This window comes from Podarcis gaigeae (assembly GCF_964106915.1).
Source record: "Podarcis gaigeae genome assembly, chromosome: 6".
NCBI classification, from domain to species: Eukaryota; Metazoa; Chordata; class Lepidosauria; order Squamata; family Lacertidae; genus Podarcis; species Podarcis gaigeae.
Window position 1 is genome coordinate 10,152,606 of NC_139682.1, and position 72,089 is coordinate 10,224,694.

Genomic DNA, 72,089 nt, shown 5'->3' on the forward strand with positions numbered 1-72,089 from the left:
CCCCCATCGTTCTGCCCGGACACTGAGGTCCAGCTCCGAGGGCCTTCTGGTGGTTCCCGCTCTGTGAGAAGTGAGGTTACAGGGAACCAGGCAGAGGGCCTTCTCTGTAGTGGCACCTGCCCTGTGCAACGCCCTCCCATCGGATGTCAAGGAAATAAACTACCTGACTTTTAGAAGACATCTGAAGGCAGCCCTGTTTAGGGAAGTTTTTAATGTTTGATATTTTATCGTCTTTTTAATATTCTGTTGGGAGCCACCCAGAGTGGCTGGGGATACCCAACCAGATGGGCGGCGTATATATAATATTATTATTATTATTATTATTATTATTATTATTATTATTATTATTATGCCCCTAAGCAATGTTTACATGATCAGTGAGCCTATAAGTCAGTAGCTGACCCTCTAATATTCCTTAGATGAAAATAGGGACATTTCTCACTCCCTCCCCCACGAACTGACCCTCCTCGCCCCCCCCATTTTTGTCCCCCCACCCACAGTTCATTTCCTATCATAAGACGGATAGGTCTATTCAGTTCTAGGGATGGGGAAGAAATACCATTTTGTTTGCATTTCAATTAGAAACTACCTAATTCATGCATCTCAAATCAATATGCAAAACCACAACACAATTGCCCTTCAAAATGTGCACTTCTCCCGATTTTGCAATATATTATGGAAATGCATTAATTGGGGGAAACATGGGCATAAAAATGCATGTATTGGTGAAAATGGCATACGAAACTGCATCATGTTAAAGAAGAACTGCTTGCAAAATGTGCATACCAGGAGAAATTTGCATTGAACACTGGTGAATTTTCACACATTTTTTTTAAATGAAAATTGCTGCAGAAAGGTAGAGAATTTAAGCTGGGGGAAATAGGGAACTAAGAAAAAATGAAATTGGCAGGTTTGCCTGTCCTTGTTCTGTGCAATTATTTCTCAGTGGAAGAAGAGAACTTGATCTCAACTGTAGCCTTCAGCATTCAGGCCCAGGTTCTCTGCCGTGCTCCCTATAAAGGGAATCAGAAAGATCAGCACATGTTGCTGGCAGGTCATAACAGATGTTTAACAAGATGGTTTTCTATGAGGCTGTCAGTCGGGGTGACATCTGCACTGGGGGTACCTGCTTTCTCTTAACGTATTGACTAGGAAATAAATAGATCTGGCTACAGGAGAACGAATTCAGATTTTAACTTCTCGATTTTGCAGTAAAGCTCAGCTCAGTAAATTGATTTTCATAGCCGTAAAAGCTGAACACTCATAACCCCAAAAGCGATAAACATTTTATTGCTGTTTGGAATTTATATTTTATTACAGCTCTCTCTCTCTCTCTGTTCCCCCCGCCCTCCTAGATATATACCCTGGAGGGGTGTAGGGGGAGGTATTTTATGTGCAGTTGTAGAAATGAACTTAGTGCAAATATTTTTATTATTTGCCACTTGGCATCAAAATTTCCATGCATTCTCCCAGGACTAAGCATATTCTTTAAATTATTCAGCGTGATCTTATGGTACTTAGGAGACTTCCAAGGCAGCTTGGTCCTTCAGATAACCATTCTCTGGAGCTGGAAAGCATCGATGCAGGCAGAAAAACCAGTGTGCACATCTATTGCACACTGCCACAGAGAGACACAGAGATTTGGTCTTGTTCCAGCAAGGCTGCTTTTGAGGTCTTTTTTCTCCCTTATGCAACACTTTAAGAATGTTCAAAGGTCTTTACATACATAACCTCAATCATATTTAAAACAGCCCTCTAAGGTCAGCCAATGTAATTATTCCATATTCCAGAATGGGAGCTGAACATCCACACCATGGATTTAAAGCACTGTGATACCGCTTCAAACAGCCATGGCTTCCCCAAAGAATTCTGGGATCCATTGTCTGTTAAGCATGCTGAGTCCTGTTAAAGGTAAAAGGACCCCTGATCATAGGTCCAGTCATGACCGACTCTGGGGTTGCGGTGCTCATCTCGCTTTATTGGCCGAGGGAGCCGGCGTACATGTGGCCAGCATGACTAAGCCACTTCAGGTGAACCAGAGGAGCGCACGAAAACGCCATTTACCTTCCCGCTGGAGCGGTTCCTATTTATCTACTTGCACTTTGACATGCTTTCGAACTGCTAGGTTGGCAGGAGCAGGGACCAAACAACGGGAGCTCATCCCTTCGCGGGGATTCGAACCGCCGACCTTCTGATCGGCAAACCACAGAGCCACCCACGTCCCATCTGAGTCCTGTTAGGAGATCCCTATTCTTCTCACAGAGCTACATTTGCCATAGTTCACTATGAAAAGGGATTGATTGTTAAGTAGGGTTGCCATATTTCAAACTTGCTGAGCCTTTTCTTGAAGAAGAAGAAGAAGAAGAAGAAGACATTTGTGAGCTGAAAATCAGCATTTCTGACATGGGATACCTACCATATGTCCAGATTTTCCCCGGACACTTCAGCGATTTCTGCCCAGACACTGTTTCTGATGACCAAATCCCAGCCATGTCCAGGAAATTCCGGACATTTGGCAACCTTTTGTTAACCCACTCTTAGAACTGTACCTCTCTGAGGCAAATGATGTGTCTCCTAAGAACTCTCAGCACCCTTAACAAACTACAGCTCCCAGAATTCATTGGAGGGAAGCCATGACTGTTTAAAGTGGTATCATAGTACTTTAAATGTATGGGGCAAGTGTGGCCTAAGATAATCATGGAAGGAAGGAAGGAAGGAAGGAAGGAAGGAAGGAAGGAAGGAAGGAAGGAAGGAACCTCAAAGGTCATTGAGCCCAACCCTTGCCAATGCATGAAATCTACCTCTAAGCAAATGTGATGGAACACGGTGGTTTTATTAAATGTGCGCTGATCCCACTGCACTGTGGTTATCTATGGATACTCAGTGGAAAGCTATAATGCACTCTGCTCTGGAACTCTTCATTATTTTTTCTGTGTTCCAGGAATCTGCCCCAGCATGCCTTTGTCCAGATTAAGCCTAGCCACCTTAAGCAGTCATGGCTTTCCCCCAAAGAATACTGGGGAGTGTAGTTTGCTAAGAGTGCTGAGAGATGTGAGGAAACTCCTACAGTCATACCTCAGGTTAAATATGCTTCCGTTTGAGCGCTTTTGGGTTGTGCTCCACAGTGACCCGGAAGTAACGGAATGCATTACTTCCGGGTTTCGCCACTCATGCATGCACAGACGGTCAAAACGACATCACGCGCATGTGCAGAAGCGGCAAATCGTAACCCACACACGGGCAGGCGCGGAGGCGCAGGTTACGTTCGCTTCAGGATGCGAATGGAGATCCGGAACAGATCCCGTTTGTATCCAGAGGTACCACTGTATTCCCCTTGCAGGGCTACAATTCCCAGAGTCCCCTTGGGAGATGGATGGACTGTTAAACCACTCTGAGATGGTTTAAAGTAGTATACCACTTCTTGAAATGGACAGTGCCACTGGAAGAAGTGGGAGCTGCGAACTCTTCCAATATACCAATGGATAGGAAAAGCCCTGCTGGACAGTTTTGGACTTTGGGCTGTCAAATTTCAGCAGTGCCCTGTGTGATGGGAAAATGCCCTCCCCCCCCCCCCCACACACACTTCTCATGCTCTGTTCTACAGCATTGTTGTGGTGCCCCCTGCAGTGCAGAACCTGGTGTGGCCAACCTGGTCACACTATCATAAAACTGCCTCCGATCAGATCTCAGGTCCATCCAGTACAGCATCTTGGCTTCACAGTGTCCAGCCAGGTACCCATGGGAAGTCTACAAGCAGGATTCCAGCACAACAGCACTACCCACCTGTGTGATTCTCAGAAATTGGTATTCAGAGGCAACTGGTCATCAATGTGAAATAAAAAAATTAAGGTATTATATATACAATAAATGTGCCAGGCAAACACGTACATATGGGTCACATGTCTGAGGCAGTACAGGAGGGCAGTCCTGGAGCCATTTTGGCTTCCAAACTAACCAAATATTTCTCTGCGAGGTCGAAGGAAAATGGAAACGCCTCCCCATTGTCTTTTCGTTCACAAATCCTGTCTTAAGGGTATGTCTGTGTATGAATAGGGTGAGCCTGTGACCTGGCTCAGGAACTAAGTATTTATCATTACAAAAGACTGGCCAGGCTCCCTAGGGTATCCAATCAAGTAAGCATTAACAAGTAACTTGCCAGACAGGAGGTAAACAATGACAGGAGTTAAAAAACGCACTCAGATTTCTGTTGTAGACCACCCTTTCTGTGATGTAGGTATGATGTGTCTGGGGGTGGTCTTGGGCTACACCCCTTCTGTGATGTATGTATGATGTTTCTCGGAGTGGTCTTGAACTCCAGGGCAGGCAATTTAAATTGTCTATATAAGGGCAGGCATGCCTTGATTCGAGGTCCTCCTCCTTTCCTGTGTGTGAGGGGAGCACCCTGTTGCAACAGTTCAATAAAGATCAGGCTTACTAGCTGCTTTGCTTCTCAATATTCTCTGGTTGGCCTCTGTTATTTTCTCCGACCGATGGAGAACCTGCAAAGGACTTTATTTTATAAGGGCTCTTGTGAAACCCATAATGGAATAAGGGCAGGTTTTTGTTTATTACGGATGACACATCCACCATTGAAGAGAGAGGTAAATGAGACAATCTGGAGCAGTGGTGTCGCAGTGGGGGGGCGGTGCACCCTGGGTTCCACATCTGGGAGGGTGACAAGGCAGCACCTCTGCAGCATGTGGAGAATCCTCCGTTCGTGACTGTAGCTGCAAGCAGAGGATCCCTGCGCTGGCGGCAAACCGCTATGTACAGCACATGCACTGGACGTAACGATGCCATACATGCGCTGTACATAGCGGTTTGCCGCTGGTGCCACTCGAACGTCTTACGGATTGGGGTGGGATCCCTCCGTCGCCGCTACAGCCATGAACAGAGGATCCTGGCACTGTCTGTACGGCACTGGAGCGGCGCCACCAGCAAACCGCTATGTACAGCGCATGTGCAGTGTTGCTATGTACAGCACATGCGTTGTATGTAGCGATGCTGCACATGCACCCTACGTAGTGACACACACCCAGTTGTTACAGCGCCTTCGTTTGCCCCATCTGAAAGAGCCGTTATCAGATTGTTCCAACATTTCCCCCCACTGGCTGGCCATTATGGGAAGCAGAGAATGTGTAGGCCTTTGGTCTGGTCCAGCTAGTATCTCCTTATGTTCTCCATCTCAGACCCTCCAAATGTCCCTATTTTCCAGGGACAGTCCCGGATTTACAGAAGCCGTCCTGGTCTCTGAATTTGATCCTGGAATGTCCTGCTTTTCCTTAGGATCGTTCTATGTTCATTGGAAAAATGTTGGAGGGTATGCAGTTATGAAACACACACACACCCAAGCCAATGAGATAAGTTACTATGCAACCTTTAGAAGACAGCTGAAGGCCGTCCTGTATGGGGAAGTTTTAAAATGTTTAACGTTTTATTATGCTTTTATATGTGTTGTAGGCCACCCAGAGTGGCTAGGGCAACTCAGTCAGATGTGCGGGGTATAAATATTATTATTATTATTATTATTATTATTATTATTGGCAACCCTATTTTCATAAGAGAAATGTTGGAGGGTATGCCAGCTGAATCTGAAAGTTCTGGTGTTGTTGCTTCAGGGCCATATCAAATCCTGTGCTTCCCTATTGCTCTGCGACCCAGACACGCAAATCGTTTCCTGTACAGGAATTCTATCTGGGATTGGCAGGCAAGAAACAGCCCAAGATGCCTTCGGAGCCGCAAAGCAGAACGGGTGGGAAACGCTGCCTCTGAAAGGGCGATTTCTAACCATATTCTGAAACCCATTAATAAGTAAGCCATTCATCTGATACCGGCAACAAATACTGTTTGCAAGTATTTGGCTGCGCAGCAATTCAATAACACCACTCCACCGTTATCTATCAATCGGGCAACACAAACATTTATGAAACTACATTTCTGAAGGCTTTTAAAGGTGTATTTAAAATGTGTTTGGCTTTGAAGCCTTATCTTTGCGAGCTCGCATACTCTGATAAAGGCCACCGTTGAGCTCCCTCTCAGGGAGCAGCTCAAATCCTGTCTGTGCCAAAGATATTTCATTCTCCGAGGTCGAAATGCCTGCAGCTCACATGCAATGGACAGCGGATTTTACAAAGGCTCTCCTGCAAGGGCACGTCGTTCACTGAACCGTATATCATCCGTGCAATGGACTCCTGTTATCACTTTGCAGTGCAGCCCCTGGGCTTGTAGCAAGGGATGAAAGCTTGGTGGACCGGGCGAGCGTTTTCCGAAAGCTTGTTTGCTGCAGCATCCGCTTGTATCTGTTTATTTACTGAGGTTTCGTATTTATTCTCCTGCATAGCTGTCAACTTACAGATTTGAAAATAAGGGACCAGCAGCCTCGAAAATAAGGGATCAGCAACCAAAATAAGGGATCAACAATTACTTTGATAAAATACATATTTTGTTGCGTGCAAATGGCTTTAGATACCTATTAGGTCCATAAATTACCATATAGTATATATTCAACACAAAAAAACCAGCAACAGTTTGTTGTTGACAAAGCACAGCTGGACATAGAAAGGGCCCCATTACCTTCAGTGGCTTATTTAAGGGACATCATCAATAAGGGACAGCAGCAGGACATGGTGCTGGGATAAGAGACTGTCCCGCCAAATAAGGGACACTTGACAACTATGTTCTGCTGCCAGATGCCTCTCAGAGAGGCTTATGGTAAAACAAAACACAGACCACACAACTGAAACATCTCAAAAACATGCGTCGCAAGGACACTTTCAATCCTGTACATGTCTACTCAGAAGTAAGTCCACTGGGGTTTACATCTGGGCAAATGGGCCCTGGATTACAGCTTTAAAAGCACTTTAAAACAGCAGTGCTTTAAAAATAAAAGAGCAGCCCTGCTGGGGAAAGACAATGGCATGTCTAGTCAAGCATCCTGTTCTAAGAGATGTTTTTGTTGCTTTATTGGAATGAATTTAATTATAAAGAAATAAAGTGATACAGAGAAAAAGGGAGAGGGAAGTGAGGGAGAACAAAGATATGGATAAGAAAATATATATATACAAAAATGCAATGTAATATACTCTCATACATTCTTATATAATTTGGTATAGTATTATTGTCCTAATACATATGTAGATATTAATAGCCCACTACATTAATATCTGACAAGGGATGCAGGTGGCGCTGTGGGTTAAACCACAGAGCCTAGGACTTGCCGATCAGAAGGTCGGCAGTTCGAATCCCCACGATGGGGTGAGCTCCCGTTGCTCGGTCCCTGCTCCTGCCAACTTAGCAGTTCGAAAGCACGTCAAAGTGCAAGTAGATAAATAGGTACCACTCTGGCAGGAAGGTAAACGGCGTTTCCGTGTGCTGCTCTGGTTCGCCAGAAGCGGCTTTGTCATGCTGGCCACATGACCCGGAAGCTGTACGCCAGCTCCCTCAGCCAATAAAGCGAGATGAGCGCCGCAACCCCAGAGTTGGTCACGACTGGACCTAATGGTCAGGGGTCCCTTTACCTTTACCTTACATTATTATCTGCATCCCTTTCTAAGAGTGGCATACACCTCATCTGTCCTGGCAAAACTGGGACATTCCATTTTTTCAAAAGTACAGGTTTTTCCAAAGTATGGATTTCAAAGAATTGTTGAGGTTCCAGTTTGCCTATTGTTTTACAAACTCTGAATTTGGTTGGTTCACCTGTAAATGGGAAGTGAATCAAATTTCTCCCTCACCCCTTCTCATAACCTGCCACATTCATTTTTTTACAAATAGATTGTGTAAATCATATTCCAGCTAAACCACCCATTGCCCAGCTAACCCCAGACACACAGGAGCCAGTTCTGACCGTTCATTGATGAGAAACGTACACTTCGCTCACTGCCAATGTTCTCTGTTATTTCTCCACATTTCCCAGGGATGAAGTTGCAGAGTCTGGGAGCTGCAGCCTGATTCGCATTAAGCCCTGTCCATTTTACAGATGAAAAACCAAGGCCAAGAGTGAGGTGGAAAACCTGTGGCCTGCCAGATAGACTACAGATCCCTTAGGGTTGCCATATTTCAAAAAGTGAAAATCCGGACAGAAAAGTTATTGAGCTTTTTTAGGAAAAGTTGCTGAGGTTTTTTCCCACCAAAATATTGAGGCTGCCATAGATCCGGGTTTTCCCAGACATTAGTGATTTCTGTCATATTCTGGCTGTGTCTGGGAATTCCTGGTGTATAGCAACCCTAGATCCCATCATCTCTAACCCATGTGTTATAAGAATTTAAGGTCCCATATATATAAATTATCTATGCGGGCTCTTGGATACCCCGCAAGGGGGAAAGGGCAGGTGTTTTTTTTACAACACATGTTTGTTTACAAATATTTCTATACTACCAAACATTTACATGCAAACACACACACACACACACACACACACCCCAAGGCAGTGAACAACTTAACCATCACTAAAATGACATCAGTAGTTAATACAGTACATTAATATTCGTGTGATTATTATTATTTAATTAATTGAATTAGTAAATGATAGATTCAGATTTCTGCAAGTAGATTTGAATTTGTATGCGCTAATTATATGTAGGCGTGGGGTTATTGGTTTGTTTTCTTTTCTTTTTTGTTATGTATTTTCTGTTCCCGCTTTGTATTTTTATGTTGTCAACCACCCTATGAAGCAGCCCTGTTTAGGGAAGTTTTTAATGACTGATGTTTTAATGTATTTTTAATCTTTTGTTGGAAGCCGCCCAGAGTGGCTGGGGAAATAAATAATAAATTATTATTATTATTTGGATGGAGAGAGGGATACAATTTTTTAATAATAATAATAATAATAATAATAATAATAGAAAATGTTCTTTAAATCCATCTCTCCACCCTCTCAGATTCATTTCAGCTTCTAGGACTGATTCAAATGTTACAGGCTGCAAATTTATTAAAATGAAGAGCCACACACAGATACACGGTTGACCTGAATTCATTCCTTCCTTCCCAAACCATGGGACACAATTTGTCCGAACATACGCTCTTCCTGATAAGTCTTCGACAGACCTCAGAACAAATTGGCCCGTTCACAATGGAAAGCTTTCTTTATTATTGTTTGAGGGAAAGGCGGGAGAGGAGAGGCTGGAAGGATCGATAGGCAAATAATAAAATAAGGCATAGGCAATGGATCGTGTGACCCTTCAGGGGAAAGTGCCTGTTGTCAGACACACCTAAGCAATCCAAATGGGTACTTACCTTCCAAGTGAAGCAGTGGTTTCAAAAGTTCACCTTGAGTTTCTGTTTACATATTCATTGATTTCCAGAATCACAGGCATCGGCTACATTTGCTGACAGATAAGAAAGGCTGGAACATGAACAGAAGGCAAAAATGAGGAGACCCCCAAGGTTATCCTTTAGCTCGTACACAGAGGGGAGGGGGAAATGAAGGAAATGATTATGCTCCCTTTGCACAATCAATTCCCCCTTATTACACCTGTGTTAACAACCACCAAGCAAACTCAAGAGGAGGGCACTAGGTAACCTTAGACCTCTGTAGTAATGTGATTTTTATGGGAGTTTCTCCGTGGCAAGACCATAGGCTGTTCCTGTCGCCTGGCGCCAGATTTATTTATTTTTAATCCTGTGGGTTTCTGTGTGAAACGTGGCAGAACCTGTAGGACAGCAGCAGGGAAATTCCAGCCCCCACAGGTCAATATTGGACTGCCAGAGATCCAATTTGGCCCACAAAGCCAGTCCCCCCCAACCCCCCCCGACCACGTCCACCTGTCAATCAGCAGACATCACAGTGACGCCAACTAATAGCTCTGCCTTCGCTGCTCCCAACCGTTCCCCAAAGGGAGCTGACATGTCTTCTTCTTCGGCAATCACTCGTAGCCGAGTAAGATTGTCTTCCATGAACACAGTCTTAACAATGAGTCCATAAGAGACTGTGGAGGCCAATTCTGGATCCACAAGTTCGTCCACAGTGGGGATATAGGTTTCCAGACAGGCGTTGGTGGGGGTTTGCCAAACGTGCCTTCCTCTTAGCACGTTTCTCCCTTGTGTCCTGAGTTCGAGCGTCTTCAAAGTGCACAACACCTTTGGTAAAGGCTGTCCTCCAATTGGAGCACTTGCAGGCCACTGTTTCCCAGTTGTCAGTGTTTATACTACATTTTTTTTAGATTTGCGTTGAGAGAGAGTCTTTAAACCTCTTCTGTTGACACCAGCATTACGCTTTCCATTTTTAAGTTCAGAGTAGAGTAGTTGCTTTGGAAGACGATAATCAGGCATCTGGACATCATGGCCAGCCCAATGAAGTTGATGTTGAAGAATCATTGCTTTGACACTGGCGATCTTTGCTTCTTCCAGTACACTGGCATTACAGTGGTACGTCAGGTTAAGAACTTAATTTAATTCTGGAGGTCTGTTCTTAACCTGAAACTGTTCTTAACCGGAAGCACCACTTTAGCTAATGGGGTCTCCCACAGCCGCCACGCCACTGCCACACGATTTCTGTTCTCATCCTGAAGTAAAGTTCTTAACCCGAGGTATTATTTCTGGTTTAGCCGAGTCTGTAACCTGAAGCATCTGTAACCCAAGGTACCACTGTAGTTCGCCTGTCTTCCCAAGGGATGTGTACAGTTTTTCAGAGACACCGTTGATGGAATCGTTCAAGGATTTGGAGATAAGGTTTTAAGTGGTCTTTGTTTCACATGCATACAGTAAGGTTGGTAGTACAATAGCTTTATAAACAAGCATTTTGGGCTGTTCAGTGCCAGATTGCCAAATAGCCAGCCACAACAAATAAAATAGTTCCATGGAGCTCCACAAGAGGGCACCAGGTTCATGGCCCTGCCAGCTACAGCTTGGCCCTTCTGTCTTCCCAGTTGCTCCATTCTGCTGCTTCCACAGTCATCCATGGCTCCACACGGGTCTCTTAAGCCAGAATAATAATAATAATAATAATAATAATAATAATAATAATAATATACCGATATTTGTACCCCACCCATCTGACTGGGTCGCCCCAGCCACTCTCGGCAGATACCAAAATACATAAAAAACATACATAAAACGTTAAAACTTAAAAAGCTTCCCTATGCAGGGCTGCCTTCAGATGTCTTCTAAAGGTTATATGGTTACTCAGTCTGAGAATGCAAAGCTCACAATAGGCAGGAGTCATGCAGGGAGGGTGGGCACATCACATGGCCACAGATTATCCAAAGATCCCAAGTATTATCCAAATACTTGGGATCAGATTATCCAAAGATCCCTCATTGAAGAAAAGAGAGAAGGCCAGACTTGACCACAGAAAACCTCTTTCATTAGGGTTACAGCTCAAAATCCCTAAGACACTCTTCCCCAAACAGCTGCCCTGCAGATGTTTTGGACAACAACCCCAGACCATTCAACATTTCTCCGATGAAAATAGGTTATTGTTGTTTAGTCATGTCCAACTCTTCGTGACCCCATGGATCATAGCACGCCAGGCACTCCTGTCTTCCACTGCCTCCCGCAGCTTGGTCAAACTCATGCTGGTAGCTTCGAGAACACTGTCCAACCATCTTGTCCTCGGTCGTCCCCTTCTCCTTGTGCCCTCAATCTTTCCCAGCATCAGGGTCTTTTCCAGGGAGTCTTCTCTTCTCATGAGGTGGCCAAAGTATTGGAGCCTCAGCTTCAGGATCTGCCCTTCCAGTGAGCACTCAGGGCTGATTTCCTTCAGAATGGAGAATGGAGAGGTTTGATCTTCTTGCAGTCCATGGGACTCTCAAGAGTCTCCTCCAGCGCCATAATTCAAAAGCATCAATTCTTCAGCGATCAGCCTTCTTTATGGTCCAGCTCTCACTTCTCTTCTATGAAAATAGGTACGTCCTATTAATAATAATAATAATAATTTTGCCCCACCAATCTAACTGGGTTGCCCCAGCCACTCTGGGCAGCTTCCAACATATATCAAAACATAAACATTTTTAAAAAAAACTTCCCTATACAGGGCTGCCTTTGGATGTTTTTAAAAGGTGGTATGGTTGCTCATCTCCTTGGTTCGGGGGTCACATAACACATGTAAAGTGTAGACTGTGTGAGGAATTCCCCTCCCTCTCCCTATCCCCCCCCCATGAGCTCTGCGTAGAACAAACATCAGGAGTAACTGAACTCTACAGTGCACAATTACAAATGTAGAATGGGGGGGGGGGGTTGGCAGGACAAGGGACATCTATAAGTGCACAGTGGCTCCCGTTCCTCGCCTTTGCGCTATTTCCATGACTGCAATGCCTTGACTTCTCTTTTTGTGCAATGCTAACACACCTTCTCCTCTCCTGTTGAAATGTGCTGCAAGGACCAAACATTTGCAATTCCAACCCGCTCGGAAGCTGATGAGCAGCCTCTGGTGGACAGTAGTGCATAGGCAATGCGATGAGTAATTCATCTTTGCGTTCGTTCCAAGAATATTCTTGTGCTCAAAGTAGGTCTGCAAATGTAGAGGCTTAGTGGGGTGATCTGCATATGGTCACACTCTCCAGAGCCAAATCTTGGGGGGGGGGGCGAGGGGTTACATTAAGCAATGTTGGGAAAGAGGTAGTTAAAATACACCCAAGATGCTAGGAAGCAGCATAAGTAAGCACAATTTTCTGAAAAATATAGAGATCAGTCCCTGAAGAATTTTGCACCTAAAATCTCAGTGCCAGAAATCCATATCATGCAGTTTCATAATTTTTGACCTGGCAATATACAGTAGTACCTCAGGTTAAGTACTTAATTCGTTCCGGAGGTCCGTACTTAACCTGAAACTGTTCTTAACCTGAAGCACCACTTTAACTAATAGGGCCTCCTGCTGCTGCTGCGCCGCCAGAGCACGATTTTTGTTCTCATCCTGAAGCAAAGTTCATAACCTGAAGCACTATTTCTGGGTTAGTGGAGTTTGTAACCTGAAGCGTATGTAACCTGAAGTGTATGTAACCTGTGGTACCACTGTACAGTGGACGCTCGGGTTGAGAACGTGATCCGTGTGGGAGGCATGTTCGCAACCCGCAGCATTCGCAACCTGCAGCGCCGCGTCTGCGCACTCTGCGCACACACGGGTTGCGACGAGTGCTTCTGCGCATGCGCAAAGCGCGATTTAGCTCTTCTACTCATGCGTGACCGCAGAAATCCGGAAGTAACCAATTCTGGTACTTCCGGGTTTCGGCGCGTCCGTAACCTGAAAAAACACAACCTGGAGCGTCTGTAACCCGAGGTATGACTGTATTGCGAAGCACGATGTTTGTGTGCTATGCAAAAATCATCGTGTGGGGAAAACCATGAAGCCAGCCAATGCTTCTTGCAGCCCTTGCTAACTCTGCCGGCTTAGCTTTCTCCTGCCACCTACAGGGGGCATCAAATCATGACGCAGGAGAAACTGTGACGCCAACCAAAACCTCTACATAGCTGCATCTTTATTTCAGACTTCTTGATATATTGGTATATATCGCAATGTTTAGCTGGTGATGTATCGCAGTGTTGAAAACCAGCTATCGCCCCGCTCTAATCAGGAGCAAGGAACTCATGGCTCTCCAAAGGTTGTTGGACTCCACTTCCCATCAGCCCCAACCAGCATGGCCAACAGAGGGGATAATGGGAATTGTTGTCCAACAATATCAGAGGCACCCAACTATAGAACTGCCTTCCCTTAGAGCTACAACCAGCGTCAGTGGTACAGTGGTAACTTGGTTCTCAAACTTAATCTGTTCCAAAAATCCGTTCCATAACCAAAGTGTTCCAAAACCAAGGCGTGGTTTGTGCTTTCCCATAGAAAGTAATGCAAAATGGATTAGTCCGTTCCAGACTTTTGAAAACAACCCCTAAAACAGCAATTTAACATGAATTTTACTATCTAACAAGACCATTGATCCATAAAACCAAAGCAATAAACAATGTACTGCAGTCACACAATCAATCAATCAATCAGTAGCTGAACTGGGTTCCACACAGTCACAAAAACAAAACAAAAAGAGCCACAAAAACAAAAACGCAAAATAAATAGCAAAAACAGACAGATCTCAGTGTAAGACTCAAAACGGAAGTGTGGCACTCAAAATGGAAGCGTAACACTCAAAACAGAGCACATTCAGCTTCTGAAAAAGGTTCGCAAACCAGAACACTTACTTCCAGGTTTACAGTGTTTGGGTTCCAAGTTGTTTGAGTACCAAGGCGTTTGAGAGCCAAGGTACCACTGTATTAGGTTTTAGGTGTCTGTTTTGGGTAGTTAGACCAATCTCTTTACTCAAGCCTTTGGGGGAAGTTGACCTGACAAAGCTGAACAGTAAATTAATTGATGGGTGTTGTTTGTACGGTTCACTTTTAAGTTAACTGCTTAAAAGTGATATTTAGTGTTTTGAATGTTTTTTATATCTGTGTTGTAGATTGCCCTGGGATCACAAGTGATAAAAAGTGGTTTGGAATTTGAATGAACATATAACAAAAGGCAACTTTCCTTTACAGACGGTCTTTTACCCTCGCCAGATTTAACGTTCTCCCTTCTGCCTTACTTCAGGGCAGATTTGAGGGTAAACCATACACAGCACGGGTCTGTCCTTGTGGCCCGTTGGAAGTTGAAACTGCTTCACATGTACTATTACGTTGTCGTCTTTATGAGGATATATGCCTGACTTTTATTACACCTGTTTTGCAAAAGTCCAGGAAAGAATCGGAATACCATAGTTTAAAACTACTGCTTGAGGACAAGAATCCCAAGACTACATTAAATGTAGCTAAATTCTGTATGTCTGCAATCAATCGCAGGAAGCAAGTGGTATCCCATAATGACCAAACCCCTAAATGTTAATTACAGGGGGCACGCTAATAATTAATTTCATTTTTTTATATTTAAATCCTTGTTATATTTATATTGTCCCTTGTATTTCTGATATTTTTTATGATCTATGATATTGTGTGTGTTGACGCTGGTCTGTGACCATATTAATAAATTCATTCATTGATTCAACTTTCCTTGGAAAGGAGACCTTCTAGGCAATTCAGCGTCATTAACTCTCTCCTGTCCACCCCCCCCCCAATCTTCCAACAATACGTTCAAACATGATGTTCCCACAAAAAAACAAACATGCTGTCAGGGGGGCAGTCCTGACACATGCAAACAAAAATAAATCTAATTGTCCAAAATGTTCTCGGATATCAGAGTACAAAGAAACCCAAAACAAATCATGTTCGTCCCATGACTTCAATAACTGGTTATAAGTGAGTAGCCTCACCTCAATAGCCTCATCTGTAAAATGGGTATAAAAACGATGAGACTCACTGTTTCCTTGCAGAATAGAAAAAAAAAGTGTTGAAAAGTGTGATGTGCACAGAGGAAAGCTACATGAAGGGAGGGGGAATGCTCCCCCAGAAAAGACCTTTTGCCCAATGGAAAAACATTGCTTTGTGGGGGGGCAGGGTTCTGAGTGGAGCAGCTAAACATCGCTCTGTGTACCCAAAGAATTTTGGCAATATTTTTGGACCCACCATGAGGGCTGCCCAAAAGATTCCAACACTTTAGAAACTCAGAAACTTTACTTTTTCTCCCTCACTATGTTCATTTCCTTTTTGAGAAGCTCTTCAGAGGCAGGACTGCTAACCATTTGGACAGATCTCCCTGAAGAACATCAGCAGTCAGGTGACCATCTGACTGTTTACGAATCTACTGCTTACATAAGGTTTATGTGCAGTAACAGTGAGGGATAGTTGTTCCTCGCTATCCTGTAGAACTGGCTGGTGTGAGCACAATGAAATGTGAAAGCCGAGGTCCTTACATCAGAGTGTTGCATAAGGATCAGCTGGAGATTCCACTGCAATGTTTCATAAAGTATATATAGAAGCACAGCGAACGGTCAGCTCTGCAACAGGCACACTTGATGTCAAAGAGCCTTCACGGTTAGACCTATATTTAGGATTCATGCAAGCTTCGTCCAAGCACAGAGTTTGGAACTAAGTACAAAATTCGCCAGCCCAGGCTTCGGATTTCTTTTAAAACAATAACAATCAAGTTTCTAGCCCTTATGATGGGGTTTAATGGGTGTGGGCTACACCTGGTGAAATTTTCAATTTCAATTCAATTCAATTTCCTTTATTTGACCGATAGTCAGAAATAAAACATTACACAATGCAGAATTATAAACTAAAACATCATAGGGGTACATAAATAAGGTAGGGCCACAGTACTAGACCTCTCACAGATAACCCACATTAAAGCATTCAGTTATACGTTTCCGACACTTGAGTGCCAGGAAAAGGAATCTAGCCACTGACAAAGTTGTTTTCCCAGAAGACTTATTTAGCAGATATGCTGTCTGCTTTCCTCTTTGCCGGGAACTGAGCTGGGGTAAGTATGGAGTTATAAGATACTGTCTTAAATCGTTGTAGAAGGGACAGCTCAGTAAAATGTGCTCTGTGGATTCTACCTCACCCAACGCACAGTGGCATAATCTCTGGTCATATGGGACTCCTCCATATCTTCCCTTCAGAACCGCCGAGTCAAGAACATTCAGCCTAGCCGCAGTAAATAGTCTGCGGTATTCCACGTAGTGGATATCCGCTGGTGAAATTTCAAAAGGCAGATAGATACATCCAGTGCTAGTTCTACTCAGAGCAGATACACTGAAATGAATGAAACTAAGTTGGTAAAGTCCATTAACGACAGCGGGTCTACTCTGAGTAGGTCTAGCATTGACAGTGGAAACAAGAAATGAACAATTGCGTGGTCGGGCCAGGCTACAGTTCATCCAATTCAACGTTCTGTTCCCAATAGCAGCAGGCCAGAAACCTCTGGAAGTTACCATCAAGTTGTAAAGGTAATGGCCAGTGTTTGTAGTTTATTGCAAACATCAGATGTTCCAAGCTCCATCACCTCATTCTGAGTTCTGGGCATGCAGTCCTCCATTCTCTGTGTCCACGTTACTTCTTTAGACCCTCTCCTTCCAAAAAAATGCCTATTCCAAAGATCCACATTTTTCCAATGTGCCAGAAAAATCTAGCTGTCAAGTGTGGATTTCAGAATTCCACACCTCAGAGAAGACTAGCTTGTAGCTCTGGTACCAAATCAGCTTGGATAGCTCAGTTGGCTAGAGCACAGTGCTGACAATGCTAAGGTTGCAGGTTTGATCCCCATATGGGACAGCTGCATATTCCTGCATTTCAGAGGGTTGGACTAGATGATCCCCAAAGTCCCTTCCAACTCTCTAGTTCTAAGAAAGTGTGTGTTCTTCTACCCAGTGATGAAAGAGGACAGGAACAGGCAAGGACAGAGTAACAGCCGATCATTATGGGAGTTAACATGCAAATCCACTTTGATCACTGACTCTTCAAGTCGAACAGGTACATCAGTATTTATTATAAATCAGGCACTCAGTTGCGACTGAAATTCCTAGAAGAGATTCAGAAGTGGTTAAATTAGGACTGTGCTTTCTGATTTTGGTTTCCAGGGCAAAAGTAGTGCTTCCAGGCCCTCTTAAATGGTTGGCTCTCCTCAAAAACCCTCCGATATACGATATATACGATATACGATATCTTTATTGTCATTGTCCCTTGCGGAACAATGAAATATAAAACTACATAAGAACTACATAAAACTACCACAAAACTACATAAAAACTACATAAAACTACTACAAAACTACATAAAACCTTCAAAAACCCCTAAAAACTCTAAAACTCCATTTTAAAATACACTATACTACAGAGACCCCTTATGCTGCGTTTAAAACCAAAACTGCATTAGCGTAGAAACTGTTTTTCAGGCGGCTAGTCCTGGCCTTTATAACCCATCTGTTCACACCCATTGTTTCCCCCAATATGCTGCTATGCCCCTGACAATTCTCCCCCCTTTTAGGGGTGCTTTCTCCTTAATGATCCCAGCCAACCAGGGATCAAGTAGTAAATGCAATGACATCACAGTCAGATTTGACAGCTTTTTGACATCACCAAGGGCGAACTGCGACTGATTTACATTGAGAGCAAACCTTCCTAGAATGGTACCCTGGCAGTTCTTATTGAATAAAAAAGGTAAAGGACCCCTGACAGTTAAGCCCAGTCGCAGACAATTTTGGGGTTGCGGCATTCATCTCACTTTACAGGCCGAGGGAGCCGGCATTTGCCCGCAGACAGTTTTTCCAGGTCTTGTGGCCAGCATGACTAAGCTGTTTCTAGTGAAACAAGAGCAGCGCACGTAAACACCATTTACCTTCCCGCCAGAGAGGTACCTATTTATCTACTTGCACTTTTTGGCATACTTTCGAACTGCCAGGTTGGCAGGAGCTGGGACTGAGCAACCCCATCACGGGGATTCGAACCACCGACCTTCTGAATGGCAAGCCCAAGAGGCTTAGTGGTTTAGACCACAGCGCCTTCTTGTGTAGCAACCCATGAAAGACCATTAAAAGCAAGGGGCGCGTTTCCATCTTAACGTTGCTGAATATCACCTTTCCTAGCTCAGCGCAAGTTTAAAGACAGGCATAGGGAGTTTTACAGCAAACCATTTAGTGGGCGTTTGAGGCTGAGCGCATGCTGTAGCTTTGAAACACATTAAAAACACACCATATATCTCAAAGAAACTTGGGTGCCATAGTTTGTGAAGGGTTGCTGGGAAGTGTGACTCTGTGAGGCAGCGGTTCTCAACCTGTGGGTGCCCAGATGTTGTTGGACTACAACTCCCATCATCCCTGAACTCTGGCCTTGCTAGCTAGGGTGATGTAAGTTGTAGTTGAACAACATCTGGGGACCCACAGGTTGAGAAAGGCTGCTGAGGGGTAAACAAATTACAGTGCCCATAATTATTTGAGGGGGATGTTGGTGGCTGTGTGGGTTAAACTACAGAGCCTAGGGCTTGCCAATCAGAAGGTCAGCAGTTCGAATCCCCACGATGGGGTGAGCTCCCATTGCTCGGTCCCAGCTCCTGCCAACCTAGCAGTTCGAAAGCACGTCAAAGTGCAAGTAGATGAATAGGTACCACTCCAGCGGGAAGGTAAATGGCATTTCTGTGCGCTGCTCTGGTTCGCCAGAAGTGGCTTAGTCATGCTGGCCACATGACCCGGAAGCTGTACGCCGGCTTCCTCGGCCAATAAAGCAAGATGAGCGCCGCAACCCCAGAGTCGTCCACGACTGGACCTAATGGTCAGGGGTCCCTTTACCTTTAATTCTTTGAGGGAAATAGTGTGTTTGATATGTGCTTTGAAGGTATATTGTGCATGCAGCCTGACTCTCTAAATCAGAGGTTGGAAGATTGTGGTCCTGAAGATGCTGCTGAGGTACAGTTAGCCTCAACATTGAACACTGGCCATACCGGATGGGGCTGATGGGATTTGGAGTCCAACAACATCTGAGGGGCCCAGATTCAAACTCAGAGGAGCAGTCACTACTTGCTGCTGGTACACCAGAAACAGCAGGATCTGCATTAGAGAAGAAGAAAAGCCCTGAGAGATGGAGGGAACAGAAACGATGACAACTGGAATCCTTTCTGCCACAGCCACGTTTGGTATCACTTCAGAATGTGGCAAACTTTCAATACTCAAATTCAATTTGGAAGTGTTGAGGCAAACTGTTCTTAAAAAAACAACAACAACATACACACACAGTAAACTTCCCTCCTTCTGAATCAGCATGATCAACATCAGTCCCTTTTCTTTCCCCAAATGAGGAAATGTTTGCTTGAGAATTTTAATGTCCTCCGATTTGTAGCTGCCCAAAGAACAATAGCATGGAATCTGTTCTCAGCAATAGAAGATCAAATGTCAAACTAAACACGCAACGACCCTCCCTTGTAGGCGAGCTGACGAGACGTGAGAAATTAAGAGCCAACCTGAGTGGTTAGGCATGTTTGGGGGGTTTTTTTGTTCCCCACCCGCCACCTGTGGAAGCTGCAATTCTGTAAAAGGAAACGAAAATTTTCCCATCTTAATAGTAGATGCCTTATTGGGGGAGGGAGCTGTTTTGTTCCTGTGATTGACTGACTTTGACCAACTAGACCGAGCTGTAATTATGGGAAAACAATCAAATCTCTATGTGGAGTTGGTGGCAAACCTGTGTGGCCACTTCTTTGTGTTATAGCAGAACCTGTTTAGCAGCTTCAGTACCAGCGAACCTCCTTTCTGCTGCTGGGTTAAAGAAACGCAAACCTGTACAGCAAGTTTGACCGAAATGCAAAAAGGAAAAAAAAAAGTGTCTTATTGTCTGTGCAAATTTACCCACATTGCTCTCTCCTATCTCTGCCATGTTCACAACCTCTCTTTTTGTTTCTCTGTCATCATGACTAGATAGAGCGACAAAGTCACAGGTATCAAGGTGGGAGGGGGAGAAAGAGAGAGAAGACGGATGAAGAGAAGCTCCGGTCTGATGTGAGTATTTGCTATTGCACTTGAGAGATGGGTTTTATCTAGTGACTTCCCTTGCTAGCATAGCATATGGCTTGGGGGGTGACGACCAGAACCGATGCTGGCATTGTGCCCATGTAATGCAAACGGATCCAGGAACTGAGGCTAATGCGTGTTCCACAAGGCACAGGCCCTTAAAAATGAAATGTTGGTTTCGTTAACTGCTTGGATGGTCAATATATGCTAGATTTGTCCTAGTGGTTTTGTAGGGGTTCGAGAGATATTCGAAATCTGCTGGTATCCGACGTTGCTCATTGGTTTTGTCTATCTGTTCTTGCACAATGTTATCATCTGTCTGTCCGGCTGTCCACCGTTGGAAACAGGATAGTGGTCTAGGTGGGTCAATCTGCCCCTGCAAGGTGATTTCTTCCTTTCTTATTTCTTGCATATGTTTGGAGCACAGATTTTTCCTGATCGTGTTAAGGCGATCTTGCCCCTTTTAAGGCGATCTGGCACCGAACTGCTTACTGGTTTTCTCATTCTGCTGGGAAATGGATACAAAAGATGAGTGGAAGTCAGCATTGAAAACAATACTGCACATCGTACACTGTGTGTCTGTAAACAAGGCAAAGTACGGGTGTGATGGAACGAGCCTTGCATGAAACCAAGAGTCCATCCCCTCTTGCGTGCTTTTTCATAGAGTTGTCAGTCAGCCAGAGGCTTCCAAGAAGCCCACAATAGTGCTCAAAGGCAACTGTCCCTCTCTCATTATTCCTCTGTCCCAGCAACAAAGGTATACTGCCTCTGAACTTGGGAGCTTCATTGATGACCAAATAACCAACTAATAGCAAAAAAAAATCCCTTTCTGCCCAAAGGATAAAGTGTTCAAGGATTAACATGAACAATCTGTTTCAGTCAAAATCAATTCTGATTTAATTTTTAGATCTCAGAGTTTCTATAGCTCAGCTAACATGTGGCAGGGAGTAAGGGTTTCTTGAGTGCTGAGCTCTTGGGGAATATGCATTTATCACACTCAAAGCACCTGCTTTTTTAAAAAAAACCGCGGGAGGGGTTATAGCTCACTGGTGAAATGCATATTTTGCTTTCCAAAGGTCCCAGGTTCTGCCCCAGGTATCTTCAGGTAGAGCCGGGAAAGATACCTGGGCAGGTGTTGCCATTCAGTGTAAACGAGTGTTTCTCAAACTTGGGTCCCCAGATTTTGTTGGACTACAACTCCTATCATCCCTGACCGCTGGTCCTGCTAGCTATGGATGATGGGAGTTGTAGTCCAACAACAGCTGGAGACCCAAGTTTGAGAAACACTGGCACTGTAGACCATATTGCACTACACGGACCAACGGACTGATTTGATATAAGGCAGCTTCCTATGTGGAAAGGTTGTAGATCAGTGGTAGGGCCCTTGCTTTGAGTGCAGAAGGTCTCAGGTTCAATTCTTAGCATCTCCATGGAGAGAGGAGAAGACCTCTCTATAAAATTCTGACTTTGGCATGTCAGCTAACCTGTGTGCTCGATATCATAATCCAAAGCTGTAATGAACAGGATTGTTGCAAATCCATACCGGCAGAGGCTGTTCCTTGCAACCTATTTCGTTCTGTGCAGAAATAGCCGCGTCCCCAGTCAGCTGAAACTTCATTCATGGGCAGAAGGGCATGAGTCTTCTGCCAGTCAGGATATGCCAAGCATCTGAAGCTGCCTTAGGTGGTGCAATGGGTCAGCGCCTCTGGTTGCTAGCCAGAAGGCTGGTGGTTCGAGCCCAGCCATTGATGACTGGGCAGGAATCTTGCATTGCTTTTTTAAAAAAATATGTTTTTTAAAAAAGGATTCCTGCTAACATGTAGAATAAGAGAACAAGAAGAACGTAAGTTTAAAGAAGATATTTCTTGGATATATTTGGAAGAGAGCTGTGTTTATTTGAAAACGTGGGCAGCATTAAGATAAATTTAACAGTGTAAATAAGTTTTGGATGGATGTAATAATGGAATTATGAATGGCTTAGTTTATATAAAATATGCAGGGATTTATGTCTTGTAAAATGAACCATGGAAAGAGAAGAAGGGAAGTCAGTGATATTTTAAGGTTGTTTAAATGAATATTCTAAAATGTAAAATAGAAAATTTAATAAAAATTATGGGGGGGGGAGGATTCCTGCATTGCACAGGGTTGGACTAGATGACTCTCAGAGTCCCTTCCCACTTTATTCTATGGCTCTAAGTCAGACCACTGGTCCATCTAGCCCAGTTCTGTCTACACTGACAGTCAGCAGCTCTCCAAGAATTCAAGCAAGGCTCTTTCCTGCTCTGCTACCCAAGGGCCTTTTTAGTGGATGTAGCACTGTGAGTTAAACCACAGAGCCTAGGGCTTGCCGATCAGAAGGTCAGCGGTTCGAATCCCCGCTACGGGGTGAGCTCCCATTGCTCGGTCCCTGCTCCTGCCCACCTAGCAGTTCGAAAGCATACCAGTGCAAGTAGATAAATAAGTAGCTCTCTGGCAGGAAGGTAAACGGCATTTCCGTGCGCTGCTCTGGTTCGCCAGAAGTGGCTTAGTCATGCTGGCCACATGACCTCGGCCTATAGAGCGAGTTGAGTGCCGCAACCCCAGAGTCGGCCACGACTGGACCTAATGGTCAGGGGTCCCTTTACCTTTACCTTTTACCTAGCCAACCAAACCATCCACACATAAAGTGCAGGCTCCATATTGGAGCTAAAGACACACACACCCAGTAGCAACTCATTTTCAGAGCCTGACTTTATACCATTTAGCTGCCATGGTCACGACAGTGAAACCATGCCATTGTTTTGAGGAAGGTGGTGCAGAGGTAGTGGGGTGTAGTGGTTAGAATGTTGAACTAGGGCCTGGGAGACCAGGGTTCAAATCCCCATTCAGCCACAAAGCTGGCTGGGTGACCTAGGGCCAGTCGCCCTCCTTCCCCAGCCGAAACCACCTCACAGGGTCGTTCCTCATGAGAAGGGGTGAATCTTGTACACCTGCTGATACTCCGGGGGGGGGGGAAAGGTGGGGTATAAATATAATAAATGAATTTAAGAATTGACACAAGCTCCCCCCCCCCCCAAGGCAGGCTATTTTGCCCTCTCCTTAATTCTGTCCCTTTCCACTCATTTTCTGTGATCGCCAAGTTTAGATCCTGGGGTGATAGCTCAGTTGGTAGAGCAAGATTCTCTTGGGGTCGTGGGTTTGAGCCCCACATCGGGCGAAAGATTCCTGCATTGCAGGTGATTGGACTTGTGGTTGGTCCCTTCCAACTCTAGAATCATAGAATCATAGAGTTGGAAGAGACCACAAGGGCCATCGAGTCCAACCCCCTGCCAAGCAGGAAACACCATCAGAGCACTCCTGACATATGGTTGTCAAGCCTCTGCTTAAAGTCCTCCAAAGAAGGAGACTCCACCACACTCCTTGGCAGCAAATTCCACTGTCAAACAGCTCTTACTGTCAGGAAGTTCTTCCTAATGTTTAGGTGGAATCTTCTTTCTTGTAGTTTGGATCCATTGCTCCGTGTCCGCTTCTCTGGAGCAGCAGGAAACAACCTTTCTCCCTCCTCTATGTGACATCCTTTTATATATTTGAACATGGCTATCATATCACCCCTTAACCTCCTCTTCTCCAGGCTAAACATGCCCAGCTCCCTTAGCCGTTCCTCATAAGGTATCGTTTCCAGGCCTTTGACCATTTTGGTTGCCCTCCTCTGGACACGTTCCAGTTTGTCAGTGTCCTTCTTGAACTGTAGTGCCCAGAACTCTGCCATTCTATGATTCTGTGACCCACCCTGTCCATCTCTTTGGCTTCATCAGGGCTTGGTTTCAGAAGCAACCGGTCCTGCCACATTGCGAGTGAGCATGAGTTTTTGGGATGAGGAGGCGGTGGCTCTTGTTGCTTACTCTGGCTCTGAGACTGGCCCTGCAGCTTTCTCTCTCCATCTTGCCTGCCTGGATATCGTTAAGGCAAAAGGGTTGCCCTAGCGCTATAGGCAGTGCCGAGAAAGAGAAAATGCACTGGGTGGGGACCCACAAAATGAGGCCGGTAGACTCTGCTCTACCTGCTGGGTGACTAGTTGGTGCAAGCTGCCTTGATCAACTGCCTCCGCGATGGTGTTGCAGCCAGCTAGCCATCTGCAGTGAGGCAGCTAACACACAAAGCAAGCCACATGCCATTAACCTCCTTTGCCCGTCCTCTTCACAAATAGTGTCAGCGCCAACAAAACACCGGTAGGTATAGGAATTGGGCAGCGGAGAGATGCAATTCCATTGGCATTTAAAGATGAATCTGTCAAATTCTCACCTCCTGCAACCGAAACACAACCACCCTTCGAATTTCGCACTTATCCCAATTTTGCAAACAGTGTTTGCCAAAATGTATGGCTTTGGTGGGGGGGGATGTGCATCGCCATGAACATATTGATGAAAATAACATACAAAGGCACTACAAAATGCTTGCAGAAATGTGTGTATCAGTCAAAACTACGTACACAAATGTCTTATTGGGAGAAATTCCCACTAAAATGCTGGTGAGTTCTCATGAGAGTTTTTGGGGCTTTTTTAATCAGAAGAACTGAATTTAAGATTGACGGGGGGGGGAATGATTAAGATTAACATTCAAAAAACCCTGACCTCCAAGCAGGACTTATTTATTTATCAAAAGTTACATGTGCAGCTAATTAAACTTGCTTCCAAATATTGTAATGCTGTAGCGCTAAAATGAGAAGTATCAACTAGCACAGGATTTGGGGGGGGGTAGTTTTTCAAGTAACAGTATCTTTTTAAAAAATAATAATAACTGTGCAACATTCAGAAATGCCACTAGTCCTCAGTGTGCCAAACTGTGTTGTATTGGTGCCAGGGAGTGCTGAATGTTTTCCAGTACACTAGGGAAGCTCGAAGCAGCAAATAATTCTGATTGCCTTGCTAGAAATGCAGATTGTAGACAATTTGAGAATGAGGATGTGTCTACATTTGTGCAAGTCTTTCAAACAGCTACAGACTGGGCAGGCACTACTGCCCCGTTCACAAAAACAAACCCAGCAGGGTAAACATTGATGCCCCGGGGTGTGATCCCACACTGCTGCGGTGTTCATTTTATTTATTATTGCATTTAGTGTAGTGGTTAGGAGCGGTAGACTCGTAATCTGGTGAACTGGGTTCGAGTCTCCGCTCCTCCACATGCAGCTGCTGGGTGACCTTGGGCTAGTCACACTTCTCTGAAGTCTCTCAGCCTCACTCACCTCACAGAGTGTTTGTTGTGGGGGAGGAAGGGAAAGGAGAATGTTAGTCGCTTTGAGACTCCTGAAGGGGAGTGATAGAGCGGGATATCAAATCCAAACTCTTCTTCTTCTTTATGTCCTCCATGTGCAATACGCGGGTCTCCCCTTTCCCATCCTCACAACAACCCTGTGAGGTAGGTTAGGCAGAGAGCTAGGCCACTCAACACTAAACATCAGGGAGAACTTTCTGGAGATAAGAGCTGTTCGACTACCTTGGACTCCCCTTCCTTGGAGGTCTTCAAGCAAAGGGTGGATGGCTGTCTGTCAGGCATGCTTTCATTTCCTGCATTGCAGGCAGTTGGACTGGATGACCCTCAGGGTCCCTAACAACTCTACAATTCTATGATTCTACCCCCTGAGCTTCACGGCTGAGGATGGGTTTGAACCCTGGTCTCCCAGGTCCTAGTCCAAGACTCTAACCAATGCAGTGAACAACTGACATGGATGGTCTCTGTCTCCTGTTATCATCTGGCTAGAACAACCAGGCAAGTAAGAAGCTGGTCCTGTCCGTGTGAGTCACACCTATACCATAGTGTCCCTGAGATGGCACAGTGTGAAAGTGGTTCACATACCCCAGTGGGAAGAAGGCCTTGATATGTATTCAGCCTCAGCTCTGGATCCTGCTAAACCAGAATCACTTGCGGTTGCAGCTTCTTCATTTGCATAGTCACAGAGCCAGGTTGCTTTGGCAAGCCTGCGACTTTCCTGTTTAAAAAGCCATTATTACTGGTCTTCTTCCACTGTTACTCTTCCTCTACAGTCCATGTCCTTATTGTCGATTAAAGGTGGTTGTGAACATTGAACCCTGTTGGGTGTTTTGCGCAAGAACAGTCCTATCAGGCAGTGTAACCTTTTTTGAACTTGCTTTTCCCCTTTCTGCACAAAATCTCAGTTGGTTTATGTAAGAGGAGCAATAATGTGCTATACATGTGGGTTCCAAATCAGGTCAGGTTAAAATAGAAGGCAGACATGTTTGCCATGCAGTAACATCCCAATAAAAGTATAATGAACAAATTAAAGCATGCAAAATGAAAAGAAAGGGGGGGCATTATTAATAGCTCCTACAGAGCCACTAGGTGAAATACTTACTTGCCCATTCCCCCAACCCTCAAAAAACAGCCAGAAAGATAAGGAAGAGCTCAGAATATCCCCATGCTATTCACACAGTCCATGTTTAAAAATATGCAGACTTTCCAACATTTCTCAGATGAAAATAGGGAGACCTTGAGCCAATTGCAACCTCTCCGCTGAACCTACCTCACAGGGTTGTGTACAACGCCTTCCACAGATAAATGGAATGAAGTAAGATTTTAGCTGTAAGTTGCCTTGAGTCCCTTCCAGGGAAATAATAATAATAATAATAATAATAATAATAAACAAATAAATAAATAATAATTGTTAATAATAATTAATAATAAATAATAAATAATAATAATAATAATAATAATAATAATAATAATAATAATAATAATAATAATAGAGACTGTGAGAATGATCAGGAACAAACCAGGGAGTAAATCCTATTGAACTCAGTGGCACTTAAAGGTAAAGGGACCCCAGACCATTAGGTCCAGTCATGACCGACTCTGGGGTTGTGGCGCTCATCTCGCTTTATTGGCCGAGGGAGCCGGTGTACAGCTTCCGGGTCATGTGGCCAGCATGATTAAGCTGCTTCTGGCAAACCAGAGCAACGCACGGAAATGCCGTTTACCTTCCCGCCGGAGTGGTACCTATTTATCTACTTGCACTTTGGCATGTTTTCGAACTGCTAGGTGGGCAGGAGCAGGGACTGAGCAACGGGAGCTCACCCCGTCGTGGGGATTCGAACCACCGACCTTCTGATCAGCAAGTCCTAGGCTCTGTGATTTAACCCAAAGCGCCACCCGCATCCCACAGAGGGACTTAGTGCTGAGTAAAAATGCTTAGGATTGCAGTATAAGGCTTCACAGTCTTCACCCAGTTACCTGGTAGCAAGCTCCATTGAAAAATTAACTCCCCACATTTTCTAAGAAATGGCTGGCTACTGCAACGTTGCAATTAAAGAATTTAAAGTGGTTTGGTGACCTTTTCCTCCAAAATTATTGGAAGGGCTTCACCATTTCCTTCATTTGGCATAAGGCTTTTATTTTCCATATAAACAGAACTCCGTTTTTTTACATCTACATCCACCCCACTTTTAATTGCTCTGCGAGACATGGGAGGAAGTCGGGGGGGGGGGAGGAAAACTGGGACACTCCAGGGTCAAATCAGAAACCAGGACAGCTTCTGTAATTCTGGGACTGTCCCTGGAAAATCGGGACACTTGGAGGGTCTGGCCCTGTGGACCATGCAACATTAGGGGTGATTTCAGAGGTGGAGCAGATATTTGCCCACCTTAAAACCAGACTGTGCCAGCTGTCCCCATAAAGCAGCATGATTTGCCAATGTGTGCAGCGGCAAAAGTTTGTCTCTATGGAGTGGGGAGAGATTATTTCCCCTGCACAGGAAGTTTCAGATAAAAGTAAAAGAACTAGCTGGGCTGGTATTTTGATTTTTTTTTCTTTCTTTCTGGTCAGTTGGCAAGCCTAAGGAGCTTGTAAATAAAAAATGCACCCTTTATTTGTCCAGGGCAGCGAAAGGATCGTGTGTCAAAACTGGAACTCGCAGTTCTGTGTTCATTTGATTAAGCCACACCTCAGTCGCCTCTGCCCTCCAGGCAACCTGCGGTAGGGCATGGATGGTGGCATAGCCAGGAACCATTTCTTCCTGAGCTGTCACTACATGCAAGACACACCACAATGCATGTGCACACGTTTCGATACAGCTCACTTGGCGTACAGAGACTTGCACAGCCGTTCCGAGGCATGGAGGACTTAATCTGAGCCAGAGCTTGTGGTTAAGGACTTAAGGACCCATTTTGCATGCTGACACTCAGCCCTGGGCCAGCTTGGCCCCGCGACCATGACTGCCCAGGGCCGTGGGTGCCATGCAGTGTGAATGGCCCTGGCACTGAAATTTGTTAGTGCCTGGCCCCTTCATGGGGAATTTTGTGGGTGCCCCCCAGGGCCCCAGAAAGTTGGCACCTACGGCTCTGGGGAAAATGTGCAGGAAGACTAAAGGAGAGAGGGCTTTTCTGCCACTTTGGAAATACAGTGGTACCTTGGGTTACATACGCTTCAGGTTACAGACTACGCTAACCCAGAAATAGTACCTCGGGTTAAGAACTTTGATTCAGGATGAGAACAGAAATTGTGCTCCGGCGGCGTGGCAGCACCGGGAGGCCCCATTAGCTAAAGTGGTGCTTCAGGTTAAGAACAGTTTCAGGTTAAGAACGGACGTCCAGAACAAATTAAATTCTTAACCCGAGGTACCACTGTATAGCGAATGATAGTTTAGATGGTGATGGACCGTCTTTGTTCTAAGAATGTACAGTACTCATACCCTCCAAGTGTCCAGATTTTCCAGGGTGCTGTCCTGGAATTACAAATGCCACCCTAGCTTCTGATCTGATCCCAGAATATCCCTATTTTCCCTGCCGGTGCTGCCAAACTCAGTGAGGAAGATGAGCTGGCGTTTGTCTTGAGCGATGGCAGGGGCGATGGTGGCTGCAAGATAGCACCCCATTGCCTCTCCGTGGCCGCTACTGCCAGCCTCCTCCCTTGGGCAGCTCGTAGCAGCTGCTGGAGAGGACATCACCACTGAGGCTCAGCCCCAGATGACTCACCAGCTCTGAGGGGCAGGCAGAGGGCCGGGCTTGCCCTGGGTGGAAAGAAAAGGGGAGCGGAGCAAAGTGCAAGGAGTCTTGATTTTTTTCTTTTAAAAAAGACATCCACGTTTAATCTTGCCCCTTTCTAAAATTTATTTTTTGTTGTGTGTTTTTCCTTTTTATAAACCTACCGAAGGATAAAATAACATCGAGATGAGGGGGTTTTCTCAGGATGGTGGAGGATGTTTGAGCTGTGTCCCATTGGTGTAGTAGTGGGGGCATGTGGATAGGACGTACTCTGCATGGGGATGGGGAGTCAAGGAGGGGGTCAGGCTTTGGAGGATCAGCTTTCTCCCCCATGGCAGTAAATGAGAAGATCAAATGAAGGTACCGTCTTACCAATTAGATTCTTTAATAATCACAGTGAGAGAGAAAAGAACACGTCTCCCTAGAAATGGCGGTGTTCCCAATTAAGGCTCAGTTCCCCCTTCTGTCCCTACATCACTCCAACATCTTGTAATCTCAGCTTGTACCCTCTGCGCTTTCTGTTCTAACACTTTCTCCGTATCTTTGGAGAAAGGGGCGAATGCTTTCCAGAGACTATGAAACTGTTAGCTCTCTCTCTCCCCCAGTGTTTCTTCTCCTAGCTGTTCCCCATGCAGTATTTCCCAGCTACTGCCTTCTGAACTGTGCCCCTCTGCAAACCACTGTTCCAAATCTATACTGTCCTCCTGCTCCTGGGAAGATTCAGGATCAGGGGGACGGAGTGGCTCCCACCATTCCTCCTCAGTGCAGCCCTCCTCAGCATAGTCCCTGACAGTCAGTTGGGGGGCAACAGTGTAGTGTTGGTTGCCGCTGGAGTGACCCCACCAGAGCAAAGTAGAGCTGCACTGAGCCCCCTGGCAGCCTGAGCAGAGCAGAGCCCAGCTGGTTGATGTGGCCCTTAGCAGGCAGAGAGGAGGACCGGTCTGGGCCACACTGGGGCACCTACATGGGGGGACCTGGTTCGCGCTCCCTCAAAAATTGACTGACACACACACACACACACACACAATGCTCCAGAGAGTTAGGAAACTCCCAAAATGGTATTTTGGGGGCAAGTAGGTAAGGTAAGAGGATGCGGGTGGTGCTGTGGGTTAAACCACAGAGCCGAGGACTTGCCGATCAGAAGGTCTGCTTTGCCAGAAGCGGCTTAGTCATGCTGGCCACATGACCAGGAAGCTGTACTCCGGCTCCCTCAGCCAATAAAGTGAGATGAGTGCCGCAACCCCAGAGTCGGCCACGACTGGACCTAATGGTCAGGGGTCCCTTTACCTTTACCTAGAGCAAGTGGAAATCCTTGCACAAATGAGACAACTCCGTTGGATGTAGTGTTAGGCTCTGGCCTTAATCGAAAGAGAAAACAGCTACAACTTCCATTATGCATTGTTTTCTGCAAGCATTGGCGTTGGCACAGAACGGATTTTAGAAAAACTTTGCATTTTTGCATTTTCGACTAGGAAAGGTCCATTTGGGCTTAGATGGTTAGCAAGACAAAACATCCTGGCTTGCCCCCACCCCACCCCCACCCTAGAAGTAACTTACTGCACCTATCAGACACCATTCTTATAAATTATGCTTAAGACAAAGGGCAACTCAATTAAGGACCTCATTATTTGCCTTGGACTCAGAACTCATAAATAAATCCTCTTTATTTGCATGGTCATTATATAAAATGGGGGGGCACTGACCCGTCATCACTCAGGAGTGGTTGCAAATTTATGAGGATATCATTGCAATTCATTTCCAGGGATAATTTGTTTCCCTGCCATTGATTATACGATCCTGTTATCTCGGTTTATAGAATGGAATATGCATCAGGCAAAACAGAGTAAGCGGGGCGGTACTTTGCCATTTCTAAGGGAGACACTTCTCAGTTTGCTGATACGTTCCAAAACAGAAATCTATACCCTTGCTTTAGCAGGTATTTGTCCTCATTTGCACCACAGAACCTATCTATGTACTGCCTTAAGGTGTCTTGGTAGGCGTTTAACTACCTTCCCCTTGTCTCTTTTTGCCCTCACATTCCAACATGACCTTTGCTCATGACCTTTGCTCCTCCAATGCTACCAATCCGGAATATCTCCTGTTTCCTTCAACTACTAGCTAAGTGGTGGCTAATGGGCAGCACAGTTTCAGTCAAAGGTCCTTCCCATCTCCTGCTAGCTAGTCCTTTCAGGAAGCAAACAGAAGAATGTACGACCACACCATACGTTTAAAGCACATTTAAAGCAAATGACTTCCCCTAAAGGATCCTGGGAACTAGAGTCGACCCCTTGCAGAACTACAATTCCTGGCACCCTTAAACCACAGTTCCCAGGATTTGGGAGGGGAGATTTGTGCTTTGAATGCATTGTGTGGACGTCACTTTAGCCTAACTGCCAAGAAGGAAGGGTGAATTTTCAGGCAGGTGGGAACTGGAAGAAGGGAAAGGGAAAGATTAACCCTCTCCTCTTCACATACTGATCCCCACCACACCCAAGTGTGGTATGTTATGAAGTGTAGATAATGCGTGTGCAGATTAAATGAATGAAGTTCTTTTCTTTTCTTTTCTTTTCTTTTCTTTTCTTTTCTTTTCTTTTCTTTTCTTTTCTTTTCTTTTCTTTTGTAAGAGGACCACTTGGCTGATGAGAGTCATCCTTCCTGTTTAGCAACCAGCTATCAAATGACTTCTCTGTGTAGCATAACACACCGCAATTTCATTCGGAAGCCAGGAAACTTCTCCGCTTCGGCAAGATTAGGAAAGACCTGGTGGAAATGCCACAAAAGCAATCCCTGGAGAATGATTAACTGGCCTCCGAGTTGCTTGAGTGGTGTTGTTTGTGTGCGCATGTAGAAAACTTCAAGATCCTTTTCTAAAATAAAAAGAAACAGCCCCTTACTGAACCTACAGGTGCACGTGCTACCTTCAAGTAAGCCCTGGGTGTCAGGAGGGTGGTGCTCCAGAAACAGGTATCAGTGCAATTTGAGCTTCCTGGAAATATCTGCCTTCGTGAAAGCCTTTCCCATCAGAGCCTGCCAATGGTCCTGAATGGGACTTGCAAAGCCTCTGAAACTAATGACACCTTTGGAAAACCACCGGAGAAATAAAACACCACTTAAGGGTAATGATTAAGGCAGGTGTCCAAAGGACATATGTGCAAACGCGATACTTGCCTGTGAGAAGCGGGTAGTTTAGAATATAATCCCGCTACTAGCCACACAAAGTTTATTTCGGGCTTCGGAGCCATTTTCCTGCTCACCTATGGCGAGCAAAAGTCTTTCTCTAGGCGACTAGGTAATGATGCAGTTTTTAAAATAGATTTTGAGTCAATCTGAGCACGGATGAGTTGCTTGTTTTTGTTTTTAAAATACTGCAGATGTGCAGCACCGGATGGAAATACGTATAGGGAGGCAGCTGGGCCAGTAAACTTTGAGAGAGAGGGGATGGTGGTTAGGAGCCGTTGCTCGCTTATTTACAAGACTGGCTGTGCCACGCCTTGCGACTGCCATTTTGTGACATGCCTTGCCGCTAGAGCAGCCATTTCGTGCCTGATGCCCATGGCATTTCCTCAAAATTCCAAATGTGCTCATGGGCCCAGACAGGTTGTTGAAACATTCCCCTCCTGATTTTCCTAAGGCTCCACCTCCTTACTCCATTCATATACAGTGGTACCTCAGGTTACATTCACTTCAGGTTACATACGCTTCAGGTTACAGACTCCGCTAACCCAGAAGTAGTGCTTCAGGTTAAGAACTTTGCTTCAGGTTGAGAACAGAAATCGTGCTCCGGCGGCAGCCCTGTTTAGGGAGGTTTTTAATATTTAATGCTGCATTGTTTTTAACACTTGATTGGGAGCCGCCCAGAGTGGCTGGGGAAACTCAACCAGATGGGCTGGGTATAAATAATATATTATTATTATTATTATTATTATTATTATTATTATTATTATTATTTTAGCACAGAAAGAAGGGCACATGTTTATTGGGGGTGGGGTTGGTCTTAATAAACTCTGGCGCTATGAATTAGCCAGAAGTTTGATGGTTTGAGCCCGCCCAGGGACAGCTGTGGGCAGGATTCCTGAATTGCAAGTGGGCTGGACTAGATGACCCTCGGGTCCCTTCCAACTCTACGATTCAGTGCAGTCGGAGCTACGTTATTAAAAACCCAATTTGACCCGTTTGATATTATTCATTACATTTATTCATCCTTTCATTATAGACTACAAACTGGATGGTAGAGAAAAAACTGAACAGGAAGCACCTGGTTTCATTTCTGCCCCGCCAAGCTGGGTGCACCCCCGAGACCACACAGAGATCATGGCCGCAGAAAACTTTGCTGAATTCTTGAACAAACTGAAGGAGTTGCATGAGAAGGAAGTCCAAGGTAAGAGAGGCATTTTAAAAGAAGTTAAGGAAAAGGTCATTGCTTAATTCAGGAAAAGAAGCATGGTCCATGGAACTTCTGGTTGGGTACCGTATTTTTTGCTCTGTAAGACTCACTTTTTCCCTCCTAAAAAGTAAGGGGAAATCTATGTGAGTCTTATGGAGCGAATGCAGGCTGCGCAGCTATCCCAGAAGCCAGAACAGCAAGAGGGATTGCTGCTTTCACTGCGTAGCGATCCCTCTTGCTGTTCTGGCTTCTAAGATTCAGAATATTTTATTTCTTGTTTTCCTCCTCCAAAAACTAGGTGCGTCTTGTGGTCTGGTGCGTCTTATAGAGCAAAAAATACAGTAAATACAGCAAGGTTGGGGAACTTCAGACGCAGGGGCCAAATTTAAGCCCTTCATGCATGTTACAAATATTATGCCTGAATGTATCCTTTCGAATTGACAGCTCAGGGAAGATACCTAGCTTGAAAAATTACAGTGGTACCTCGGGTTAAGAATTTAATTCGTTCTGGAGGTCCATTCTTAACCTGAGGTACCACTTTATCTAATGGGGCCTCCTGCTGCTGCTGCTGCGCCACCGGAGCACGATTTCTGTTCTCATCCTGAAGCAAAGTTCTTAAACTGAGGTATTATTTCTGGGTTAGCAGAGTCTGTAACCTGAAGCGTATGTAACCTGAAGCATCTGTAACCCGAGGTACCACTGTATATAAAACAGCTGCTTTGCCAGTTTCCTCCATTCCAATGCTTTTTTGCCCTTGGAAAAAGGACTCTTTCCCCAAGCGTATATGTATACACACCTCCTACCCCAGGAAATGCCCAGAGGTGAAAATTGCTGGGCTCATTGTTAGCCAAGGGAAGCCAAATCTCATCACCGGACTTGCCTCAGGCTCCAGACATGCAAAGGAAATTCTATTGTACTTTTGGGTGGTGGATACTTAAGACACGTTTGCCTGTGCTCATCTTATACAGTGGTACCTCGGGTTAAGAACTTAATGCGTTCTGGAGGTCTGTTCTTAACCTGAAACTGTTCTTAACCTGAGGTACCACTTTAGCTAATGGGGCCTCCTGCTGCCACCGCATCATCAACACGCAATTTCTGTTCTCATCCTGAAGCAAAGTTCTTAACCCAAGGTACTATTTCTGAGTTAACAGAGTCTGTAACCTGAAGCATCTGTAACCAGAAGCGTCTGTAACCCGAGGTACCACTGTACTTGGGTGTAGCCCTGACGCATCTGTCTATGCTAATCTTGTATAACCCTCCCCTTTCTGACGTTTTAGTGATGTAGCAGTGATGTATTGATGATGCTGTGCAAACTGTATTCAGGGATATGGTGAGAAAGTTTTAAAAGTCAATGTCACCCCATGTTCAGGGTTCTTACTACTCTTGGAACCTGTTGTGCAACAATGAAGGATCTAAGTCTACTGACTGCTGTTTTGCTCCAAATTACTTGGCTAGAATTTCCTTCTTTTACTGACCGCATGGACCCGAGGGGACTTGAACCCCGATGATCTGGGCTGTTGAGTAGTCCCTCAACCCAGAATTTTCTTTACCAACATGCTTTAGGCTTGTCATGTGACATTCACAGCATCATGTGACATGCAGTGAGGATCCAGAGTCTCATGCAAATGTTCTTTTAACTCTTTCAGGCCTGCAAACAAAACTGAACGAGCTCACCAATGAGAGATGTCGGTGAGTGAAGCACATCTTATGCTCTTTTTTGTTGTGGTGACTGGGGCTAAGATGGACTTGAGGACATTTCAGGAAATCTGGGGCCAGTTCACACAATATGCCCCCCCCAAGACAATTGTCGTGGGAGCACATTCACAGCTGCAGCTGAGTTCATACAAAATGGCGGGGAGAACATGGCTGCCACAGGTTCTTTGACAGCGGGGAGCAGTTTTTCAGTGCCTGTTCCTTATGTGTTTTCTTCAGCATGGATTATGCTACAAACTTCCATCGGTCTATTTGTCCACACAGCAAGCATGGGGTGGGGTGTCATGATGGCCAAATGGTCTTGGGTGTTGCGTTCAGGTCCCTTTCATCCTTAGAGGTGCGGGTTTGAATCTCACTGCTGACAACAATTTGTTTGGGGTTGTAGCTCGGTGGCAGAAGGCCCCAGATTTAATCCCACATTTAAACCCTGCCAGTCAGTATAAACCAGATGTGGGGAACATTTGACCCTCCAGATCATGGGCAGGCAAACTAAGGCCCGGGGGCCGGATCTGGCCCAATCGTCTTCTAAATCCGGCCCGCAGACAGCCCGGGAATCAGCATGTTTTTACATGAGTAGAATGTGTGCTTTTATTTAAAATGCATCTCTGGGTTATTTGTGGGGCATAGGAATTCGTTCTTTTTTTTTCTCTTCAGAATATAGTCCAGCCCCCCACAAAGTCTGAGGGACAGTGGACCGGCCCCCTGCTGAAAAAGATTTCTGACCCCTGCTCCAGATGTTGCTGAACTTCCATCAATCACAACAAGCATGGTCAATGGCCAAAGCTGTTGGGAATTCTAGTTCAGCAGCAGCTGGAGGGTCAAAGGTTCCCCAGGTATGAACAGTACTGAGCAAGCTGGATCAACGATGCGACTCTGTCTATAGTAGCTTACTATGTTGTTTAAGGGTGTGGGAATCTGCCGACCTCATTTTGCTCCTTGTGCTCTCCCTGAATCAGAGACACCCAGAGAATTGAAGAGCTGTTTGCCAAAAACCACCAGCTACGAGAGCAACAGAAAGTCTTAAAAGAAAACGTGAAAGTGTTGGAAAACAGGTACAACAGATTCAGGTGCTAGCTATGCCAACCCAGCTTTTTCTGCTGCCCACCAATGCCACTACCATCACCAGTCTCAATTGCCGTCTGAGGATGCTTGAGAAATAAGAGCACTCTGAATTCCAGTACGCACTTAACTGATCCCCAGAGATGTAGATTAGGCATGCTACAGGTTCGCCATTCATGCTATGCATAGTAATGTAGCACATCTTTTGTTTCCTTGACCTTTTGGCCTTACTTTGTAAAAGGCTTCTGTTTTTATTTCTCTCTGTATTCAAGGTATACACACCTTCCCAATTAGTTACAGGTAGGTAGCTGTGTTGGTCTGCCGTAGTCAAAACACAATTAAAAAAATTCCTTCTAGCAGCACCTTAGAGACCAACTAAGTTTGTTCTTGGTATGAGCTTTTGTGGTATCTGAAGAAGTGTGCATGCACACGAAAGTTCATACCAATAACAAACTTAGTTGGTCTCTAAGGTACTACTAGAAGGAAATTTTTTTATTTTATTTTGTTTCTTCCCAGTTAGGGGATACTTGGTGCATCTCAGATAGCAGCCTATAGCCCATGAGTCCAAAAGACATGCTCTTTATTTATATTCCCATACCAAGCTATTTTAAAAAATTAATATTGCTTAAAGTATAATTAAGAATCTTCTTTTCAAACATAACATTCAGTCTTCTGTAATATATATATATAACACTAATTTTCCAATTACAGAGTTCATATTTTTTTTATATAATCTGTAATTGAAACAAATGACTCCATTCATTAGATCCACATTCCATTTTTCTTCATTCATCTCACCCTTATTCAATTGATCCTATTTTTCCTTTAAAAGGCCAAACCGTTTCATACATTGCTGGAACTGCTCTGCCAGATTCCTGGCATTATATTTTTTTTAAATAAACCCAATAAACCCATAACCAGTCCACTTGCCCATTTTTCTTTGACTCCCTCAGGGCTGTTTTTGGAAGATTCTCCCCCCAGATTTATTTGTACCTCTGAAAACCTCAAAGCTCGCAAATGGTGGTGGGGTTTTTTCTTTTATAAGTTGTGGCACTCACAGCCCAAACATTGATTCATTTATTTATTTTATTGCACTTATGTGCCACCTTTTCCTCTAGTGAGCTCAAAGTGGTATACATGGTTCTCCCCTTCCTCATTTAATCCCCTCCACAACCCTGAGAGGTAGGCGAGGCTGAGAGGCAGTGACTGGCCAAAAGTCACCCATTGAGCTTCATGGCCAAGTGGGGATTTGAGCCCTCGTCTCCTGGGTCTTTGTCCTGTCAGGAGTTCAGCCTACACTCGAGTAGGACCCTGGCAGAGACACATGGCCAACTGGCATGTTCTCTCCCTCCTGGTTGATCGTTCGGGAGCTTCATAAGCTTTCTTCTGCCCGAACATCACAGCGACCGATGCCAACAGACACTGGCACACTTAGGGATCCACAGAGTCTTCGCAGCTTGCGTGACAGACCTTAGTAACTCAGCATTTTGGCTAATCTACTTTTATTTACAACATGGCTCCCTCTCTCTCTAGCATCAGACAGCAAAGAGAGAAAAAGAACAAAGGACATTAGTCCCACTTCACGGAAAACAGTAACACAAACATTCTGTCTCCGTCACTTCCCACTCTGTGGAGTCAGAACATACACCGTCATGTGATAGACAAAAATCCCATGACTGCAATCATGGAGCAGGAATTCTAACAAGTCCAGCACTCTAACCACTGATCCACACTGGCTCTCATTGGAAACCAGAAACTTTGGAAAAAGAAGGAATGACTAAGTGTGAAGGGGGTGTGTGTCTCTTTCAGGCCATCATTCCAGGACAGCCTCTCTGGTCTAAACATGTGACTTTCTTGTACCTTTTATCATATGTGGTGGACGTGTAAGGCAATAAAAGCATTTTGGGAAACGATATATAACGAACTGAAAAAGATGTTTTAAAAAAAACTTTCGTAAAAAAAACACCAGAAGCTTTTCTATTAGGGATTCTAGGTACCAATATAACAAAGGAATACAAAAAACTTTTTACGTATGCGACAGCAGCTGCACGGATGCTATTGGACTAGAGATGGAAAGAAGATGAAGTCCCTGCCAGAGAGAAATGGCAAGTCAAGATGTTGGACTATGTCGAAATGGCAAAACTGGCTGGAAGACTGGGGAACCAAGAGGACCTAAACTTCAATAAAGAATGGGGGGGGGAGGATTTATAATTTATCTAGGAGATCACTGTAACCAGATGAAAACACTAGCAGGATTTTAATAACACTTGTAATGTAAGGAACATTATGGGCAAGATGGAAAGATTCAAAACATGGATTGTGGATTAATATGCAGTTAAGAGGGTGTACAATAGGAATAATGGAGGGAAAGATGGGAAGTCCAGAGATCTGGAGAAATCACTAAATATGGATATGTAATTTGGATTGTTATAAACTAATATTTGTAAAATCAAATAAAAAGTATTACAGAAAAATAAAAATCAATAAATGACATTCTCCTTGTCTCTGAATTACTTTTTAAAGGTTGCGAGCTGGTCTCTGCGACAGATGCCAAGTGACCCAGGAGCTTGCGAAGAAGAAGCAACGCGAGTTTGGCAAGGCCCATTTCCAGAGCCTTCAGCACATCTTCATCCTCAGTAAGTGCAGAGGAAATCTGGTGTCTCCTCACAGTCAGAGAGAGCGATGCACGGGAGTCGGGTCCCTCTCTCTTTATTTAGTAAAGAATGGGTGGGATGTTGTCCTTGAAGCTCGAGTAAGGGGGTGCAACATGGGGAGATGGTTGCAAAATGCCACCTGTGTATGCCCACTTCTGAGTGTTAGAAATCAGAGAATGCATCCAGCTTCACCTAATATAGAAACCTCTTCCTCTTCTCCATTGCAGGTAATGAAATGAACAAGGTGAGAGAGGAAAACAAGACCTTGAAAGAAGAAATTAAGAGGCTCTGCGGCACAGAGTAAGTTCTTCACAACACTTTTTAAATATATATATATGTCAGGGGTTCAGAAGGAGAGACACAGGAGGGGGAGCAAATGGAGAGTGAGGAGTACGAGTACGAGGGGGGCGCAGGCAGTGACAGTGGCCAGAGTTATTCCACAAGCCTCTCTAGCGAATCGGAGGACTCACAGAAGGGAGCGCCGGTGGCCAGAGCGAAGGGGGGTCCAGGGGGGAAGCACCAGGAGGAAGGGGCCAGCGGGGAGTCCCTGAGCAGCAGCTGGAGATCAGGACCAGCGTCTCCACCAGAGCGCAGTGGGGAGGGGGAGTTCCAGGAGTCGGGACCAGTGTCCTCACCACCAGAGGGAGGAGAGGAGTCAGGTTTGGCAACACCCACATCAGGAAGCGGGGAAACGGTCAGAAGGAAAGTCACCGGCTGGGCGCGCGCGCCAAGTTCAAATGTACAGGAGCGCGGCACAGCGGGGAGCCCGGGAAGGGAGCCAGGTCCTAAAGCCCGCCGGAGGGAGGGGCAAGACTCAGGAGGCTCAGCGTCAGAGGAGTCCAGGAAGGAGGGAACCCCAGAGGGCAGAAGGACCCAGCGCAGGAAAGAGCAGCGCAAGAGGTGGAGCCGGGCTAGAATCTTAAACTGGTGTGGGTGGAGCAGTGAGTCAGAGGGGACTTAGCCGGTCTAGCGCCAAGACGTGGGTCTGCGCGCCCAGAGCTTGGAAATGGAAACTAAACTTTAATAAAGACTTTTGTATATAACATCCACTGGGCGTTGGTCCTCTGTGAGCTGGGACCTAGCGGCAGTCCTGACAATATATATTATAAATATCAATACATTACAAAAGCTGTACACACTTGACATTACATTACATATATTACATACAAAACACACATCACATATCTCACCCCTTCCACCTACCTACCCACAAAGACACATACTGTGGTTATTGACTTCCAACCAGTCTCATTGTGTAATTTTGTCAGACTTTAATCTATGCACATTACATATTGGTTATTATGTTTATCCTTTATGTGATTACTTCTTTTCTCTTGTCTAACTTTTCTCTTCCTCTCTTTCTCTCATCTAACTTCTCAATTTATTAGATTTATTTATACTTCTGTCAGTAGATTTGTGTTTTCTATATAGGTTTTGAGATAATCATTAAATACTGACCAATCCTTGTTAACTCTTTGTGTGGTGTTTCCTCTTAATCTCCCAGATAATTTTGCGAGCTGTGTGTATTTTTTCTATCATTTTTTCTATCAATCATTTTTTCTAACCAGTCAGTTTTCATGGGAATATTGTTACTTTTCCAATTTTGGGCTATTAGCGTCCTCACTATGGTGGGCGCGTACATAAATATAGGTCAGGCAGTTTTTGTAACTTCTCGTGACATAATAGCAAGTAAAGTACCTCAGGTTTTTTGTTAAATGAAAATTTAAACATTTTAAAAAATTTCATTATAAAAAACCTCACAGAATTCTCTTATTTTCTTGCACTCCCACCACATGTGGATAAACGTGTCTATTCCTTCTTTACACCTCCAACAAGTATTTGTGTTCTTCTTATATATCATTGCCAATTTGACTGGGGTTAAATACCACCTGTATTGCATTTTCAGTAAGTTTTCTCTTAAATTATAACACAGAGTGAATCATCTTCACAGCACATTTAAAGCAGTATCGTATCACTTTGAAACAATTGTGGCTTCTCCGCAAGAAGCCCAGGCACAGCTCCCTCCTTGCAATGTGTCCATTTATTAAATAAATAAAACAATAGCTCATGCCTCTGCACCATGAACCTATCTCCAGGCCATGACGATAGAAGATTTCACCCGAAGTCCGTTAGAGTTAGCTGGACAGCATTATAGAGCACAGAAGTGCATTTTTATGTATTTTTTGCAGAGAACCTCTGCTATTGAAGGTAACCATAGCTACCAGCAGGTGGAGCTTTTGCATTACCATACTTACGTCTAGACTAAGGAATTCCTAGGAGCTGCAGTGATGGGAATGAGGAGAGAAATTTGACTAGCTGCCATTTCCGTTGTGTCCCTGTTTTTTCTTGCAACGGATAACTCTGAACAATTATCGTAAGCTGCCTTATCGAGGAGAGATGATAACTGCTGAAAAGTGGGCTATAAATGTTATAGGTAAAGATTAAGACTTGTTGTTTAGTCATTTAGTCGTGTCCGACTCTTCGTGACCCCATGGACCAGAGCACGCCAGGCACTCCTGTCTTCCACTGCCTCCCGCAGTTTGGTCAAACTCATGCTGGTAGCTTTGAGAACACTGTCCAACCATCTCATCCTCTGTCGTCCCCTTCTCCTTGTGCCCTCCATCTTTCCCAACATCAGGGTCTTTTCCAGGGAGTCTTCTCTTCTCATGAGGTGGCCAAAGTACTGGAGCCTCAGCTTCAGGATCTGCCCTTCCAGTGAGCACTCAGGGCTGATCTCCGTAAGAATGGATAGGTTTGATCTTCTTGCAGTCCATGGGACTCTTAAGAGTCTCCTCCAGCACCATAATAAAAAAGCATCAATTCTTCAGCGATGAAGATTAAAACAGGCATCCCCAAATTTGGCCCTCCAGATGTTTTGGGACTACAATTCCCATCATCCTGACCACTGGGTCCTGTTAGCTAGGGATGATGGGAGTTGCATTCCCAAAACATCTGGAGGGCCGAGTTTGGGGATGCCTGGATTAAGAGGATTCTAGCATTCACTCCTCATGCAAATGGTGCAATTCAGTCAGGTGCCTGCGTCCCTGCTGTAGTTTCTTTTTTCATTCTTTTCCTTTGTGTTTCCACAGGGACAGACAGAAGCCTCTGAGAGGGTCGTCGAGAGAAGGGAGCTCCAACCCCAACTCCCCACTGCCCTTGATCTCCACACAGAGCAGGAAATCCAGCGCTGAGAAATCCACAAACCGAGAAGCAGAAGACGAGTATGATGAACCATTCAGCCGTCCGCTGGCAGGAGGCATGTTCTCCTGGGGCTGGCCCCAGTTTGCGCTGCAGCAGGGCTAGGGAACCCTTCTAAGCCCAGGGCAGAATTGCCCTTGTAGGCAACCTCCTGAGGTGTTTAGCAATGGGTGTTGGCACTCATTGGAAGTGGTAGAGCATAAGGCAGAGAGGTCAACAGTAAGTGGAGTCAAAGCAATGACAGACTAATAATAATAATAATAATAATAATGTATTATTTATATCCCGCCCATCTGGCTGGTTTCCCCAGCCACTCTGGGCAGCTCCCAAGAGAATATTAAAAACACGATAAAACATCAAATGTTAAAAACTTTCCTTCAGATTTCTTGTAAAAGTCAGGTAGTTATTTATTTTCTGGACATCTGGTGGGAGGGTGTTCCACAGGGCGGGCACCACTACCAAGAAGGCCCTCTGCCTGGTTCCCTGTAGCTTCACTTCTTGCAATGAAGGAACCACCAGAAAGCCCTCAGAGCTGGACCTCAGTGTTCGGGCAGAACAATGGGGGTGGAGACGCTCCTTCAGGTATACTGAGCAGACTCCTTCTCGTTTTGTCTCCATCCTCTTCCCTGCTGAGGTCTTTAAGGCCAACACTGGGCCTGAGGGAGAAGAAGTTGGCAGCCACTGGTGGCCCCTAGACTGCATGTCAGTAAGAAGGCAGGCAGGCAGGGGCTGGATGAGGTTGGTGGGGCAATGTGTCATTTGAAGAGTTTGGATTCGGATTTGATATCCCACTTTATCACTACCCAAAGGAGTCTCAAAGCGGCTAACATTACAGCTGTGCTGGCTGCGGTCCTTAGGTAATGCACCATAGGGGAGACAATGGGGCTCTTACCACCAGTGGAAAGAAGAAGAAGAAGAGTTTGGATTTGATATCCTGCTTTATCACTACCCTAAGGAGTCTCAAAGCGGCTAACATTCTCCTTTCCCTTCCTCCCCCACAGCAAACACTGTGAGGTGAGTTGGGCTGAGAGACTTCAGAGAAGTGTGACTAGCCCAAGGTCACCCAGCAGCTGCATGTGGAGGAGTGGGGAAGCGAACCCGGTTCACCAGATTACAAGTCTATCGCTCTTAACCACTACACCACACTGACTCTGCCCTAATGGACCAGCCTCCACTGAGTACTGCTCAGGCCCTGCTTGTAGACTTCCTGTGGGCATCTTGCTGGCCACCATGAAAACAGATTGCTGGACTAGATGGACCTTTGGACTTTGGTTCTTAAGTTCTGAGGACGGCAGACCAGAGTTGGATGGGTCCTCTGCATTCAAACATATGGCCCACGTTGGGCAAAAGTTTCCGGCATTGCAGGGGGCTGAACTAGACGGCCCTCATGGTTGCTTCCAACTCACGATTCTATGATTCTTTGAAACATCCGATCCTCTCTTCCCTTCTTCCAGATCAGTCTCCAGGACAGAGAAGCTCCCCAACTAGCAGGGTCTCTCCGAACATCCTTCTCCAGGAAGAACGTGCTGTGGAGATGGTAAGCATTTCCCTAGTTAACTTGTTATCCTCTATCTTTCCGAAACCAGAAGAAAGAGGAAGGCAATGGATGAAGCAAAGCTGTTGAGACCCATTTGAAGGGCACAGGCCTGTTTCCAGCTCCAGAGGCCTTGATAGCTGTTGTAAACAAAAGCTACCCTTTTTTCCCTTATGGGGTATCCAAGAGCCCCTATAGAGTTCTTACGTGGGTTCCTTATTGATAGGAGAAAATAACAGAGGCCAAACAGAGAATATTGAGAAGCAAAGCAGCTAGTAAGCCTGATCTTTATTGAACTGTTGCAACAGGGTGCTCCCCTTACGCGCAGGAGAGGAGGAAGACCCCCAAACAAAGGTCTGTCTTATATAGACATTTTAAATTCCCTGCCCTGGAGCTAAAAAAAATGCACCCAGAGCCATGCCCCCCCTTGCCCCACCTACGCTACGCCTCTGGCCCTGCCTCTTGAAAATGTTGAACGAGACTTCACCACTCCCTTCAGCCTCCCCTTTTTGCCTCCTTCCCCCAGACAATGCAGGCTTGAAATAATGCCACAAAGCCTTTCTCCTCTTCCTGTCTCCCCTCTCTTATTAGCATTCTTCTCAAAGGATAGCCAACCAGTTGCACGGAACAATTGCGTTACTGAGGCCCAGCTCAAGATCCTGCTCTCAGGAAAGAGATTGCCCAGGAAGTGCCACCCCACCCCCTGCGAGTGAAACGCCCCCACCCCCAGCATCTGATCGAATTCCCAGCTTTGAAGCGTAAGTAAGAACTCAAGAAACGGCCTCGGTCCAGTATATCTGAAGGAGCATCTCCACCCCCATCGTTCCGCCCGGACACTGAGGTCCAGCTCTGAGGGCCTTCTGGCAGTTCCCTCACTGGGAGAAGCCAACTTACAGGGAACCAGGCAGAGGGCCTTCTCGGTAGTGGCACCCGCCCTGTGGAACGCCCTCCCACCAGATGTCAAAGAGAACAACAACTACCAGACTTTTAGAAGACATCTGAAGGCAGCCCTGTTTAGGGAAGCTTTTAATGTTTGATGCATTGATGTGTTGGAAGCTGCCCAGAGTGGCTGGGGAAACCCAGCCAGATGGACGGGGTATAAATAATAAATTATTATTATTATTATTATTATTATTATTATTATTATTAGCAGTTGTGATGGGTTAAGGGGCTGCTTGTGCATAAATGGCTGAGTTCTTAACTCCTGCAATCAGTTTCTAAACTCTCCCCGTCCGCGGAGCCATGGGTGCATGGCTACCTCAATCGCTGGCAGAATCCGTCAGTGGGTGCATCCGGAATTTACGCCAACATAGGAGTTCCTTAACGGAAACCCTCCTTTTGGAATCTCTGCGTGACAGTTTCCTGCGCGGAGTGGGCGTCCCCAGCGGAGGTCCTGAAACCTCTCCGCTGTTCTCACTGGAAGTATCTTGGAGACATCCCTCCGGCTGAGTTTCTGCAGGAACTCTCTCTCTCCCCCTGCTGGTTCCTTCCTCAGCATCCGAGGGTCTCCTAACCTCCTTGAGCCCTTCCACCACCTGACTCTCCGATGGCAGTTCCCTGACAGCAGTCTAGGGTGTGTGAGCCACAAGGGCCTGCCTGGTCTCTTCAAGAATATCCCAGGCGTCTCCCTTGCATTTTCAGCTTTCATTTGAAGGGGTGGGAAACCAAGTTTCTAGATCCTTTGATTATGGTGGCATACAGAAAAAGTGATCACCAGGGTAAAGAGGGAAACATCCTTGCCGCTGGCTTGCAGAGAGAGAAAAGGACAAATCACCATGTGAAACAGCTTTTAGATCTAGATTCCAGTATAGTGCTACAGCCCACACATCTTATTGAAGTGCTTGCAATGGGGTGTGTGCAGTGTGTTGAAACGTGACCAGTGAATTCAGGTCCCACACAGGTGTTGGTAATGTAACCGGTTTATTATCAGGGTTATATACAGATTTCTAGCATGGCTTCTATTACAGGCCTGCAGCAGGATTTCTCCCAGGACAAAACAAAGCTGAGAGAGGAGTCAGGAGACTAGATGTTGTTAAAGGAACAATGCACTGTAAGTTCACTGTATTTGAATGTAGCATGGTGAATCAGGAGCAGTTAGATGATGGCTTCACCACCTCGACCAAAACAAAGTCACTCACTATGGAGTCTAGACTCATAGAATTGTAGAATTGGAAAGGACCCAAAGCATCATCTAGTCCAATCCCCAGCAGTGCAGGTTAATAAATGGAAAGAAAGCGCCCAGCTGGAATGCAGCCTGAGCCATTTGAAATTACGGTTTCCGATATAGCACTAAAACTCTCGTTCTGTCAGCGCGAGGGTCACTGTTTGTGCAATGGAACATTCTCCCCCATGCATCCCCTAAAGCTGTCTAGGGGTTCTCCCAACTGTCTGCAGCAGATTTGGGAAGTGGGGTACACGTGGGTTTGGTACACGTGGAGAAAGGAGAAGAGGGGAAGCCTCATTGCATAACCAGAAATCCTTCCACTAATGGGACACGTTAGGGCTGGCTCTGTGATGAGACAGAGGGAAGCAGCTGCCTCAGGCAGCAGGTTCTAAGGGGCAGGGAACAGGGAGAGCTGTGGGTACCATGCTTTGTACCCCCTAATCCAGTGTTTCCCAACCTTGGGCCTTCAGCTGTTTTTGGACTACAACTCCCATCATCCCTAGCTAGCAAGACCAGTGGTCAGGGATGATGGGAATTGTAGTTCAAAAACAGCTGGAGGCCCAAGGTTGGGAAACACTGCCCTAATCTACCTGGCTGCCCTCAAGCACGGTAGAAGATACTTTCCTTTCACCAGTATTGAGGTAAGACTCAGCTGCCAATCCAATTGGCTTCTGTATGTGCCTTGGGGAAGGGCACCATCTTGTCTTTTGCCTCAGGCAGCAAAACATCTTCATCCGGCCCTGACAGTAGTTGAATACTACCCTGCGACTCTTGGCAGATTTTTGAGAAGTGTTGATGACAGTCATGCTTTATTTCAGTTATTTAAGAGCCAGCAAATCGGACTGCCGGGAACTTGCTTCATCTTACAAGGCTCTGAAGTTTGCCACCAGAAAGGAGCAATCCTGCCTCCCCAGCCAACACTTTGCCTTGCACCATCTTGGGCTCCAGAGTAACTCCAGCAGCAGGGGAAGTGGTTTCCCTCACCGCTTACTAATGGCCAGAGAGGCAGAAGGAAGAATGAAGTCACAAGACGACTGGGAAGACCAAGCTGCCATCTTGGATCTCCCTGGCGCTATGGTGTACACGAAGGACCGCCATTTGGAGAATAGACTCCAGTTTCTTAATCATCAAGAGAAGCTCCGTTATTTATTGATGCAACAGCAGGAATGCAATGCCAAGATGGAGGACGGCTTAGATCGCGCCAGGCGTCGATCGCCTTCCCCGCTGCTGAGGGCAGGCAAGGAGTGCAAAAAGGAAAGGTCCAGTTCGGGAGACTCTAGTGAGGGAACGCTAGGGCGATTTCTCTTGATCGACAGGGAGGAGCTGGAGCAAGCAGAGAAGGCAGACGTCATGAGGGAGTATCTCACAGAAGTACCCCTAGACCTATCAGATTATGGAAGAGGAAGAGAGAAACTGAAGGCAGCCAACTCGCAACCGTCCTCCGGGGAAGAGGAGCCTGGAAGTCCGATTAAAAGGTCAGCTGAAGACCCCATCCTTCATAAAAGTGATTTGTCCACCTGGCTCCATGCAGCTGAACGTCTCCACAGGGGCAAAGAGTCAGAGCAGCTCAGCGTGGGAGCCAAGGAGAACCTCGCAGCATCTCTGGTAAGAGAAATTGCTCCAAGAGTTCTTCTGTTAGGCTGTTTCTGAACTGTCACTTCTGTTTATAAACAAAACCATTTTCCATTTATGTTTTTTATACCACTTTTATCCTTTGCAATGTTTTTGCCCTCCTACCAGTCCTACGGCCTAGGACAATAGTTAGGTAAGAGCTTCTTTTATTTGCACAGCAGCAAATCACCTTGTTCACCATTGACGATGGCTGGATGGATGAAGAGATGGATGGATTTATATGCCGCTTAATGCCAAAACAGGCTTCTGAGTGTTTACAAGTATAGAAACCAATTACACAAGCAATAAAACATACACATCCATAAATAAAATGCAACAATCAAATAGCACAACAAAATACTTGCCAGCCAATCCCACTCCTGTATTGTACGTATGTGTGAATACACTTGTCCATGCATGGGCTCCTTCTGACCTTGAAACAAGCAGCTATACATCTGGTGGAGAGTCAGCTGCCTCAAGGCCTTCTTGCCCCCAGTCCTCCACACATTTTACCTGTTTAGTATATCCGCAAAGGGCTAAGACGAATGTGGCATGCAGATGTTTTGCACATTATGTGTTTAAAGTGTACATGACATAGTCACATCTTTAAATACTCTCATGAACAGTCAGACCCGATCAGAGTCTCACCATATGTGTGTAAAGGTGCTTAAAGATGCGGGTACATTATCCACACTTCATGGGTCCACTTCAGGAAACATCTGTCTGCTGCATCAGTCATGTCACCTTTGACTGAACATGAGCCTCATTCAGTTCAAATGTGCTTGTGGGAGCTGTATCCAATGTAAAAGCAGACCTATTGAGATTAATGGATGTGACTAACTAAAGTCCATAAATTTCAGTGGGTCTTGTCTGAGCTGGACACAACTCATGATTCATATTCTGTGAATCCGATATGATTCTCTCTTACAGTGATGCTTGTGTTTAGCGGGACTTGAACACAGGTCTCATGAACATACGAGCTACCTTACACTGCTGGCATATATAGCCAAGTAGTGTACAGTGGCATCTTGGGTTAAGTATTAATTCATTCCGGAGGTCCGTTCTTAACCTGAAACTGTTCTTAACCTGAAGCACCATTTTAGCTAATGGGGCCTCCTGCTGCGCCGCCAGAGCACAATTTCTGTTCTCATCCTGAAGCAAAGTTTTTAACCCGAGGTGCTATTTCTGGGTTAGTGGAGTCTGTAACCTGAAGTGTATGTAACCTGAAGTGTATGTAACCCGAGGTACCACTGTATATTCTGACTCACTGCAGTTCTCCAACACTTAAGAGAGGGTTCACTCCAGCCCCACCAAGGTGCCTTTTGGTGAAAAATGAACCCCAGACCTCCTACATGCAAGATTTGTGCTCTACCACTCAATTACATCCTTTCCCCATCTCATCAAGAAGGAAGGCTAGTCATGTGTGATGTTCCATGGAGGCTGTTTTGGTCCATGGAGATACTCACCACCAAGCACAGTTGATCACCCCAGCTGTGCCGGAGGTGGGTAAGCAGGAGAACATAAGATCAGCACCTTGGAGAGGTGTCCTGTAGCTGAGGCAGGACATACATGTGGACTCAGAAGTGTCCTGGAGCAACTAACAGATCTTGATAGGCTAGGCTAGCTATTCATTGACTAGAAACTCCTCAGAGCTCTCCAGAGCCTGTGGTCCAATTATCAGAGTCTGGTGGCTGAGATCCCTCCTTTTGCGCTACAGCTCCACATATGACAGTCCATGAAATACACCGTCTCCTTACAGCTGCAGATGTTGAAGGAATCTGCCTTTGAGGATTCCTGGTCTGTGGCCATGATGGAGGCTGGGTGTTATTGGTGTGAGTGTGTTTGTGTTGAACTGCTATATTTCTGGCAACAAACATCTGTCTGTGACTTCTGCAGATCTCTTCATTACAAGAACTTCCCACGTACAAGCCGGCGTCTTGTGACGCCACAGCCGATTCAGAGACAAAGGTGCCTTTTGAAGCACAGAAGCAGAAAATGGACCAGCCAGGTAACCTGCACTTTCAGAGAGACAGTGATAGGGAACAACATTTCTCTTGGTAAGTTGTAGGGTTTTGCTAAGTTAGCAGGCCCCAGGTGCATGAAACACGCCCTCATCTTTTCAGACAGACAGACTCCAACAACAACATTGTCGCCATGATTTGCTCGCTGGGAGATTAGACAGTGTTAACTATTTAAAGGTAAAGGGGTAAAGGGACCCCTGACCATTAGGTCCAGTCGTGACCAACTCTGGGGTTGCAGCGCTCATCTTGCTTTATTGGCCGAGCTTCCGGGTCATGTGGCCAGAATGACTAAGCCGCTTCTGGTGAACCAGAGCAGTGCACGGAAACGCCATTTACCTTCCCGCCAAAGTGGTACCTATTTATCTACTTGCACTTTGACGTGCTTTCAAACTGCTAGGTTGGCAGAAGCTGGGACCGAGCAATGGGAGCTCACAATGGGGATTCGAACCGCCAACCTTCTGAACGGCAAGTCCAAGCGGCACAGTGGTTTAACCCACATCGCCACCCGCGTCCCTGTTAACTATTTAGTTAGCATTTAATTTCAATTTGTTTGTGAGGACACTGGATGAGGTTGCATCAAAGCAAGTGTTATCCTACACTTTGCCATGCATTTTTCCCATTTTTCCGACACTTTCCTTATCGCCAAAAGTCTGGTCTTTTTGGGGAAGTGTGTTTCCTGCCCAATACCTCCAAATCAACTGTAACTGCCCAACCTGAATTTGCCTGTATGTGACTGAATCCCACCCAAAAATAGAGACAAACTGGAAGCGCCATTAGCCTTTAAGGTGCCACAAGACTATTTCTGTGGTTGCTGTAACAGACTGACACAGCTACCATTTCTTTCAGCAAGAAATTAGACATCCCTTGTTGACCAAACCACTCTTACATCAAACTGCACTCCAAAGCTTGAGAAACATTTCCCCTAATGGTTGTAATTAATCCTCTCAGTAGCAACGTCTAAGTTCTGTGGCTTCCAAAGAAACTTCTATTGCTCAACTGGTAGTTTCACTCCTTATATCCAGGACGACTGCATTGTTTGAACACACTGTGCCTCCAATTTAAGTAAACTTTGATTATAACAGACAGTAGGTCTTTGTGCTCAACCGAAACCTCCAGCACCCTGTAAGGCTTTTCGGACAACAAGACCAGAAACTTCTCACTTTAGCCTGTGGCCATATCAACCCAAGAAAGCCCCACCTGCTCAAATTATTTGTTCACCTAGATCAGTATTGTCTGCTGTGATTGACAGCAGCTCTCCAAAGTCTCAGGCATTTGCCTCCTGGTCTTTTTACCTGGAGATTTCAAATATTTAACCTACGACTTCCTGCATGCAGACCATGTACTTAACCAGTGAGATATGGACACACGATAGGAAGTTGCAAAGGGAATGATCCCTGATTCAAGACAATGAGGAAATCACAAGCTTTTCCTAATTATAGCCCCCACAGGAAAATCCCCATTTTTTAAATTTTCTCTACATCTGTGAGGACTAGAAACTTGACCCTTCCCCACTCCTTCTTGGTGCTGCAGTAAAATGATTGATTGGCCCTCCTATTGTATGAGGGGGGGGAGCACTATTCCTATATCAACAACAACAACAACAAAAGTCACATCCGTAATTTCAACTTTACTGGCTGAGCTGGAAAGTAGAGTTGGCCTGTATGGCTTGATTTTGGGAATCTCTAGCCCAGACCAGAGAATCAGGATTTTTGTGCTAGTGGGAAAGGTTTTATTTTGTTTTTTAAAGGCAGCTGTGTGCTGATTTGCATATAAGGAGATCAGATCAAGGGAGAAGGATCTCTCAATTGATTGACAGCTGGGTGGGGTGGGAACACACACACACAGAGGTTTTGTTTGCTTGTCATTTGAATATTGGTGTGGCTCCTCGTCTGGAAACTGCAAGTCCTCCAACAGCTGATATTTCATCTGCCATTGTTTCCTTTAGGTAACGGAGATTCTGAGTCGGTCAATGAAGAATCTGACGAGCCCAATACATCCGATAGCGAGGTTTGTTCCCTTTTGTGTATTTGCTCATCATCCCACACATACACCTGTCTGTCCCCCCCCCCAAACACACACACACCAAGTAGAGTCTACCTTCTGGCTAAGCATAACCCATTCTCAGTGTGGGACTCATTTAGGAGGCAACTGGGCAACACTGGGTTTACTTGGCTGAATATGCCCACCTGTCATTCAGCTGATGTCACAATGACTATTTTTCGCTTTCACAGTTTGAAATCAAACCGTGCAGGCAAGGCGCGGTGTAATGCAAGACCCAAGGAATCAGCTGTTGTTGGCGCTTGCAAAGTACCATTCCCTTCCCTGTATAAGACTAGGGTTTTTTTTACTTAAAAAATAATGTTTAAAAAGGGGGGTAGTCTTATACACGGAGGCAATCTCCCCCATTTTCTTAATTTTGAGTCCCCAAAAATAGGGGGCGTCTTAAACACGGTGGCGTGTTATACAAAGAAAAATACGGTACATCAAAGCAGCTAGACTGGTGACTGGGAGCGGCCACCGAGACCATATAACACTGGTCCTGGAAGACCTACATTGGCTCCCAGTACGTTTCCAAGCACAATTCAAAGTGTTGGTGCTGACCTTTAAAGCCCTAAATGGCCTCGACCCAGTATATCTGAAGGAGCGTCTCCATCCCCACCGTTCATCCTGGACACTGACGTCCAGCTCTGAGGGCCTTCTGGCAATTCCCTCACTGCGAGAAGTGAGGTTACAGGAAACCAGGCAGAGGGCCTTCTTGGTAGTGGCGCCCGCCCTGTGGAATGCCCTCCCATCAAATGTTAAGGAAATAAACAACCTTTTAGAAGACACCTGAGGGCAGCCCTGTTTAGGGAAGTTTTTAATGTTTGATGTGTTTGTTTTTAATCTGTTGGGAGCCGCCCAGAGTGGCTGGGGAAACCCAGCCAGATGGGTGGAGTATAAATATATTATTATTATTATTATTATTATTATTATTATTATTATTAGCACATGGCTTTGAAGCCACTCCTGATCTGCAAACCCCTTTTGGTCCAGCCATGCCTTTACCCGGCCTGGTGTCATATATGACATTAGGTTGAAGACAAAGCTGCCCCGTGGTTTAAATGGGGAGGGCTGGTGGGTCTCATTAAGCCCACAAACAAGAGATTTCCCCACTTTTGAGAACCTTTGGCAATGCTAATCAAACCTTATGCTCTCAACTAAGTCAAGAGAAGCCACTAGAGAAAGGGGGCTCCATATGGTGTGCCAGGATCCTGCTCCAACGTCGCACTTGGGCAGACAAGTGTGGTGACAAAGCGGGCAGCTCATGAGATGCATGGCCTTATGAGATTCAGCTGGGCTGCAAGCTGGCCCAATCGTTAGGCAGAGTGAAGCAACTGCCTCAGGTGGCAGATTCTGATGGACATTTGAGTATTTCCCCCAAGGCATTCCTGCCAAGCCCCTTGTCCATTCCTCTGGGCTGGAGGACAGAGATTTGTGCTGCATCTGACCTGCCCTGTGCCCCTTATGCTAGCCAGCTGGCATCAGCTGCAGTGGGAGACACTGCCCCATTGCCAGTGTTCCAGTCAGATTCATCTGTCAGCCCAGCTGGCTTCTGTATGTGCAATGGGGAGCACCAAACATTTGCCCTCTGCCCCAGGCAGCAGAATGTATTCGGCTGTCCCTGCTAAATCAGTCCCATCAATCACTAAAAGGAAGACTTGCAACAGACTGGTTGGAAGGAATGGAAGCTGTCTTTCCAAAGCTGAGTTTCTCAATTGGTAGAGCATGAGAGTAAATCTCAGGGCTGTGGGTTCGAGCCCCACAATGGGCAAAAGATTCCTGATTGCAGGGGGCTGGACTAGATGATCCTTGTGGTCCCTTCCAACTATATGATTCAAGTTATGACCTTAATCCTAATATAGCCAGGATAGCCAACTAGCAAGGCCAATGGTAAGGGCATCACTCTGGCTAATCCTACACTGTTCACCTAGAACGACCTATGAAAGGACTTGACTTTAATCCAAAATGAGCTGTGTTTGACTTGTAGGCAGGGTTGAAAGAGCGTCTTGTTTGCGGAATACAGAAGGAGGAAAAGAATTTTTCCGATCAGACCTGATTTTTGAGTGCAAAACTTGAGCACAACTGAAGGGGAAAAGGTGGGGTTCCCATATGCTTCGGGACATTTAACTTGCACATCTGCAACTCATGTCTGAATAATTTCCCCCTAATAGGTGATTGGCACTTGTGATGATGAAAGCCTCCAAGCAGCTCCCGTGAAAGAAAAATATTGTTGCACAACTGAGATCACCCAGAGATCGCAAAAGAAGCGGAAAAGGGGACACGATTCGCTGACAAAGGGTACAAACAGGGGGTTCAGAATCATGTATTGTGAGATACAGTCATACCTCGGGTTACAGACGCTTCAGGTAGTGTTTTTTTGGGTTACGGACCACCAAAGCCTAGAAGTACCAGAACAGGTTACTTCCAGGTTTTGGCAGTTGCCATGCGCAGAAGCGCTAAATCACGCTTTGCGCATGTGCAGAAGCACCGAATCACAACTCGCGCATGCACAGATGCGCAGCTGTGGGTTGTGAACACTGCGGGTTGCAAACGCTGCAGATTGCGAACGTGTATCCCACACGGATCATGTTCGCAACCCGAGCGTCCACTGTATACTATTTTTCATGTCTTACATAACACTGCACCTGTTTACTTAGGCCACATTCACATTTAAATTGCCTGTGTTGCCACTTGTTACTTTGTTCGGAGACCCCTATCCCCCTCACAGAGCTATGATTTCCAGAGTAGTTTACCAATCCATCCCTCTTCACAGAGCTATCTCTGAGAATTGTAGTTCTGAGGGGTGAATAGAGGCTTCCTAAGAACTTTCAGCGCCTTTAACAGCTCCCAGAATTCTTGGGGGAAGGCAGATTAAAATGGCACCATGGCGCTTTAAATGGATGTGGCCCCTGTCCACTGAACTTTGTTTGTTCTGGTGGCTCATTTGAGAAAAGAATGAGCTAGCTTTTCCTATGCACAGGCCAGGCACTCTCTTCTGCTCTCTGAATTCCAGGCTATGCAAATGTTTGTCCACAGCGATACAGTCCGCCGTGATAAGGAACGCAAGCAGGGAGGACTCCAGAGTCTCGGGGGCCAGGCGGTCTTTCTGGCAAAGGGTTAGCCCAAGCCAACCTGGGAGGGAGAAGAGAGTAGGAGAAAGGCTTTGCAACATGTAAATTGAATAGGTGCACTAGGTACACAGTTCAGTGTTTGCTTAGCCTTTCCGGAGAAATGTTATTGACTTGCAGGGAATGCATTTTTCACAAACCGTGTTTATTGTTAAGCCCCATTCCCTGTAGAAGGGGAAACCTCTTAACAATGGGATGTGTTGTGCTGGCGTTTCCTGCAGGTGACAAAGTAGGAAATGTATAAAGGTTGGGCACTTGAAAAAGGGCGGAGGGGACAACCAACAACCCTCCCTTCCTCTTCACAGTTTAAATACTTTTCTCCACCTCCAAAGCGCTACCACTGGCTCTGTTTGTGCAGTCAAAAAGTGTGTGCTTGGCTGTGTGTGTATGTGTGTGAGTTAGAGAGAGCAATGTTGACTGAGTATGTGAAAGAGATATTGTTGTTGGCAAGGCAAGAGGGCTTGTTTGACAAGCTTCCGTTCCTATCACATTGCCTTTCTGACAGGTCTGATGAACCCGGACGCAAAACATCGACAGCTCCTTTTTCTCATTCTTTCAAAAGGCTTGGCCCTTCCCTGCAAAGCGCTGAGCTCAGAAGGGGTTAAAATTGCAAAGGGCAAGACAATGGTAGGCAGTGGCGGGGTGGGGTGGACACTGGTATTTTCAAATACCAGTGCTTGCAAATTTAATCCAGGCCTGCAAGCAGCTGCCCATCTGCCTCTACATTACCGCTCTCAAAGGTAATAGGGGAACACGGGTGGCGCTGTGGTCTAAACCACTGAGCTTCTTGGGCTTGCCAATCATAAGGTCGGCAATTCAAATCCGCACAACAGGATGAGCTCCTATTGTTCTGTCCTAGCTTCTGCCAACCTAGCAGTTTGAAAGCATACCAGTGCAAGTAGATAAATAGGTACCACTGCAGCAGGAAGTTAAACAGTGTTCCTGTGCGCTCTGGTTTCCGTCACAGTGTTCCATTGTTCCAGAAGCGGTTTAGTCATGCTTGCCACATGACCCGGAAAGCTGTCTGTAGACAAACGCCGGCTCCCTCGGCCTGCAAGTGAGATGAGCACCACACCCCATAGTCGCTTTTGGCTGGACTTAACCGTCCAGGGGTCCTTTACCTTTTGTTTTTACTGCTATCAATGCAGCAGCCTCCTGAAATGCTGAATCCAGTGTGTGTGACCAGGATTAGGATTTAGGACAGAATTCTGCCCCATATTTTATAGAACCTGCATCTGGGGCAAGAATAGCCATTTGTGTTTATTTTTTCCAACCAGGAAGAAAGAACACTGAAATTATTGCGAGAGGGAAGGATGGGATGGAACGCAAGTCCAGCACCAACAATCAGTCAGGTTGGGCACCGGCCAAGGACTAGGGGCTTGGAAGGGCCCCCAACCTAGCTGTGTCACCATTCATCACTCTCATTGTCTGTTTTGTTTTTTGTTTTGTTTTGTTTTGTTTTTTGTTGACGGTGGCTCATCTTCGGCACTGTGCCAAAAGTGCCATGAAATCTGGCCCTCATGCAACCAAGTCATAGACAGGGAGCTGTTCATTTGTGTGGCTCTTAACGTGGGAACTGGGCGAGATGTTTTCAGGAAACCCGATCTTTAGACTCCACAAGCTGCTTCAACCAATACTTCTTCCCAGGGATTGGGAATGGTAGCTGTCTAAGGGAATGGGGGTCACCTAACATCTCCCAGCACCCTTAATGAACTACAGTTCCCAGGATTCTTTGGGGGAAGCCAACGACTCTTTAAAGTGGTACAATGCTGTTTTAAGTGTAGATGGTGAATAGGGCCTAAGTTGGATTTCACACTTGGTGATCTATTGCAATCGCTCTCCTGATCTACCTTCAGCCCACCTCTTCTATATGAGGTACCAGAGACTGAAACAAAACTTGCCCAGTTCGTTATCCCAGAATGCATTGCAAACCTGCTAACGCCTTTGTCTGTTTTGTTCTTCGCAGCCATTAAGAAGCCTGTTCAAGGCCGGCGTAATGGCAAAGCAGCCCAGATCCTAGCTGACGTGCAAGAAGATCTAAAAGAAACAGCAAACTGCAGCCCTGCTTCCAGCCACAATGAAGATGAAGAGACATAGCCCGAATGTGCTTTCTCGCTGGAGCAGATCCTACCACTTGAACCAGTGTCAGATATTTCTGCTGTGATATGAAGCCCTTCAGTGGCCAGTTATTCTCACTGACATCAACCAGGACAGCTCAAGCCTGCCAGGCGCCATTGCTTCACATCCCTGACCGACAAGTGAATTCATGTGGACTAGTAACTTACTGACAGTCAAGGCACTCTGGAGAGCTTTACAAAATTCTTTGGTTAATTCTCTCGAGATTTTGGCAGTGAGGTGGTTTGTTCTGCTCGGCTATTCTGTGGTTCCTTTTGTCCAGGTCTTGCCAGTTCTATGGCATTCAACCAGATTGGCCCTGCCATACCTTCGCTGTGATGCAGTAAGTGTTGCATTAAGAGACAACTGCAATGTAAGAACAGAGAGACCATGTTCTGCATGCAGAGGGTCCCAAATTCAGTCCCTTGCAATACCAGTTAGAATGATCAGGTCCTGGGGAATGCTCATACCTGATATCTTGGAGGGCTGCTGCAAACCAGAGATGACAACGGTGAACTACAGCAGACCTGGCAGCTTTCAGTGACTTGCAAAACATGGTATTTTGTTGCTTCTGCGGCCAATACAACCCATCCCTATGGTACCGTTGTCTTTTCTTCCTTTTATAAAATCAGCAACACTGCAGGGGCCTGGACATCAAATGTCCTGTAGCCTGTGGATCCACAAGGGGAGGGCTGTAGATCAGTGCCAGAGCAACGACTCTGAATCCAAAAGGTTCCAGGTTCAATCCCCAGCATCTCCAGGTGAGACTGGGAAGATGTTTGCCTGGAACACTAGACACCTGCTGAAATGCAGTGTAGACAATGCTAAACTGGATGGACCAATGTTCTGACTTCCTAGTCATACCCACCAAATGTCCCTATTTTCCCAGGACATTCCTGGAATCATAGAAGCCATCCCGGCTTCTGATTAAATCCCAGAATGTCCCGGGGATAAGCTGGCGCTTGCAGCCAGCGTTGGCACTTGTAGCGGTGTTGCTGACCCCCACGGCAGCACGACACCAAAAGACACATGTCCCGATTTTCATCAGGGGAATGTTGGAGGGTAGGCTAGGTATCTGTCAGGCATCATTGGTGCGCTGCAAATCCCACCGAAAGCATTGGGGAAACAGCGGCAGAATAAGGTCGTCCTGCAAGGTGCAAGATAAGAATAAATGGGCTGAACTTTGACAGCAGCTTTCCTTTGTCAAAAGGGTGTGCTGGGCCAAGATGGCGACTCCTGGAGAACTTCCCAAAGTGCATCTTATTTCAGATATTGTTGCACCTGTGATCCCCATACACACACATCAGAAGATTCAGCAAGGAGAAGGGCCCTAGCTATTGCACATGGCTGATGGGGACGTCTGAAGGACCAGCGATAAGAAACAATATCTGCTAGCCACATCCTCATGGTTGCCAGTCTGAAGTAGTCTGAGGGCCAGAAATGGCCTAGTGATCTTCCTGGTAGCTTTTGATCTACATCAGTTTTGCAGGTGGTGGGTCCCGGTGAAAAGGAAGCAACCACACCTTTGAAGTTAATAGGGGGAAAGGTAAAGGTAAAGGGACCCCTGACCATTAGGTCCAGTCGTGACCGACTCTGGGGTTGTGACGCTCATCTCGCTCTATAGGCTGAGGGAGCCGGCGTTTGTCCACAGACAGCTTCCGGGTCATGTGGCCAGCATGACTAAGCCACTTCTGGCGAACCACAGCAGCGCACGGAAACGCCGTTTACCTTCCCGCCAGAGCAGTACCTATTTATCTACTTGCACTTTGACGTGCTTTCAAACTGCTAGGTTGGCAGGAGCAGGGACCGAGCAACGGGAGCTCACCCCGTCGCGGGAATTCGAGGGAAAAGGTGCCACACACTAAACAAAAACTTCTGGATCTTGATACGCACAGGGTACAAAAAAACCTACGTATCGCCAAGTACCCAGTTTGATTGTACATAAATGCTGCATTGATTAAACCACTGCATAGTTTACCCTAAAATAAGTGTTAGGGATTTGGGGTGGGGGGGAGGTTATAGCAGCTGCTCTCCATATATCAGGGGTGAACAACGTGGGAGCTGACTGCAGACTTCCTGTTCTGGGCCGTTAAAACTAAAAACTAAAAGAGATTGTGAAGAGCTTCAAAAGGGCCTCTCCAAACTGAGCAAATGGGCAATAAAATGGCCCAGTTCAGTGTAAGCAGCTGTCAAGTGATGCTTGTGGTGGCAATAAATCTTAATTTCACATATACGCACATGGGGCATGAGCAGGCAGTGACTGACCAGTCACAAGACCTTCAGGTCGGAGTGGATAGCTCCGGGAAGATGTTGACCCAGTGTACAGCAACTATTTTTAAAAAGGTAAATTCCATGCTAGGAATTCCATGTGTGCTGTTCTAGTCACCTCTCCTCAAGGATATAGCAGTTGGAAAGGAGCAACTGAATTGTGACCAAGGGGCTGGAGTGCCCCTTGACCCATGTTGTGACATTTGGGACTTTTTAGTTAGGACCAAAACCAAGTAAGATGTGAAATGATAGACGTTTATAAAATTATACCTGGCTTGGAGAACGTGGACTGGATATTTTTCTCTCTCTCCCTCTCTCATGACTCTAGAACTCATAGACATCCAGTGAAGGTAATTGCTGGAATATTTAGGACAGATAAAAGATAAAAGTACTTCTTCACACAATCCAGAGCCCGAACTGAAAGGAAAATTTTGGGGCTTGATGAATAAAGAGGACCTGATCTGGGATGACCTTTGGTTGGGTGCAAATTAATTGAAGATTGGGGGGGGGGGTCATTTGCATGGGAAGGTAGTTGGCTTCTCTTCCGCCACACATCTATGCATATAAATTAGCATGGGCAAATGTTATGCACATTTGTGTTTGTGAGTCCATGCCCTGAATATTTACCGTATTTTTTGCTGTATAAGACGCACCTGACCATAAGACGCACCTAGTTTTTAGAGGAGGAAAACAAGAAAAAAAAATCTCTCCATCTCTGCACAGCGCCTCTCCAGTGAATTGGGAAGAGAAACGGAAGGGGCTCCATTTCTCCTCCCGATTCGCTGAAGGGGCGCTGCACAGCTCTCCTTCTCTGCACAGCGCCTCTGCAGCGAAGCGGAGGAGGAACAGAATCCCTTCCATTTCTCCTCCCACTTCGCTGAAGGGGCGCTGCACAGCTCTCCCTCTCTGCGCAGCGCCATTCGCTCCATAAGATGCACAGACATTTCCCCTTACTTTTTAGGAGGAAAAAAGTGTGTCTTGTGGAGCGAAAAATACGGCACATACCCAGCAAATGACTCTGGTGCCCAGAACATGACTCATGTACAGAATCCTCACAAATGATGTCGATCACAGAGGCCTTCATCGAAGGGATTCCAAAATGGCAGCTTAAATGTCAAAGCTAGAGGACAGAGGAAAACAAGGTGGCATACAAGGAAATAAATATTCTCTAGCCACACACCAGCCAAGCTGTAAGCAGTGCTGGCACTTAGCACTCGGTTCACACTGACCTTCGGAAGGTCATTGATATCCTGTTGTTCCCAAACCACCTCGCCAAGCAGAGTCCTGATACTGTCAATTGCTGTGTCAGAGATCATGTTTTCCCATGACTACAGTTCTTGATAGTGCCCTGTCCATCACTTCATCTGCTTGCTGTGATCTGTGATGATTTTCAGCAGTGCAGTTTCCCTTGACAGGTTGGTCCAAAGGTTGTCTCCATGCCTTCGTACATTTTGCGAGTGTTGGCCGCGTCAGCAGCGAGTTGGGTGCTCTGACGCAGCTTTAGCCATTAGTCGCTGGCACATGTGGAAATGGTGGGGGCACTAAATCCGTTGTCATTTTTCGAAGGGCCCTTGTCTCTTTTGGTCTGTGCCTGCCACCTAGTGGATACAGCATGGTGTTTCTAAGGTTGACATGTGTCCTCACATAGGAAGGACACTAGCAACACCTTTATTACTTTATGAAACACACACACACACACACACACACACACACACACACACACACACACCAGACTTGCAAAATCAGGTTACTAAATGCAGGTTTCGTGAGTGACATCCACAGGCTCCAAACTCAGTGGCCTGGTTTCTCCCAAATCCCCAACTCCCAGCACAGAGGAAGTATGAAATGTTGCAACCTTTCTTTAGTGTACTCCTTAATTTTATGTGTTCCAGTTGTGACACCACCAGCCTAAAAAATGAGGCATTGGGGTGTCCACTGTGCTGAAGAATTACCTTCACAAATGGGCTCTGCAAAGTGCAGGTCTAGGATAGGTTTCCTGGAACAGAAGTCAAAGCAAAAACATCCTTCGTTTTCAAACTGGGGTGTCTTTTTTTAAAAAGTTACAGGTAGGTAGCCGTGTTGGTCTGCCATACTTGAAACAAAATAAAAAACTCCTTCCAGTAGCACCTTGGAGACCAACTAAGTTTGTTATTGGTATGAGCTTTCGTGTTATCTGAAGAAGTGTGCATGCACACGAATGTTATTACAGTGGTACCTCGGGTTAAGTACTTAATTTGTTCCGGAGGTCTGTTCTTAACCTTAAACTGTTCTTAACCTGAAGCACCACTTTCGCTAATGGGGCCTCCTGCTGCCGCCACACTGCCGGAGCACGATTTCTGTTCTCATCCTGAAGCAAAGTACTTAACCCGAGGTAATATTTCTGGGTTAGTGGAGTCTGTAACCTGAAGCGTATGTAACCCAAGGTACCACTGTATTTATTTTTTAAGAAAAAGAACAACACAGTAGTTTGTGTCTGTTCCTTTGCAGTTGCCTATAAGGGACAGGGAAGATTGGAGGAGTGCACCTTTTGAGGTGAAGGCCAACTGCTGGAAGCTTGCATCACTTGCTGTGGCTGTAGAGACCCATACGGGAGAGACATGTTTTGTTGCAGCTGGGGCAAATGAAGGCGTCCGGTTGTGCTGCTGCAGATGCACCATAGTGTTTCTTCTCTCTGTGCTCTTCCCAGCGGTCATTCCTCCTCTGGCCACTGCTCTGGATGCACAGCCTGGCTGTCTCCAGGCCCTGCAGTTATCTGCAAGGGATTCCCACACAGCAGGGTTGATGTTGACAGCCTTCATGTCACGTTTGCAGGCATCTTTGTAGCACAGAATTGGTCTGCCAATGGGCCTGGTGCCTGAAGCCAGCTCTCCATAGAGCGAGTACTTGGGGATTCTGTGGACAAGCCAGTGTAGACGTTACTGAGGCAGGAGTGCGAACCTGCTGGGTTCTGCCAGAACAGAACTGAACTGAAGGGTTCAGCCAGCCTGCTTATATAGAGCTCCAGTACAACGCAACTGTAACCACTTTCTGTAACTATCCAATCACTGAACGTCACTTTCAATCCCTTATTTGCATATGTGGACCTGAGTGAAAACTATCTACAGTATCCCCCTGCTGGCCCAGGGTGAGAACTTCAGTACATAACAGAGACTCTGTCCTGCCTTGTGATACCCAAAATCCTCCTGATGCAGCACAGGTGTGGAAGGCATTAAGGCATCACTCCTGACACTTGTAAGTTGCCCACGATTCACTTCCATAAAGCAACAAGCTCAACACTCAAGCCTGGTGGACCTTCATCTTGGCATTCTCCAATTCCCTTTTGGAGAGGCAAGCCATTGCCGTAGCTGCCTTGCCAATACACCTGTCCAGCTCAGTGTCAATGGAGAGATTGCTGGTTATGATGGAACCCAGGTAGATAAAATATTCTACCATGAAAGAGGGTAAAATGCACATTTGTTGTTCCACCCACTTTCGCCAGTAGCCCCTCAGGAACTTGCACAGGAGGGAATACAGCCCTTGTTCCTACTTCTGCATTAGCGACAAAGTCTAAGCCCGTCTCCCAAGGCAGAAACATTACCATGTCTGCTCCCATCTGTTTTTTAAAAAAAAACCTAGAGTACAAGGCAGACCATTGCCAGCTTCAAGAATGCAGCTTCTGCTTTTAAATGGTCTGCAAACAACCAAGTATTGCACCCATTTCCACAGAGGGAGCTGTATTAGCCTCTTGCAGCAAAAGCAAAAAAGCAGTCCTGTCACAACTTAAAAACTTTTGCTAGGGCAGAAGGTTTTGTGGACTAAGAGGCCCCTTCTGATGTTTTGCTCCACAGGGCAAAAAGCAGCTGGAGGAAATTGGCATTTTTATAAGGAATTGGTGTAGGGCAGGGGTTGCTGGGGTTTTCTGACTCCCCCAGCACCTCAATCATAATCAAACTTGATCTCCCTTTCCACAATCTTCCCTCCTCTAAACTGCAGAAATTCCCTTTTTTAAAACATACAACCAAACCATGGGAGTGTCTGTTCACAGATTTCGGGCACCACATCTGCATGCACACTGGCGAGTGCAGATACTGTATCGTGCCTGTGTGCGCCGCTAGGAGGAGCTTGACATAAAGCGTTGTGCAAGCTACGGACCCAAGACATCTCATTGTAGAAGGCAAAAGACAAGAAGTCCGTGTGCAGAAGCAACTGGGCTGGCAGCTGACTCTTCCTTGAGAACTGTCAACAGAATAGTGTTTACCTCCATTCACAGTAGGAGACCGTAGGTGTTATGTACTGAAGTTCTCACCCTGGGCCAGCAGGGGGATACTGTAGATAGTTTTCACTCAGGTCCACATATGCAAATAAGGGATTGAAAGTGACCTTCAGTGATTGGATAGTTACAGAAAGTGGTTACAGTTGTGTTGTACTGGAGCTCTATATAAGCAGGCTGGCTGAACCATTCAGTTCAGTTCTGTTCTGGCCTGTGAATAAAGAACAGCTGTTTGAAGAATTGCTGTATCGACTGATATTTTCACCTACAACTTAACAGTAGGCCTCTGAATACCAGTTGCTGGGTGGGAGAATTCCTACATTCCTGCCTCTCAAGCACCTCCAGAGATCCAGCATGACTCTTATGTTCAGAGCCACCTGATGAGACCCAGCCATCTCATTTCATGGTTGGGACTCTTCTCATCAGTACAGTGGTACCTCTGGTTAAGAACTTAATTCGTTCCAGAGGTCCGTTCTTAACCTGAAACTGTTCTTAACCTGAGGTACCACTTTAGCTAATGGGGCCTCCCGCTGCAGCCGCGCCGCCAGAGAACAATTTCTGTTCTCATCCTGAAGTAAAGTTCCTAACCCGAGGTACTACTTCCAGGATAGCAGAGTCTGTAACCTGAAGCGTTTGTAACCCAAAGCGTTTGTAACCCAAGGTAACACTGTACACATGCCCTTAGGTTCATTTCTTTGTTCTCAGTCCAGTATACTATACCTGAAGGAGCATCTCCACAATCATCGTTCTGCCCGGACACTGAGGTCCAGCACCGAGGGCCTTCTGGCAGTTCCCTGGCTGCGAGAAGCCAAGTTACAGGGAACCAGGCAGAGGGCCTTCTCAGTAGTGGCACCCGCCCTGTGGAAGGCCCTCCCACCAGATGCCAAAAAGAAAAACAACTACCAGACTTTTAGAAGACATCTTGTGCTGGTCCCGGGGGGAAGGTACTGTTACCGTAGTCAGAGTTCACAAGATGTGAGGCGAGGTCCAAAACAGGGAGCCGGGCGGGGACAGGAACTCACGAGGATCAGAAGCAGGAAGCCGGGCGGGGAACAAGAACGCTGGGAGGTCAGAAGCAGGAGGCCGGGCAGGGAACAGGAACACTGGAGGAACAGGACTGGATGCTGGCCGATACAGCTCTTCAATGATGACGTTGCTCCCGCAACCTGGGACCTGGCTGACTGACCTTTATCTCCTCTAAGGCCAGGGGCTGTCCCGGCCCCCAGGAGCCCCGCCTCTCCTGGCCTTAAGGCGAGCACTCCTCCTGGGAGAAACCAGTTCCCTTCGCCTCTCTGCCCTAAGCCTCTGCAGTTCAAGAGAGGCTGAAGGGTTACTGGGCCCCGGGGGAGGCTCACCTGTAGGCACTCAGTCCTCAAGCACCTCTGGGGCCAGAATGGTTTCACCTGGTGCCTGCTCCTGAGGATCTGACACAGGTGCAGGCTCCTCAGAATCTAGGCCTTGCCCCAGTTCAGCCGGCCCTGGAGGTGGGGACTCCTGTGCAGGCTGGGATTCCTCTGGTTCAGCCTCTGAATCGGAATCCCAGGCCATCACACATCTGAAGGCAGCCCTGTATAGGGAAGCTTTTAATATTTAATAGGTTATTGTATTTTAATATTCTGTTGGAAGCCGCCCAGAGTGGCTGGGCACCCAATGCTCGAGCACCCAGGGAGCCGGCACCTATGGTCAGCCTATAATGCCCGTGCTCACCAATTTGCAACCAGTAAATAATAATAAACTATTAATGCCAATCTCCAAGTATGTGTTTCAGTTAGATCTACTGTTTTCTGGGCACACGCATTTGGAGTGTTCAAACATCTTCTGTCAGAGTGACATTCTGCTGGGGATGCAACTTAACTCATTAACTTTTCCTTTCTTACCTACATGTGTTTTTCTAGACAATCCAACAATCCCTGTCATGTGATGTCATGTCATGTGATGCACCCTTCACAAATGCTACACAATATCCAGTCCCCACATCGCCCAGGGACAGCAACCCTGGAAAATTCAGGTTGCGTAATTGTCTCATTATAGTTGACCGGAAGGTCTTATGTAACAAACCAACTTCTCCAACTTCTCTTTTATGCGATAAGGAGTGACAGGAAAATGCACTGGAAAGTAATGGACGGCACTTGCTTTGACATGTCATCTAACAATCTGCAAACAAATCAACTGAATGTTTAATAAACAGGTTGTCTGCGTATCTGCAATGGCTACTAGGTCCAGAGTTCAAGAACAGAAAAGCAGCCCGGCCATTTTTATTTCTCTGATTGCCAATGAAGTGGAATGCTGGAAGATTTGGGACCATAGCTGTCAACCGTCCCTTATTTGGCGGGAAACTCCCTTATCCCAGTGCCGTGTCCCGCTGCTGTCCCTTATTGATGATGTCCCTTAAATTTCCCGGGTTTCAAAGGAAGCAGTTCCTCTCCCTCCCTCCCTGCCGGCCAGGGAGGAGGAAGGCTCCAAGTGTGTTGCTTGGCTGCCCGGCCCGCCCCCCTCCGGCCTCCTCTCACCAGCCTCGGCCCCCAGGAGCCCCTCCCTGCCAGGAGTGGCGGGAGCCTCGGGCCCTTCAGCCGCCAAACTGAGGGTCTCTGCCTGGGGCCTCCCCTCTGCCCGTCGCCACCGCTCCCGCTAGGCCATACTACGGCTGCGCCACCGAAGGACCCGGATGAGATGGGCAGCCTGGTGTGGCCTATGAATTGCTGAGGAGCCATGAGAGGAGAGCAAGGGCAACCATAGAGAAAGCAGTTCAGGGAGAGGGAGAGGAAGCAGAGACGTGGGCAGGTGTTCCAAGGGCTAACCATAGAGGGGGAAAGCAGAGGAAGGACCGCAAGCGCTTCTCCCATAGATTTGTAGGGGTAGACTAGCATAGATGGTCTGATCTGCGGGTTTACTTCGGGCGCTATTCCCCCCCCCCTTTATCCCGCCCCGCCTGATAGAACTGAGAGCTGCAGATGGAGCATGAGAGAAAAGATACAGAACTGCAGCAGCATCTTCATAGCTTGGACTTCGTTTTGCACGAAAAGTGGTTGCTGCTTGTAGTTATTTAATTGCAGTGTTTCATCAGCTGGTGTCTTGAGCAGCAAAGTCTAGAAACGAAGGGCTAAAAACCGGCGCTGCTCTCCCAAATTTAATGGTCCCTTTTAACTTCGTATTTCAGCTGGTTAACTAAAATCCCTTATTTTGGCTGCTGAGCCCTTATTTTCGAGGCGGCTGGTCCCTTGTTTTCAAATCTGTAAGTTGACAGCTATGTTTGGGACAGATAAAAGAAATAAATTCTTCACACAATCCAGAGCCTGATCTGTAGCGATAATAATTTTTATTTCTCTGATGGCTGGAGGTACAATGACTGTGCAGAATTCTTTTTAAAAGTAGATCAATACGTGTATAGCAGCCAGACTGTTCAGTCACCGCTACCTTGGAAAGAGAGGAAGATGCTAATATGTGACTAAGTTATTTCACTGCCACTGAGCTCTATTTTCTCCTCTGGGCAACACCCGAGATTTTGTGCTCCACAATTAAGCAAGCAAACAGCGATGCATTTCTGAAAACTGGTTTCTGTACTGATTTGGAAAATGTATTTCCTTAGCCCCCCACCCTCTGACCTCTCATTGTCTTCCTCTCTTTCCTTCTACGTGACCACGACCCCCCCCCCCCCCCGGCAAAAAAGCCCTGCAACTCCTTTGACGATGAGTCACATAGAACAGCTTCTGCAGCATGTGGAGAAGAGGGGTGTTTTTGATTCATTCCTTCATATCCGTGCTGTATGCCCGTTTCATTAAGAGGAGGCATCGCTCTCCGCAGTCTGGATGGCATGATTAAATCAATCAGCTCAGCCTTTCTTAAACGCTTAATGTCATAATAAAACTCTGAGTCATTTCCCAAGACATAGAAGCTATTGGCACCATATATGCTGCTGTGTTCACTGGCATTTTCCTTCTCTGGAGCGTGGTACGGAGCCTTTTACAATCACAGAATCACAGAATTGTAGAGTTTGAAGGGAACCCAAGGGTAATCTAGTCCAGCCCCCTGCAATGCAGGAAATCTCAACTAAAGCATCCATGGCAGGTCGCCATCCAGCATCTGCTTAAAAAACCCCAGGGAAGTCCATTCCGCTGTTAAACAGCTTTTACTGCCAGAAATTCTTCCATTGGTTTGGATCCTAATGTCTGTAGCAGGAGAAAACAAGCTTGTTTTCTGATATGGCCACAATGATCTATGCGACGGTCACCTCCAGGCTTGATTATTGTAACTCGCTCTACAGAAACTCCAGCGGGTGCAGAATGCCGCGGCAAAGCTCCTTACGGGGTCCTTACCACGGGATCAGATTCACCCAGTGCTTTACCAGCTGCACTGGCTCCCGGTGGAGTACAGGGTCAGGTTTAAGGTGCTGGTTTTGACCTTTAAAGCACTATGCAGCCTAGGACCCACGTACCTACATGACTGCCTCTCCTGGTATGCCCCGCAGAGGACCTGAAGGTCCACAAATGACAACATTTTGGAGGTCCCAGGTCGCAAGGTGGTTAGATTGGTCTCAACTAGGGCCAGGGCCTTTTCAGTACTGGCCCCGACTTGGTGGAACACTCTGTCACAAGAGACTAGGGCCTTGCAAGACTTGACATCTTTCCACAGGGCCTGCAAGACAGAGCTGTCCCGCCTGGCCTTTGGTTTGGACTCAGTCTGACCCTTATGTTTCCCTCCCCTTATGGTCTTGATTTATCGGCTACTTTTAAAATGAGGCTGCATTTTAAATTGCATTTTAACCTGTATTTTAAATTGGTTCCCACCCCCCACCCAGCATTATGTTTTTACTGTGATTTTGAGGCATCTAATCATAAGCCTGCATTTTTTATCAAAGCTTATATATTTCAATCAGGGCCTGTATGTTAAAGATTTTCAAATGTTTCATGCCAGGCAAAAGACCAGCTGCCTAAAAGGCCTTGGCAATGTTTTTCCTCCTAGACAAGGGGCCCCCTGATTTATAGCAGAAAACAATTCTCAAAGTCGTAAAAAAGGAAATTACAGGCTGAGAGCGGACACTGATCCTACATGTTACAGAAGATAAAAAAGCAGAGATAAACATAATTAGGAATGAGTAAATAATAAAATGATACCATGTGCCTCCCAGTAAAATGAGCCATATCTTCTTCCTAAGGTTAAAAAGGCCAAGAGCAATGGAGAGGCATCTAGCTGGCAGAAAAAGAGAGCATTTTAAGGAAATCTTTTAAAGCTGTTTCTTTTTTTTAAACTGAGAGAGTTAAAGGGCAATAAATGTTGGGAAGAGCTAATGGGAAAGCAGCTGGCTGGAAAGGAGGGGTGAAAGGAGGGGTGTAAACTGAAGAGGCTTCTTTTGAAGCTGTTTTTTTTTACTGAGTTCCTTTTTTACTTTACAAAGGCCTTATTCCTTTTAAAAGGCTACCTATGATAATGTATTAAATATATTGGCTTAAATGTAATTATGCAAAGGATTTAAGAAATGCTAGATTCTTATTTCATATAGTTGTAAGAGTTTTAACTATCCTGAAATTAAGTCAGCCACCAGCCTAGCCCCCTGCCAGACAGGAGACGCCATAGAGCACTCCTGATATATAGTTGTCAGGCTTTTTGTTTAGAAACCTTCAAATGAAGGAGATCTTTCAATGTTGATGTGAACTCAAGATCCTTGACATCTGTTGAAGATAAAAATTCAAGATTAACTATCTGTTTTGGAAGGCAATAGGGCAAGGAGGGCAAGAGGTGAGCTGGTAATTAAGATTCCTTGTTGAGACACATGTAAGATATATTACTACTTATTTGTCATTTATAGATGGAAGAATATATAGCTCTTTGTGTTCCATAAAAGGACAGAAGGAAGTGGGTGTATCTTTTGTGATTGGTTCTGGCAAACAGCCAATAGGAATTTCAACCAGGCTGATTGGACAGAGGCAGCCAAAGGAGGAGCAAGGGGGCTGGATTAAGGAAATATAAGTGCTGGCCAAAATGGCAGGAGGCCAGGCCAGAGCTTGGTAACCATACCACTGTGCCTCTCATTTATTTGTCTGACAATTAAATTATTATTTTAATTTCTCTATTGCTGCGTTGAATATTTCATTCCAGCTAAGCGTTAACCACAAGCAGGGTGCTACAATTTTATTGGTGTTAGCTACCCTGAGCCCAGCTCTGGCTGGGCAGGGTGGGGTATAAATATTATTATTATTATTATTATTATTATTATTATTATTATTATTATTATTATTTCCTCTTCCATGAGACAGCCCTTGAGATATTTGAAGATGGCTATCATATCTCCCCAGTCTCCACTTTTCCAGGCTGAACATAACCAACTCTGGCTTGGTTTCCAGACATTGATCATCTTGGTTGCCCTCCTTTGCGCATTTTCCAGCTTGTCAATATCCTTCTTAAATTGTGGCACCCAGAACTGGACACAGTATTCCAAGTGTGGTCTCACCAAGGCAGAATAGAGTGGTACTATTACTTCCCTTGATCTGGAATTTTACCTCTGTTGATGCAGCCTATAATCGCATTTGGTTTCCCCCCTGCTGTATCACACTGTTGACTGCACTGCTTGTCGTCTGTTAAGACCCCCAGATCTTCTGAAGGCTTGCACCTGTGCTCAATGAGAAATTTGCCTTTATCACCTCCTCCCAAGGCTGGCCTGCTCATGAGTAGGACTGATGCAGCCACCTCGGGCAGCAGGAAGCTTCTCACCAGAAGCCACTGCTATGCAGCCCTAGTAAGTGAAACTCCCTGTCTCCTCTTAATGTAGGGGAGGGGAACCTCAGGCCACTAGGCCTCCCCATTTGGCCTCCCACCTGCCCTATAGGTAAAGGTAAAGGGACCCCTGACCATTAGGTCCAGTCGTGACCGACTCTGGGGTTGCGGCGCTCATCTCACTTTACTGGCTGAGGGAGCCGGAGTACAGCTTCCAGGTCATGTGGCCAGCATGACTAAGCCGCTTCTGGCAAACCAAAGCAGCGCACAGAAACACCGTTTACCTTCCCGCTGGAGCGGTACCTATTTATCTACTTGCACTTTGATGTCCTTTCGAACTGCTAGGTTGGCAGGAGCAGGGACCGAGCAATGGGAGCTCACTCTGTCGCGGGGATTCGAACTGCCGACCTTCTGATCAGCAAGTCCTAGGCTCTGTGGTTTAACCCACAGCGCCACCCGCGTCCTGTCAAAACGGTAAAGGCAAAATGGAGCTGAAAGTTGGGTTGCAAAATCCTGTCCACAGGGCTTATCAAGAGTCAACAATCAGCTGATACAGTAGTTGGGGCTTCCATGCACAGTGCTATGCAAAAATGGATCCCCTGCCATCAGGTGATTGACAGGAGAGTGGCCCTGCCCACCTGTCAAATGTGACCTGCGGGGGTGGGACCCAGATCCACCAATCGGATCCAGCTCCTTATGACACCCTAGGAGTAGTGGCAAAGCCATCTATCTCTAAAAGGACCTTGCATTTAGAACTCTTCATTCTCACAATTGTCCTCACAAATAATGAAGAAGGCAGATAAAGGCAACGTTCATGAGTCTCCAGCTCCGGCCCTTTCTGTTTTCACAACAACCCTCCTCCCCATTTTATTTGCACAACAACCCTGTGAGGTAGGTTAGGCTGAGAGTGAGTGACTGGGCCACGCTCAAAAAAAGAAGGCATCCAAGCACGGAGCTTTTGCCCTGGCGTGCCTCAGGGCACTATTTTGTCCCCTGTGCCATTTAGCAACTGTATGTGGGGGATGTGGAGCAAAATGTCATCCTCATGCCAATGGCACTCAGTTCTTCTCCATAATATCTGAAGCAGATGTGGCCATGCACGCCCTGTATGAAGTGGATGAAGGGCCTATAAACTGAGTTTAAAACCTTTGCTGTTGTTGTTGTTTAGTCGTTCAGTCATGTCCGACTCTTCGTGACCCCATGGACCAGAGCACGCCAGGCGCTCCTGTCTGCCACTGCCTCCCGCAGTTTGGTCAAACTCATGTTTGTAGCTTCGAGAACACTGTCCAACCATCTCGTCTGCTGTCGTCCCCTTCTCCTTGTGCCCTCCATCTTTCCCAACATCAGGGTCTTTTCCAGGGAGTCTTCTCTTCTCATGAGGTGGCCAAAGTACTGGAGTCTCAGCTTCAGGATCTGTCCTTCCAGTGAGCACTCAGGGCTGATTTCCTTCAGAATGGGTAGGTTTGATCTTATTGCAGCCCATGGGACTCTCAAGAGTCTCCTCCAGTGCCATAATTCAAAAGCATCAATTCTTCGGCGATCAGCCTTCTTTATGGTCCAGCTCTCACTTCCATACATCACTACTGGGAAAACTATAGCTTTAACTGATCACTGCCTTGCTGTGGCAAAGGGGCTTGAATAACTCAGAGAAGCTATGAGCTATGCCGTGCAGTTTAAATCCTGGAAAGGCATAATCCCTGTGGGTATCTGGAAGATAGATCGCCTTACCTGTTTTGGATGGGGTTGCACTCCTTCTAAAGGAACGGGGTGCTCTTTGATCCATCATTATTGTTGGAGGCCCTGGTGAGCTCAGTGATCAGGCCTGCCTGCTACAAGCTCCAGCTACAGCAGTTCCTGGACTAGGATAACCTGGCCACCAATGTTTCAGCCATTGGTAACTCCAATATACGATTTCTGCAA

At 46.1% G+C, this 72,089-nt stretch overlaps 1 protein-coding gene across 1 annotated transcript; it reads left to right on the plus strand.

The window, feature by feature from the left end:
* The first annotated feature begins 20,159 nt into the window (after nt 1–20,159).
* RBBP8NL (RBBP8 N-terminal like) lies at nt 20,160–57,545 on the plus strand. The gene is made up of 14 exons (XM_083744328.1): nt 20,160–20,339; nt 33,537–33,701; nt 35,354–35,396; nt 36,377–36,472; nt 39,003–39,115; nt 39,361–39,433; nt 42,223–42,389; nt 43,786–43,868; nt 44,457–44,623; nt 46,848–47,634; nt 49,537–49,648; nt 51,607–51,668; nt 53,873–53,999; nt 56,796–57,545. Exons 2-14 carry the CDS (start codon nt 33,635–33,637, stop codon nt 56,924–56,926), a joined length of 2,028 nt encoding a protein of 675 aa, XP_083600454.1. The 5' UTR covers nt 20,160–20,339; nt 33,537–33,634; the 3' UTR covers nt 56,927–57,545.
* Nucleotides 57,546–72,089: the final 14,544 nt, after the last annotated feature.

Bases quoted from the DNA above. Each gene is read 5' to 3' on its own strand.
- RBBP8NL (XM_083744328.1), top strand. From the start codon at position 33,635: ATGGCCGCAGAAAACTTTGCTGAATTCTTGAACAAACTGAAGGAGTTG. The intron at 33,702-35,353 runs GTAAGAGAGGCA...TAACTCTTTCAG, and splicing joins GCATGAGAAGGAAGTCCAAG to GCCTGCAAACAAAACTGAAC. The intron at 51,669-53,872 runs GTTTGTTCCCTT...TCCCCCTAATAG, and splicing joins CCAATACATCCGATAGCGAG to GTGATTGGCACTTGTGATGA.